The following is a 72,089-nucleotide window of genomic DNA, read 5'->3' as shown; positions in this document are numbered from 1 at the left end:
TTTTCACCACAGAGAAGGTCAATCTGTGGATGGATTTTTGCTACTGCCAACGGTGAGTGTAAAAATTCAGGACAAAGGGTCAAAACTCAGGACACAAATTCAGGACAGAAGGTCAAAATTCAGGACAAAACTTCAGGACAATAGGTACGTTTTACAGACACATCAGAGGAGGTCACGCCATAGTATATAAGTAAGCCCAGCCAAATCCAAACATATTCAACCATTTGCAAACCTATCCATCACGTATCCTTCCATCTATCATTTCACTCAACCATTCCTTCATCCATCCTTTCACTCATCCATCATCCATCCATCCACCCTTTCACCCTATCCATCTGTACACTCATCCATTCACTCTTCTACCCATCCAGCCATTTACCCTTTCACCCACCCAGCCATCCTTTCATTTACTCATCCATCCACCCAGTCACTCATCCTTCCACCCATCCACCCTTTCAGTCATCCATCCATCCTCCCTTTCCCTCTCCATCGACCCTTTCACTTAGACATCCTTCCTTCCATCCATCCATCCATCCACCCACTCATCTATCTACTCATCCACTCATTAATCCATCCATTGACCCTATCACTCATCCATCCTTTCATCCATCTATCCTTTCACTCCTTCACTCATCTATTCATCCTTTTGTCCATCTACCCTCCCTTTCACTTACTCATCCATCCTTTCACTCATCCTTCCATCCATTCACCCTTGCACTTATCAATTCATCAATCCATCCAACATTTCACTCATCCATCCACCCACTCACTCATCATCCACCTTTTCACTCATCATCCACCTTTTCACTCATGCACCTTTTCACTCATCCATCCTTTCACTCATCCATCCTTTCACTCATCCATCCACCCTTTTACCCATCCAGCTACCCTTCCACCCATACATTCAGCTATTTACCTTTTCTCTCATCCATCCTTCCACTCACTCATCAATCCATCCATCCTCTCTCATTCTCCATCTATTCAATCTTTCATTCATCCATTCACCCTTTCACTAATTCATCCAGCCATCCCTTCACTTACTCACTCGCCCACCTTTTCATATTAATTTTGAGCTGAGCCTTTTTGAGAAGAGGCCCATCAAGAACTTCACCCTCGCTGCAGGAGCCATTCCAGGACTTGGACAGGATCCACCAGGGTGGACACAGGGGTGGGCATGCAGTTTTCAAGTATTCCAGGGAGGGGTAGGGCTCCTCACACCCTCCTGGACAAGACAACGAGAAGACAGGCTCTCTTTCCAAAATGTTAGTTTTGCCATCCCCCACTATGATGTACAGTACTTAAAGGAGATACTCCAAGATAACTGATTTAACTGATTATCCTTCATACTTTGTTTAATCAGTGTGGGTGCGATTGTGCCATTTCTTTATTTGATTCCAATTATAGACTGCATGTTTGCAGAACCCAGGTTTGCTTACAATTTAGTGACAGTAATTAAGCTCTGTGAAGAGAACCACGTGCTGCCTCGGGGTAATCAGGGCCGGTTCTAGGATGTTTGGGGCCCTGGGCAGAAAGGGAATGTGTGAGGCCCCTCTAAATTGCAGAGACGCATTCAGGGCCGATTGCATCTGAATAGATGCGCCTGAAGCTGCAGCCCCTCCCTCTCAGTCACCTTCAAGCACCTCTTAACAGCTCATCAAGGGCTGAAGGTGTGAGGGTTGCCATCCCGCTGTTTTCAAAACCTCCGTTACGGCCGAATATCAGCCATCAGATTTTCGTGTGGAGTGCGCGCCCCTTCTGGAATGGTGGCGCGCACCCCCTGGGGGGCGCTCCCCACAGATTGAAGAACACTGGTGTAAAGGGTGGGGTGGACCAAAGTAGGCGATCTGAAACCTATGGCTTTGCACAGACCCCTGGTATATTGATAGTCTCACCAACAGTTTCTGACTATTTCAACCAACTTGTGAGCCCAAGATCTTTCCGCCCCCAGAGGCATCAACCAATGTAGTATCTCAGAGATCTGCAAAGTTTCAAATACACATTCTCTCCACAGGCCTGAGTTGATATGTAACCATCTGGCCACCCACTGTAACTGAGCCACTGCATATTATAGTTTGTATGTGGCACCCCTCAGTCCTACAATGTCAATTGGATTCTACAGTTTGTGCAGTGCTGCTCTTTCACTTCCAATTCCCCATATGCAGCCAGTGGATCTTGTATCGATCCATGAAAAACATCTTGGTCAGTTTGACCAGGAGCACTGCAAAGAAATAAACAATGTTTCGGAAGGACCAGTATATTGGAAATCACTATCCTACTCAAGGGGTATAAAAGGCAGGGTTTGCCGAAAGTTACACCTATTGGTGTATCATGACCAGCCTGCCCAGGTTCCCCTATTCCAGGTCCACATCTGTATTGCAAACTATCCTCAAATATTTAAACGAACGAAGCCTCAATCCCCCTAAGGGAAGCACTGTACGCTCCTCCTCAGACAGTGCGTGATGAAACAAACAGGTTTTGCTTCAATTGATCCTCAGCAGAGTTGTCAAAAAAACATTTATGATGCCCATCGCTCCTGGGAGGGCATCCAGATCCTCTAATGGATGGGTGAGGACATCATCTGTAGAAAGAGAGGTGACCTGCTAACAATCCCCGAAGTCGATTACCCAGTCTGCCTCTACACTGTGCAACAGAAGAGCCAGTGGTTCCAGGACAGTTGCAAAGAAAAGGGGAGTCACATGGCACCCCTGCCTGATGTTTTTATTGGTCAATTGCTCTATTACCTGACCTGTACACACCCAGCATTGTGTACAGTGGCTGAAGCCACTACCACCAAGAGTGGCTATGTACAACAGGTAGAATTTAGTTAACGGACTGTGTGTATCCAAAGCAGTATAATGTGCAGTCTGTTCCATCGACTCCCTCACTTCTTTCAGTCAATGGTTCCTCCCACGATGGCCTCTGAAGGGGGGCAAGACATAGTGTGTGTATACCCTCTTGATAGGCCCTAATTCTTGATCTGGTGGTGCCATACACAGTGTACGGTAATAATCTGCAAATAGATGGTTTATTTCAGCTGGAGTGTTGAACACTACGTTGCTAAGGGATTTAATAGCTTCAGTTTTCTTTCTGGTTCGGCTTATAGGAGCCTAGCCAAAAGCCTTCCAAACCTGTGTCCATTTTAATGCTGTTGTGCCATGTATTCCATGTACTAAACTTTCCCTTGTTGGTCGACTAGATCATTTGTTTCTTTTCGTGTCCCAGATTATCTGCATGACCTCATGTGAGTAGAGTTCCTTGTGTTGAAGTATATCTATATAGTCATTTTCTTTTGAGTATTACTGGCATTTTCCTAGCTGCTCTAGCAAATAATCTTTTTAGAGTTGGAATGCTATTTCAATTTTAGTGGTAGCCCGGCCATAGCACGCATTTCCTGTGTGTGTTGTCACCAGTGTTGCTCTCCTTACTGTAAGTATATCATCTAAAGTTTAACGCAGTGTCTTTTTTGGGATTCGATGTATTTTGTACTTTCAAAATTTTATATTGGGGTGTAGAGTAAAATATACATTATTTTATTTTAAAAAATATGAGGTTATATTTATTTTAACACTACAGGTGCACATTTTGTTATACTTTCCGAATATAGTCTGGTCTTTACTTTTATAATGTTGCTCTGTGGGTCTTTTGGCGTTTTTGTTGCAGTCAGTAGAGTGGAAGAGTTTGTTTTATTTAATAAAGTGTGAAATTTCATCTAATTTTAGCTTTATGCTTTGGTTACTAAACCTACTTTTAAGGTGATCTTTTTTTAATTCGAATAATTCAGTGTGTGACTATTTTCTTTCACTATTAGTGTTTGTTTCCTTCTAGTAGAGGGTGCACCTGTAATGTGTACAAACAAACAGGAAGCATGGCTTTAGTGATTTATTATCTTAACAGTTTTAGTTACTTATTTTTTAGCTTTTTGCAAAACTCAGTTTGTAGTATTTAAAGATATGTTGAAGTCTTCCTGTGTAGGTGGTCAATCTGGAAGAATGGCGCTGTACTGTTGTAATTCATATTTGGCACTTCTCCGGCCTCTTTACTCCACCTTTAAGAAAACTCTTTCTATGTACCTACTGTTTCATTGGTTGTTTGGAGACTAGTTTGATTTTTTTTATGTACCGTTTATGACAAACACTTAATAATGGTTTTATTTAATTATATATTGAAACATTTTTGTGCGTGTATAAATTTAATGCAATATTGTGTTTTATTTAGCATTACTTACATTTTTCAGTTATTCTATAGTTTATTTTTCGGGATTGTTGGTATGTAGCCTTAATTTTAATTTGCAGGTGACATTTGTTAGTTCTGTACTTTTATTTGTTGATATGGTTATATTTTAGATTTTTTTCTTGCAACAGTTTGGTCATCAATTTGTTTAAAATTAGGGTCACAATATATAGGTTATCAATATATTTTGGCAATATTTGTGTATGACAATATTGTTTTTCTTAGTAAACTGTCAAACCGGTCTGTGCAATCTCAGGTGATAGAGACCACAAACACTTCAACAACAGAAATAACTAAAATGTTGTCAGATATAATGTTGTGCCACTAAGTTGCAAATCCTTTAAATAGGCTTGCCAAAAGAAAATGCGGTCTGAACAGTCCAGCTTGAGGGCAGGGAATAGACTATCAAACCAAAACCCATGTCCTATGCCCTGCATCAAATAATAAATAAAAAAAACACACTGTTTAGACTTCTAGAAGTTCAGCCTCAGTTTTAGAGCATCTTGGAATCCTCCAGCTCTCTACAGTAGATCTGTTCTTCTTAATATGCTATAGTTACGTTTTTTGATAGGATTCAGTGGGCCTCTTGCACCACTAGGGCTACATGCAACATATGCTGAAGAAGCCCTGAACTTCCAGTTTTAGGTTCAAAATATGGGAACTTTCCTCTTGCCATCTGTCACATTTCCAATTATCTTGCCTTGAAGAAAGTGCGTAGAACTAATTTCATTAGTTTTGCTTGCCAGTCTGCGTCTCCTAACAGTTGTCCGCTCTATCCAAGCAACAATAGGTGTCCAGGAACACAAGCAGTCTATTAAGATCTAACCAAGTTCTTGTCAGAGACAAAAGTTTCTCCTCAATGCTGAAGATTTGCCACATTTGCTAAACGTTTTGCAGGTTTCCTTCTTCACACCTGAAATGGCAAGATGTATAAACAAGCATTGACAAAGTTAAATGGTCTCACTGATGTGAGATCTATTGGATTTCCCAATGTTTTAGTTACCTTGTACAACAGCGCAACTACTGTGCAGCATGGCTGAAAGAAACAAAAAAAAGTAACTAGAAGTGCTTGTATGGTATGACCGGTCATTGTAAACTATGGTATGGTCCATCATTGTATAGTATTGCCTGTCATTGTGAAGTATGATATGGTATGGCCTGTCGCGGTAAAGTGGTGTGGTATGGTATGGTATGCTCATTCAATGTGTGGTATAGTTTGTCATTGTATACTATGGTGTGGCTTGTCACTGTATAGTAGGTTGTTGTACAATATGGCTTGGTGCGACCTGTAATGGTATAGTACGGTAAGCGTTGAGGTATCAATGATTCATGATGTATCTTCTGCTTTAGAAAAATACGACACAGATAAAACTTACCTTAGCTCTGAAGCGCAGATTCTTCTTTAAGATTCAAAAACATTTAAATACTTAATTCTTTTAATGTAAAAGTTGGAAATGACACATTGTGTTTCTTAATCTGGGCACTCCCCATGGTAGTTGTAAAACAAAACCTTTCCAATAAGCGCTTAATTCATCCTGACCAGACCATCAATGATGAAGCTTTCACCAGTAAATGACCCATTTTGCATTTCTCAGGAGTAGGCATTTGTTTCCTCGGTCACTCACAGACAGGGGGAATAAATTGTTTACATAATCTCTGCAGAATTACAAATTCACGAAAACTAGCCGTTTAGGAACCAGGCACTCAAGCTGAGTAAAAATAAGGAGATCAGAAGCACTCTTCTCCCTCTAGCATACAGAAAGTCCCTCCTGTAAGAGATATCTCTGAAGCAGATGTAGAACCGTATCTGGACACAATCGTCAGAGCCACCTGGATGACAAAGTAATCAGACTGGCCCTCCTCTTTTGCAGGACTCCTGGCATCAAAATGAAGAATTAGGACGTTTGTTTCTCCTGAAACGTTTCTACTGGCTCCTAACTGCAAGATCTTCTTTCAAGCTATTATTTTGCCTTATTCATAGAGCAGTAAAAAGCAAAGGAACAAAATTGCATTAAAAAAAAGTTAAATACTTAAAAAAATAGGAACTTATGTTCCAGGCCAGCAGGGCCTCTAATAATTCCAATTTACAGGAAGACAAAGGTGACACTACTTCTTCCATTCAATCTGTCATGGGATGGAATTCCCTACCAGGAGAGGGTAAAGCCCCGGAGAATCACTTGGAAATCAGTACAACGGTTAATAGTTCATAATTCTCAAACTGATCCTTTAGAGAAATCTGTATGATCTTCTTCACAAAGACTATTGACAGTACTAATTCTAGCCTTGCTGTCTGTCTACAAACAGATGTAATACATTCCTCATTAGTGATTAAGAGAGACCCAATCAGCCCAACCCCCTAATAAATATTCCAGCTCTAGGATCAAGAGAGAACAAGCTGAGTAAATTCTTTTTAAGTTCCCATTTAAGCTTTTTGCATATGTCTACATATTTCAGGCATCTCTGTGTAACATGCTATCTGTGTGGGTAGGTGTTTGGCCGCCCCACATAGGACGGCAAGTACTATAAAAATGCTACAGTGCAATATGCTATAGCAAGAAAAATATCATTTCTTTCTACAGTTTGACATCCTTATATTACATGCAATCTCACAAAGACTTCTTTATATGCTGAAAACCATGCATGAAAGTGACTGACTTAAAACTAGTGACCCTTCTATTGAATGACTCCCCCCTTCCCCTATCATCCTCTACAAGCCTCATTCAGAGTGTAGCCACCCTGCGTTGCATGCCTGTCTGCCTACTCCCAATTGCATTTCTGCAGGTTGCCTACACCTTACCTCATATTATAGCCATTTCAATTACCTTCTTTGAAAGTATATCTGCCACATAATACCTAATCTCCTCTCGACTAACAGTTGATCTTACCAACTACTGAATGAACTCTTTGAATAGTTTCCTTGATAGGGAATAGCTTGCTTGACAGCGCAAAAACAATCTCAACAACCAACGATAACCAATACTTCCCAATAAGCATCTACAGCTGCCCAAATTATCCACTAGCCTTGGGTCCGTTAGTTGTCTGGTACCTGCCACAAAGCGTCTCCACACCTCACCTGGGGTAGTAAGCATTAAATGAATGCAATTATAATAAGCATTGGCATAGCCAATAGGTCTCGCCCATGGGAACTTATATTTAGCCATGTAGCACATTATCCTGTTAATAATCCAGTCATTCCCATAATTTAAAGAAAGACATTTTAAACCCAATTAATTACTGGGCAAGTGGTGCATTATCTACGTATTAAAGTAGATTGCAGTCACCAGTTCGTCGATGACCAGGGGCCGCCTAGTGTTACGGAGTATCCCAGCTAGTAGGGAGCCCGGGCGTTCGCTCTGCCCGTAGGTGCGAGCTGTGGCGTACTTGCCCATGTGCTGCACTTCCCTGTCCGCCTCGCTGTTGTATTCTGATACCAGTGTCTGAATCTGGGCCGCCACTTCGGGGTCCATGGACCTTCCATGGCGCTACTCTAACTGCGCTAGTTGCGTCTCCAGGGCCCCCAGGCGCTGCCGTATGGATTTAAGAACACCGGAGTGCTTAGCCATGGCCACGCCGCGAATATAGGCCTTAAACGAGTCCCATACCGTTTGGAAACTCTGAACAGACCCCAGATTAGTCGCGAAGAAAGCGTCTATCTCGTCCGCCAATTCCCCCCCAATATGCCTCGTCCAACAGGGAGTAGGGCGGCATCCGCCACGTGAACGGCGGTATTCGTTTGACCGGGGCAGCCAGTACCATGAGAAGGGGGGAGTGGTCCGATAGAGTACGAGGTAAGACCTCGCACCCCCTGACAACCGCCAAAAGCGTCCGGGATGCCAGCCAATAGTCAATTCTGGTATGCACATCGTGATATGCAGAGTAATGCGTATATCCCGCCCTTCCAGGGCTTCTGTGTCGCCAGATATCAACCATGTCAAGTTTGGTCAATTCCGCCTGCATGTACAGGGCGGCCGCCGCCGGGCGGCGGGCCCGCCCCGAGGAGCGATCCAAGGTCGGGTTGAATGTGAAATTAAAGTCGCCGCCCCACACCATGCGGGCGTGCGCGTAGTGCCTGCACTGTGCGGCAAGCGCGGCGTAGAACTCTGGGGTATCATAGTTGGGACCATAAACATTGACCACAATGAGGTCATGACCTTTGCCGGCACACCGAACGATCAAGTAGCGCCCGTCCGGGTCGGCAGCCAGCTTCTTTAACGTCAATTTGGATCGTGGGTTTACCCATGTGACCACCCCTCTAGAGTGCGAGGTAAAGCCTGCCGCCAAACTGTTAACCGTCAGCCCCTTATAGGATAACAGTTTACTGGTAAGTGGGAGGTGAGACTCTTGTATGAGCGCCAAGTCGATGTGGTGCCTATTGAGGTAATTCAGTACTTTCCGCAATTTGCGAAAGTCATTCAATCCTCTCACATTCCATGTAAGCGCTCTAAGGGTCACCTCGCCGCTGTCATCGTTCATCACTCTATGCTCAGGCATCACTGCATTCACACATCATAGTTTCCGCAGGGGGAGACCCAGCGGGGGGCCCCACCCACCAGACATCGCCAGACAGCACACTTCGGGCGCGCAAGAACAAAGCAGAAGACTCTTTTCTCAGCATATCGTGCGTTTCCCAGTCCCCAACCCCAAAACAACCCCCTAACTGCCCAACCCCCCTCCCACAGCCGACCGCCCCCCAACCTGGCCAGACAGGACCCCGTCCCAACCCCCCCTCCCCTGATCACAACAAACATATAATATCTTCCCCAAACCTGCCCCCAAGGGGGCTACCTGAGCTAAACAGCGCTGGGGCAGCGGCCACCGGGGATCGAACGTCCCAACCTTTCGGCACACCACTGTATAGGCGTGCCCCCCGCACCGTTACCCTCACTTTCCAATACAGCTCGAGCTGGTGTTGTCCCTCGTCCAATAGTTCTAGGGGACTCCTCCACAATCCTCTCAGGGGCATAGTGCTCCATCTAGCGAGACAAACCAGGCCATCCAAGGGAGCCCATGAATAAACATCTAGTGCAGCATCCGGCAGGTTCGAAAACAGACTATCACAGCATAGGAATGAGATCACCCCTATGGGAACCCCGCAACTATTAAGCCCCTGAGGGTAGCGCTGACAGCAGTCGGCAATTGCAAGTTAACCCCCCTCCTCGAGCTCCCCCAGGTCCAGTGTCATAATGTTTAGGCACCCTCCACAAATCAGAAAGATCTCACCCAGCAGTGGCCGCGGTGTCCTCAAGGGCAGTCGCCTCTTCCTCCACCACCACACAGGTCCAGGAGACGAGCCACTCTCAGGGCACCGAATGCCCCCGGGTAGAGACCGCAGGCCTGCGCCGAGCAGCAGCCCACAGAAGAAGGCCGCCGCGTGTCGTCTAGTCCTGCTCCTCCAGACCGGAGGCCTCAGTGCAATTGTCCGCACGGTCCCGCGGGCCACTCAGTTGACCCATAGACCATTCCTTCAAGGAGCGTTGCAGTTCTCTCGGGTCCGTGAAGAAGTGCGAATGACCCTGCCTGTTGATCCGAAGCCTCGCCGGGTACAGCATAGCGTAGTCCAACCCCAGTTCGCGTAGTTTCTTATAGGGGGCGAACTGCCTCCGTTCCTCCTGGACCCTCGCCGTGAAGTCTGGGTAGATGGAGATATCCATGCCTTCGAATTGCAACTTCCCTTTTTCTCTTGCTACCCGCAGGGCGGTGTCTGTCCCTGTAGTTCAGCAGCTTTGCTATGATGGGTCTCGCAGTGGCGCCCGGCCTGGGGCGAGGTCCCAGCGAACGATGGGCCCTCTCCACGACGAACATGGGCGAGAACACGTCCTCTCCCAGCAGGGTGTGGAGCAGTTTTTCCACGAAGGGTTCCATCCGCCCCGTGTGCGTCGACTCAGCCACTCCCGTGATGCGCATATTAGACCTCCTCGAGCGGGCCTCCAAGTCCTCCGACTTGTCCTGGATGACCTGGAGCAGCTTGCTGAATTGCTTGCGGTCTGAGTCCCATTCCGTCTGCACCTCCTCCACCTGCGTTATTCTTTTCTCGGACTCGTCCAGTCGCTTCGCGTTCTTGTCCACCCGCTCCGACATGCGGTCCATGCGGTAGGAGAGCGCATCAATCTTGGTGCCTATCGCTGCCAGGCTGCCCTGCAACCCCTTTTCCATTGTCGCCAACATTTCTTTAATGTCTGCGCACATAGTGTTCTCCTGGGCAGCTCCAATGGGCGGCGTCGCCTGAGCCGCGATATCGGGCCCTTTCGTCCTGCGAGGGTCGAAGGACAGCTTAGGCTGGGTCTTGTCGCCTTTGCCCATGTTGCTTCCGGGGGTCCGCGCCCCCGAGCGTCCCACCGCTCCGCAGCCGATCCTGGTGTCCGTCCGGGAGCCCTTACGACGGGCAACCCCCACGAGGCCGGGAGGGGACACCGCTGGTGCAGACCGCAGGGCCTTCCAATGCGGCCGGACTGCAAGAGGACCAGGGCACCCGATTCCAAGTCACGCGTCCGGTCCCAGCTCCCTGCTCCAGCCCAATGTCGAGGGGGTACCTCCCGGCCGCCTCCCCCGAGGGGCAGCAATTTTCGCCACAGCAAGGCTCCCCCCGCTCCTCCACGCCGTGTGCCGCCGTCCGGCTCCGAGCAGGCGCCCCAAAGGCGACAACTGGTCACGGCCAGCAATAGGCCCCCCACAGGCAGGACGGGCATCAGGAGCGCACACCGGGTCACACCAACGCCCCACCGGGTCCTCCGGGGCTCACAGCAGGGCCGCAGCCAGGGCCGCACAGCTCCGCCAGCCGGTAGCCGGATTCACCCCGATGCGGGTGCAGCGTGAGGGGGTGCGCCAGCCAGGTCTTCCTACCAAAGGGTCGGGGGGGGGGGGGCCCGCGGCGGGGTCGAAGGGCAGGGATCCGGGCCCGTGCCGAGCCACCGATGCAGCAGGGGGGGGGGGGGGGGGGGCTCCTCCGTCCACCAACGGCCGCTCCGCCGCCCGATCCCAGCGAAGCGATGGTGACCCCCCCCCCCCCTCCCGGGTGTGGCTGCCGGGCAGGGTCACTGGTAGGTCCAGAAACGCAGGGGCTCCGTTCGCGCTGGCTAGCCACCGCTAGGTAGGCCGAGGCGCGACCCGGGGGGGGGGGGGGGGGGCAAACCCCGTGCCGCTCAGCCCCCACCCTCCGTGGGTGCACGTACCTCCTGTGTCTCCTCCGGTGCCGTCCGCACCCCAGCTCCTCTGCTTCCCCGCGCTGCGGACGATGTTCCCAGCCGAACGGGTCCGTCCCCCCGCTGGCAACCGCACGTCGAGCGACGCTCACCGGGGAGGACCTCCAGACAGGCCGGGGATGACGGCCCAGCTCGCCAGACGAAGCGCCGCTCTCCGTACCGACGCCGTCGAACTCAGCCGGAGCTCCCTGGCGAGGCAGTCGGGTGCGAGAAGAGATCCCCTCGTAAATTCGCCCAATTGCTCTGCTGTGAAGGATCGTTTGAGGGATGGTGCTGGGAGCTACGCGCTCACGCGTCCGCCATGATCCTCGGCAAGCTCCGCCCCCCAATTTTTGTCTATATGTTAATGCTGTTCGAACTTGTATTTATGGTTCATTAATATAAATTCTCTCTTATTAGGGTGAGCGCTCTGAGGAAACGTAAGCTTGGAATGCACTACTAACAGTGGTTCCAGTGTAAAAATGCGCACAGGAATTTGCAAAGTTTAACAATATGAGGCTACATGCAATGCTCCCAGAGTGCTCTCTAGTGAGCGGCAAATATCTGCAGATGCTCGAAAGCAAGATGGACGATCCTTTGCCTTCAAAATGAAATCCCCCCTCCTCCACCCCAAAAAAATGCAACTTGGACAGAGTAGATTTGCTACTATGAAATTGTAGGTAACATTTCTTTGAAGCATTATTTTAGTAAAAACGTGTTGATGCATGCCAGAATTTCCAGAAAAATATTCATAATGGGAAAAAAAAAATCCGTGCAACCAGTTTCAACAGGAGAATGGGAAACATGAAAATAACCAATAGGTACGATATTGGCGGTTGGCATTTTGATTTTGTCAATGCGCGTCTTGTTTTGATATGTTTTTGAAAAACTTTGTGCACCAAACATCAGCAAAAAGCAATAATATGTTTTGGTCTCAAAGAGCACACGTTGCCACAGTAGTCCCTGGCACTAAACAAAACTAAATATGTGTGTCGATATGCTCCTCGTGAAGAAGCATAAGCCAGGTGATGAACAGATACAATTTTAATTAAAAAAAAATAAAATAAAAGGTCTTGGTTAACTCAAGACATAATTAGGGGCCCAATTCTCAAAGTCACAAAATTGCACCCATGGTATAGGTCTTTGCATTAGTGCAGATTTTTCGCTTTAATGAATTCACAGAAGTAAGCCAAGAAATCGTACCCCTAAAAAAAAATTTGCAAACTGCTTTTTAGCTCGAGCAGGTGTAGCTCAAGTGAAAATCTGCTGAGCGTTTACAAGTTCACTTTCCCTCCAACCACATTTTGCCCTACTCTGGAAGACGTTTTACTTCTGCCAATGTCAGGACTAAATATCCAACCCTTCTTTGTGGGAAAAGATCAGAGAAGAGCTGGCGAAAACCCCTATAACATGCAATTTAGTAGGTTTGCACAGACTGAAAATGGCATTCCAACCCTGAAACTATTGCTTAATGCTAGCCTCAGTATGTAGATCTGCAGAAAGGTAGCAAAATAGGGGGAATTGCTAGAATTGGAACCCCACTATAGTATGAGCCCTGGCATAATCAGAACGGTTAATAAGAGCTTTTATATCATGAGATTATGCCATGAATTGCTTCTTCACTGCGTAGCACCAGACTGACATTTTTTTTTTTTTTAACAGGACAAGATTTATGAAGCAACCTGTCCCATGGACAAGTAGCTATTTTATTAAATTCCACAACCCTGAAGAATCATGTCCCAGAACCTCCGAGGAGGGAAAGCTTGGAGTAAGGGAATATCCAGTACCACCTCTGTGAAAAAGTAGTGCTGGGAGGGCTCCAAGTGAGACCTTGGTACACTGACTGAAAACCCTAAATCAAACAACAGTGAAGCTGTTAACTTGTAGATGGTCTGAGACCATCTGTGGCAAATCGGCTTTGAGCAGCCAGTCGCCTGGGTACGGGAAACTTCAACCCCGCGCTCGAGAAGGCCTGCAACTGTGCTATCAACTTAATGATGCCTCGAGGCTCCGACGTCAAGGAACTGCACATTTTTAACGAGCAGAACTCACCACAGGTACTTCCTGAATGAGACCGGATCGTTCATGAAAGTATGCACTCAAGAGGTTGAGAAACACAATTCAGTTGCCTGTATCCATCAATGGCAGGGACAGCATCCTGAACTTCCCCTTTAGCAAGCACCAGTTCAGGAGCCTGAGGATTAGGATCGAACAAAAGACCACTGCCCTTTTTGAGAACCCATAAATACAAAATGTAGTAGCCTTGCTCAATTTCCTGCTCTGGCACCAACTTTACTGCTCCTTTTCGCAGCAGTGCTGTCACCTCCTACAGCAAGATGCGTAGATGGTCTCCTGAAGTAAAAGAGGGTGATTTTTTTTCTCCAGGCAGCGGGTTGGTTGCTGCTTGAGTGGAGGGGGTACCTCTTTCCTATGATATGAAGGACCCACTGTTCTGATGTAAAGGACGGTCAGGCTCATAGAAAAAGAGGAAACTGGTCCTTCCACCAGCATCATGTGCTCCTTCACAGGGGGACTATTGTGGCTTATATGGCTTCACAGAGAAGTACTGTAGCCTTCATGGTGGCGCAATGGAGAAGCAGGAGGAAGGTGGCTGGATCAGACAGCAGTGTTTGACCCTGTACGGAGACCAGGGAATTCTGCTGCTGTTGACCAGCGAGTGCAGGCTGGCTTTGTCTGCACTCAAAGTCTCTGCCAAAGGCTTTGGGTCTACCAAAGTTGCAAAAATCATATGTTGCCTATTGAAGCCTCAGGTCTCACCATGGCCTTGCCTTCTTTTAAGCACTGCATATGCCTTTTTATCAAAAAGCAGGTCTCCGTTAAACAGCATATCCATTAAAGGATTCTGTACCACTGCAGAGAAACCAACAGTGCTAAGTCAGACATGCCTCCTGAGGACAACATAGGAGCTCATGGTCTGAGAGTCTGTTTGTCGTGTACAGGCCTGCCCTATTATTGGAATGACCAGCATCCTGTCCATCAAAGACCTCTTTTGCAAAATGGCCTACGGGGTGTTCTGGCAGGTTAGGGAGCACCAATTATTCCATATCCCAAAGTAGAGTCCTAAAAAAGCAAGCTGCATCTAGTGTGCGCAGTTCTAGGCAGCATGCCTAAAAGATCTTTCCCACAACTGAGTTTTTTAAACACCCTGCATTCAGAGATGCTGGGTGTGGGAAAAGTACTGGGTTCAATTTAGTATTGGAGGAAGCTTGGACCACCAAACTCTCTGGAGAGGTCAGGAGGAATAAGAAAGCTGGGTTTCGGCAGGTGGTCTTTAGCATTGTGCTACTGTCTGCTTTACCACAGCTCATAATGGTGGCTTAGACCATGGGGATTTTACTGCCTCAATAAGGGCCCCATTAATAGGAAGCATGGCTCCACAGTGCCAGCATTTACTGCAGGCACTGACCCAGTCCTGAGGCGGAAGCCGGGAGCTGGAGGTACTCATGTGATTGCTTTGCTTTTAAAAAACTGCTAATTTCGTTATTCTGTGTGGTGTCACTGTTGTTTTGTGCTTTTAAATAACACGCACCCAAGCGCTTCCTCTGCCCTCTGCGCACAGCTGATTTGAGAGCTGCCACGCCCTACCTCGCGCTTCTCAGCTGCTGCCATCATCCCAGGCGTGCGCGCTGACTCCGCCCCTTTCAGGCCACGCCCCCTGCTGCCTGTATTTAAACCGCCGACTCCTGGCGATCTCAGATAACCTATGACCCAGTCCTGAGGCGGAAGCCGGGAGCTGGAGGTACTCATGTGATTGCTTTGCTTTTAAAAAACTGCTAATTTCGTTATTCTGTGTGGTGTCACTGTTGTTTTGTGCTTTTAAAATAACACGCACCCAAGCGCTTCCTCTGCCCTCTGCGCACAGCTGATTTGAGAGCTGCCACGCCCTACCTCGTGCTTCTCAGCTGCCGCCATCATCCCAGGCGTGCGTGCTGACTCCGCCCCTTTCAGGCCACGCCCCCTGCTGCCTGTATTTAAACCGCCGACTCCTGGCGATCTCAGATAACCTATGACCCAGTCCTGAGGCGGAAGCCGGGAGCTGGAGGTACTCATGTGATTGCTTTGCTTTTAAAAAACTGCTAATTTCGTTATTCTGTGTGGTGTCACTGTTGTTTTGTGCTTTTAAAATAACACGCACCCAAGCGCTTCCTCTGCCCTCTGCGCACAGCTGATTTGAGAGCTGCCACGCCCTACCTCGCACTTCTCAGCTGCCGCCATCATCCCAGGCGTGCGCGCTGACTCCGCCCCTTTCAGGCCACGCCCCCTGCTGCCTGTATTTAAACCGCCGACTCCTGGCGATCTCAGATAACCTATGACCCAGTCCTGAGGCGGAAGCCGGGAGCTGGAGGTACTCATGTGATTGCTTTGCTTTTAAAAAACTGCTAATTTCGTTATTCTGTGTGGTGTCACTGTTTTGTGCTTTTAAAGTAACACGCACCCAAGCGCTTCCTCTGCCCTCTGCGCACAGCTGATTTGAGAGCTGCCACGCCCTACCTCGCGCTTCTCAGCTGCCGCCATCATCCCAGGCGTGCGCGCTGACTCCGCCCCTTTCAGGCCACGCCCCCTGCTGCCTGTATTTAAACCGCCGACTCCTGGCGATCTCAGATAACCTATGACCCAGTCCTGAGGCGGAAGCCGGGAGCTGGAGGTACTCATGTGATTGCTTTGCTTTTAAAAAACTGCTAATTTCGTTATTCTGTGTGGTGTCACTGTTGTTTTGTGCTTTTAAAATAACACGCACCCAAGCGCTTCCTCTGCCCTCTGCGCACAGCTGATTTGAGAGCTGCCACGCCCTACCTCGCGCTTCTCAGCTGCCGCCATCATCCCAGGCGTGCGCGCTGACTCCGCCCCTTTCAGGCCACGCCCCCTGCTGCCTGTATTTAAACCGCCGACTCCTGGCGATCTCAGATAACCTATGACCCAGTCCTGAGGCGGAAGCCAGGAGCTGGAGGTACTCATGTGATTGCTTTGCTTTTAAAAAACTGCTAATTTCGTTATTCTGTGTGGTGTCACTGTTGTTTTGTGCTTTTAAAATAACACGCACCCAAGCGCTTCCTCTGCCCTCTGCGCACAGCTGATTTGAGAGCTGCCACGCCCTACCTCGCGCTTCTCAGCTGCCGCCATCATCCCAGGCGTGCGCGCTGACTCCGCCCCTTTCAGGCCACGCCCCCTGCTGCCTGTATTTAAACCGCCGACTCCTGGCGATCTCAGATAACCTATGACCCAGTCCTGAGGCGGAAGCCGTGAGCTGGAGGTACTCATGTGATTGCTTTGCTTTTAAAACACTGCTAATTTCGTTATTCTGTGTGGTGTCACTGTTTTGTGCTTTTAAAATAACACGCACCCAAGCGCTTCCTCTGCCCTCAGCTGATTTGAGAGCTGCCACGCCCTACCTCGCGCTTCTCAGCTGCCGCCATCATCCCAGGCGTGCGCGCTGACTCCGCCCCCTTTCAGGCCACACCCCCTTCCTCACCTTGATATGTGTCAGTACAGGAAGCGCAGCGGACGAGCGCAGCGGGAGCGCCGTTTGCGCGCCGAAGGCGCGCCTAAGGCAAGCCCGTCTGCGCCCGTCATCGCCAAGTCATCGCCTCTCACCAGTCCCCCTGGTCTAATCCCGTCACCACCCCTTTCCTATGACAGAGAGCTACTACTTGGACTGAACCCTGGACGGTCCTGTGCCAACATTGTAGGTAGACCCGGCCGCACCTGCCTACAATGCCAAACCTGCACTTTTACTACGACTGAACCCCACCCCATTCAACAGCTCCTAGTTCCGGAAAAAAACACCGTCGTCTCGATATTCCACCTCAACGTGAGATCACTAGCCAAACATCATCCTGAGGTTAATACACTCATCCTGGAGGAAAATCCAGACATCCTCTTCCTATGTGAAACTTGGTTATGGGACGATACTTCCACCGTCCCCAACCTCACGCTATCAGACGACTATCTGATGTCAACCATTAACAGAGATGGAAGAGGAGGCGGTATCGCCATAATCTATAAAAAAAATATATTCTTGTGCATTTGTTAAGGAAGAACTGCCAAACTCCGAATCCGCCCATTTTAAAATCACCATAAATCCTAACTTCACGGTGTCGGGTCTCTACATTTATCGCCCACCTGGCCCTACCCCAAAATTCATTGAGGCCCTCCTCGAGACAACAATTTCCTTAATAACTAAATACTCTAACTTCACAATTCTGGGAGATCTTAATCTTCATTTCGACCAGCTAAATGACCCCACGATCAAAACGCTCCTTGCAGATCTCTCTGCACTTCAACTCAACTCCTTCATTTCCACTCCAACCCACTTAGCCGGCCACATCCTAGACCCAGTTTTCTCAAACCTAGAGAAACTTACTTCAGAGCCACCCTTACCAATGGGATGGACAGACCATTTCCTCATCAAATTGGCCACTCCGGTCAATAAAAACAGACACAACACGGCCTCGACTCGCCGATTAAAAAGGCCATGGCATAAACTATCTCCTAACGACCTGCATACGACCTTAGGGGACTTCCACCTGGACACCCATTCCGATATCAACGTTAACTATAGCGCATTTCAAGAATGGATCACGGGCGGACTAGACAGCCTCATTCCAGCTAAATGGGCTAAAGGCCGCAATTCCCCATCTAATCCCTGGTACAACGATATCCTTAAAAATCTACGCAAAGAATGCAAAAAGGCAGAACGCCTTTGGCGCAGAGACTACAACTTAGAGGACAAAGCAAAATATCTAGGTCTACAGAAAACGTATCACAAAGCCATCCGTGCGGCACGTACCGCCTTTTACGCCGACAAGATCGACTCTAGTCCCATCCCTGCTAAAGAAATCTTCAAACTAGTACAAGAACTGCAGAGCAGCAAAGCCCCCCTCCCTACTATCTCCTCCGAGCAGCAGTGCGAAGACCTCGCCAGTTTTTTCGTCGATAAAGTACGGAAGATTTACACCTCCTTCCCTCAGCCCGCCCCTAGCACTACCAGCACTTCCTCCTCCCCCAATTACTCGAACATGACGCACATCCCAGAAATAACCGATGATATCCTCCTCAGAATATGCAAAAAGGTCAAATCTGGTTCCCCCGCAGACCCTATGCGCCCGGCCCAATTCCTGGAGTCACTCAACTTCTTTCTACCAACACTTACCGCCATTTTGAATCTCTCCTTCACTTCAGCGTGCGTACCTTCAGCCTGGAAGCAAGCTTGGGTTTCGCCCATCATCAAGAAACCCACTCTAGACCCATCTAAACCGGAGAACTTTCGTCCTATCTCCCTGCTCCCATGGCTGTCTAAACTCGCTGAAGCTCATGTCAATAGCTCCCTGTCCCAGCACACGGTCAAAAACAACATCCTTGACCCATCGCAAAACGGGTTTAGACCAGGTCATAGAACTGAATCTGCTCTCTTAACCACCACAGAGCACCTCCGAACGATCTTAGATGCCGGTCAAAGCGCTGCGCTGATCCTTCTGGATCTTAGCGCGGCCTTCGACACGGTATCCCATATCATCCTTCTTAACCGTTTGGAGGCCTCTGGAATAACTGATCATGCCTTGAACTGGTTCAGATCTTTCCTCGAAAACAGATCCTTTCGAGTTTCCGCCCCTCCCTTCCTATCCAAACCCCACCCCATTACCCAGGGAGTTCCGCAGGGCTCTGCACTGAGCCCATCCCTTTTTAATCTCTACGTCCAGCCTTTGGCGGCAGTGGCCAAAGAATGGGGATTGACAATAGTATCATACGCCGATGATACACAGCTGGCCATCGCTCTCTCAGAAGGTCCTTCCAACCTTTCCTCTAATTTCGAAAACGGACTTTCTGCAGTTGCCCAGTGGATGACAATGAACTGTCTCCAGCTTAACGGCGGAAAGACAGAAGTTCTTCTCCTGGGAAATAACACCAACCTTTGGAATGAACACTGGTGGCCGTCTTCCCTGGGCACCATCCCCCCCCCCCAAAAAAACTAGTGAAAAACCTGGGCGTCTGGATGGACGACTCACTCAACTTCCGGTCCCACACCAAGAAAGTGGCCGGCACCTGCATTGGCCTACTGAGAAGCCTCAGCCACATACTAGGCTTTTTCAACGCCAAAACCCGACAACTAATTATTCAAGCTACCATCCTCTCGCGACTAGACTACACCAATGTGCTCCTTCTTGGTGCCAACAAATGTGAGATAGCACGTCTCCAACGTGTGCAGAACTCCGCGGCTAGAACTCTGGTCGGCCTCCCCCGCAGATGCTCAGCCAGAGCGACCATCAAAAGATTACACTGGCTACCCGTTGATTCTAGAATCAAGTTCAAGACCCTCGTTATGTCCTTCAAAATTCTCAGACTCAACACCCCTCCCTTGCTTCAACCCCTCCTCACTCCCTACGCCCCGGCACGGACCCTTAGATCCTCCAACCAAAATCTTCTCTGCGTTCCTCGAATAAAACTCAGCCGCATGGGCGGCCGCTCCTTTAGGTTTCTCGGAGCCAAGATGTGGAATGACCTGCCACAACATATCCGTTCTATAGACAGCCTACCAGCATTCAGGAAAGCTGTGAAAACGTTTCTATTCCCTTGCCTGTAACCCCCCTTGTCCTGTCCTCCTTTCAGACTAGGATCTGGGTTTCTAGCGCCGGGACGCCCCATTGCTGGGGCAGCTGTTGCGCTCTACCAACACTATAGAATAGAATAGGATGTCAGACAAGATGTTTGGCTGATATTTCACTGAGGAAGAGGGAGATTCAGCACTTCAGCTGCTTTCATAAGCACTGCATTGAAAGAAGCCATTTCCACAGGTAATGTGTTAATCTCCAAGTCTGGCAACATATCCAGCCAACTCATTTTGAAGAGCAAGCAGATACAAAGCGTCAAATGAGGGTAGCAGGTGAATGTCCCCTTCACAGTGAGGGGACTGCTGGTCTGAATCTGTCCCACAGAGATCAAGGACAGTGTCCAAATATTTGCTGTGGGTACGCAGGCATCGTCCTTCGAACTGGAGGAGCTGGTGCCGCCATTAACTCCGGCTCGAGAGAATGGAGTGGCATGTCTGGAGAGGTGATTTACCCTTGGATTTTGACCACCAGGGAAAAGAGAAATGCTTCTCTTTTTTCCCCCTCCAAGACTCAATGAGGAGGAACGAGAACTTGGCAGCTCTCCACTAAAAGTAGTTATTAAAAGCTGGACAGTCCCTGATGCATTCTATCCAGTTGTTGCCTCTGACAACACAGTCACTGCAAGGTGGCTCAGGTTCCCTGGTGGGGGGAGGGGGTCTTTGGTACTCTTCAGGTAGCTGTGAGGCCCACCATTTGACCGTTTGTTAGGGAATGACTTGGAGAGCTCCCCTTGGGCGAAGGTGGAGCGAAGTGCTCATTTGGAAATGTTGGGTTTGCCTGACTGGGCATGTGCTCAAGAGGACCTGGAGCCTGAGAGGGAGGCCCAGGGGCCTGCCGTCAAGAGAGGAGGCAGGGGGCGCGGGAAACCGCCCCCGAAGTTCCCACGGTCCTGGAGGGAGCAGACCTTGAGGGGGATGCCCTGGAACCTACAGAGGAACAGGTAGCTGAACTGGGGGACCTGCCTGAGCTGACCCATTGGCAGCAAGAAGGAGGACCCTCCAGGGAAAAATTCTGCAAGGAGCAGAAAGAATGCCCTTCTCTTCTGGGTCTGCGGCAACAGGCTGCAGACCAAGCAGCAGGTGATCAGTCTGGGTCACATTAGGTCTACTGGGAGAATGGTCTCCTGTATTCCGAGCCTAAGGTTGCTGAGCCTGGGTCAGCCCGTTTGCTGGTGGTACCCCAGCGCTTCAGAGCCTTCTTACTGGGGCTGGCTCACAATGTTCCATTGGCAGGACATTTGGGGCAGGAAAATACCTTGGAAAAGCTGGTTACCCACTTATTGCCCCAAATGCGCAGGAGTTCAGACATTCACTGCAGGACATGTCAGACTTGCCAGGCAAGTGGAAAGACAGGGAGGGAGCGCAAGGCTCCTCTCCAGCCATTCCCTGTGGTCAGCACCCCCTTTGAACGGGTGGGTATTGACATTGTGGGGCCATTGGACCCCAAGACAGCCATGGGCGACAGGTTCATCCTGGTCTTGGTGGACCATGTTACCCGGTACCCATACCTCCAAGGACAGTGACGGGCCCCGTAGTGGGACGAGCACTGATGGGAATTTTCTCCAGAGTGGGATTCCCTCGCGAGGTAGTGTCTGACCGAGATACTAACGTCTTTTCCAAGTATATGAAGTACCTGTGGCAGGAGTGTGGGGTAACCTACAAGTTTACCACTCCTAACCACCCCCAAAGAAATGGGTTGGTTGAAAGGTTCAACTGAACCCTGAAAGGCATGATTATGGGTCTTGAGGAACCTATGAGGCGTAAATGAGATGACCTCTTACCATGCCTACTCTTTGCTTACCGGGAGGTGCCACAGAAATCTCTAGGGTTCAACCCTTTGAGCTTCTCTATGGACACCCAGTGAGAGGACCTCTGAGCTTGGTTAAAGAAGGCTGGGAGCAATCTCCCAAGACACCTCCCCAGGATGTATATAGCTCCATGCTGGCCTTCAGGAACCAAACTAGGCGTTTCACGCAACTCTGAGGCGAATCTGGAAGCCAGCCAGGAGATGAAGCGGTGATACGACCAGAATGTCACTCTGGTAGAGCTTCAGCCTGGTCAGAAAGTGTGGGTCATGGCCCCAGTGCAGCCCTGCACGCTCCAGGATACGTGGACCGGACCATTTGAGGTTGTGGAGCGCAAAAGTCCGGTTACCTAATTGGTGGACTTGCGGTCTCCCAGGAACCCCTTGAGGGTCCTGCATGTCAACCACCTGAAGCCCCACTTGGAGAGGTCCCAAGTGGGCATGCTCTTAGCGACAGATGGTGGAATGGAGGAAGAGACCGAGCCTCTTCCAGACCTCCTGTCGGCGACAGAGCAAGATGGGTCAGTGGAAGGTGTCAACCTCTTTCACCCTGACCCCTGAGCAACAGAATGACTGCTGCCAGTTGCTGGGACAGTTTTCTGATCTGTTCTCCCTGATTCCCGGTGTCACTTATTGGTGTGTCCATGATGTGGACACTGGGGATAGTACACCTGTAAGGCACAAAACCTACAGGGTGACTGACAGGGTGAGAGCTTGCTTCAAGGAGGAGGTCTCAAAGATGTTTGCGTTAGGGGTGATTGAGTCCTCCAACAGTCTTTGGGCAGCCCAGTGGTCTTGGTCTCAAAGGATGCTGCACCGGGTGCCACGCCAGAACTCCGGTTCTGTGTGGACTACCGAGCGCTCAATTCAGTCACCAGGACTGGCGCACACCCCATCCCCAGAGCTGATGAGCTCATAGATCGGCTAGGGGCTGCACGGTACCTCAGCACGTTTGACTTAATGTCTGGGTACTGGCAGATCGCCTTGACTAATGGGGCAAGAGAGGTCAGCATTCTCGACACCAGATGGGCACTACCAGTTCCGGGTGATGCCCTTTGGGATGAAGAATGCCCCTGCCACCTTTCAGCGGTTGGTCAACCAGGTGTTGGCTGGACTGGACTCGTTCAGTGCCGCCTACCTGGATGACAGCGCAGTGTTCAGCGCTAGTTGGGAAGAACATCTGCACCACCTCTGGGAAGTGTTGAGGGCGCTGCAGAGGGCTGGCCCATGATCAAGGCGAGTACGTGCCAGATCGGGCAGGGTTCCGTGATGTACTTGGGACACCAGGTAGGGAGCGGCCAGGTGGCGCCCCTGCAGCCCAAGATTGAAACCATCCTGGCTTGGGAGCCGCCCAAAACCCAGACAGAGGTGAGAGCCTTTTTAGGACTCATAGGTTACTACAGGAGGTTTGTCAAGGGGTCTGGCATAAAAAATGTTTGAGGAAACAGTCACCAAGGCGATAAATGCCACTATCCCTTTAAGAGTGTATAAACCACGTGCAGCTCACAAGCAAGAGGTTTGGTTCTCTGAAGAACTAAGATCTCTTAAGTCAAAGACTAGGAAACTAGAGAAAATATGGAGATCCTCACGGGGGACTGAAGATAGGGAACATCACAGGATAGCTCTTAAGATATATCATAAGGCGATTCGGACCGCACGTAAAAATCACATTGCAGCACAGCTGTCTGCAGCTGGTAAAAACTCAAAAGTATACCAAATTTTACAAACATTCACAAAGCCAGCAGCCTGTGAGATGGCAGAACTAACATCTCAAGAACTTTGCAATGAGATCTCACGATTCTTCACACAAAAAATAGATGGGATCTATGATAAAATAATACATTCCAACAAAACCGTATCAATTGATAACATCACTCCATTGGCTGCTGATGCCCAGTCTCACGCTAGACTGTACCTCACTGAATTCCCTTCCATATCGATAGATGAGGTAACCGGACTAATTACGGAAATAAAGAGTGGTAGTCCTTTGGATACCATTCCGGCACGTATCATGCCCATACTAGCTAATGAATTAGGCCCGAGAATCCTGCAATTAGTTAACTTGTCCCTGAGTACAGGGGAAGTTCCCCTAGAATGGAAACGGGCGCTGGTAAGACCTCTAAGGAAAAGCAATGCCATACCCTGGACAGAATTATCCAACTTGAGACCAATCTCTCTTCTTCCCTTTTTGGCAAAGCTAACTGAGAAGTTTGTAAACAGCCATCTTTCGACTTATATCGAAAGAACTGGGACTCTGGACCCCTCCCAGTCAGGGTTTAGGCCTAGACACAGCACAGAGATCACCTTGCTGTCCGTCGCAGACGATCTACACATGCTCCAGGATAAGGGTTATTCCGTTATACTGGTGCTGTTAGATCTGTCTGCGGCGTTTGACACTGTGTCACATAACATCTTGACCTCCAGGCTAGCTGACAGTGGCCTGGGAGGCAAGGCGCTGGCCTGGCTGAGGAGCTTTCTAACAGATCGTACCCAAAGTGTCACCTTGGGTACATTCCGATCAGAGGAGCTAAAGATCTCGAAAGGGGTGCCACAGGGCTCTTGCTTGAGCCCTACGCTCTTTAACATCTATGTGGCCCCCTTGGCTAACATCATGAGATCCCATGGGTTCATTCCGGTGTCTTACGCCGATGATACACAACTCCTCTTTCCATTTAAAACTCTCACTACAGAGATTAGGAACTCTTTTGCCCAGGGAATGAAAGCAGTGGCACATTGGATGACCTCCAATTACTTACAATGTAATGTGGCTAAAACGGAGGTGATGCTATTTGGGGAGGATAAACGTCTGTGGACTCCAGACTGGTGGCCTCAAGATCTTGGGCCAGTTCCTGAGCCCAAATTGGTGGTGAAAGACTTGGGGGTGAGGTTGGACCAAGAGCTTTCATTGAAACAACATTGTAACCAAGTGGTGGGCACATGCTTCCACATTATTGGGCTGCTCAGGAAGGTGTTTCCTCTACTCCCAGACGCAACACGAAAGACCTTGGTGCAAGCGTTAGTGTTGAGCAGAGTGGATTATTGTAATGGCTTGCTACTATCTGCCAACGAAGGAGTCATCTCTAGATTGCAGGTTGTTCAGAACACTGCTGCTCGTCTTGTACTAAACGCACCCACTCGAACAGCCTCCAAACCTTTGTTGATCAAACTTCACTGGTTACCAGTGAAACAGAGGGTTAAGTTTAAAATATGCTGCATCATACATAAATGCCTGATGGGAATTGGCCCGGTCTATCTGGCCAATAAGTTCATCCCATATGTCCCTACACGCTCCCTTAGATCCAGGGTGGGAGCTCTGTTATGTGTCCCCAGAGCTAGGAAAACAAGACAAGGATTTAGAGCTTTATCCGTGGCGGGTCCCACGCTATGGAACAGCCTTCCCATAGAGATCAGACTGCTTAGAGAACATTTTCCTTTTAGGAAACGTCTGAAAACTTTCCTCTTTCAAGTCTAGGATATCTTCTGGTTACATTCTATATGGCTGTTATTTGTTCTTGAGGCTGTTGGTGCTAAAGGGCGTGGAGAGACTCTTTAGGGAGTCGATTCTAGCGCGGTACAAACACGCAAATAAATAAATGGCAACATTGTTGCACCCTTGACCACGCTGACTTCCAGGAAGCAGCCCAAGATAGTGATTTGGACTGACACCTGTCAGAAAGCCTTTGAGGCCCTGAAAACTGCTATGTGCACAGCACCCGTGCTCTTGGCACCCAACTTCTCCAAAGAGTTCGTAGTACAAACCGATGCTTCAGAGCATGGCGTGGGGGCTGTTCTGGCTCAGATGAATGAGGAGGGCCTAGATCAACCCTTAGCCTTCATTAGTAGGAGGTTACTTCCATGGGAACAGAGGTGGAGTGCTATTGAGAGCGAGACATTTGCTGTGTTCTGGGCACTGAAGAAGCAGAGACCATACCTGTTTGGGTCTCACTTCCGGGTTCAGACAGACCACAGGCCCCTCAGATGGTTAATGCAGATGAGGGGTGAGAATCCAAAGCGGTTGAGGTGGTCCATTTCCCTACAGAGGATGGATTTCACGGTGGAATATCGCCCTGGTACAGAGCAAGCCAATGCTGATGGTCTGTCCAGATTTTTCCGCCTTAGTGATGAGAACTCTCAGGAGGTAGGGTAGTTCTCCCCACATTCTGGAGGGGACACGCGTTAGGCCTGGCACATTGGCATGGGTCTCCCTTCCATTTTTGCTGTTGCCTCATGTGTTTTTGCTGGTGTTAGAGGCTCAGGGCACTGTGCCACGGCTGTCCAGTGCCACAGTGCAAGTGCTCCCTATTGTAAATTGATGTATGAATTTGTGATTCCATGATTGGTTGGTTTGGTTTACCTGTCAGACCCTAGTTCAGTGCACCAGGAGTGCCCAGGGCTTGTAAATCCAAATGCTGCAGGTGGGCTTGCAGCACTGGTTGTGCCACCCGCAGAAGCAGCCTGTAAAAGTGTGTCTAAGGTCTGCCATTGCACAGCCTGCGTGCAGTCTGGTTCTGTCATGCTGACTGGGCAAGTGCACCCACTTGCCAGTGCCTAAACCTTCACTTTTCTTCATATCAGACACCCCTATGGTAGGCCCACGGGCAGGGTGCATTGTAAGGATAAGGTAGGACATGCCCTGGAGTGTGTGGCATGTTCTAATAGTGGATTACAGCCATTTTCGTGTTTCACTATTGCAAGGCTACCTGTTCTCCATAGGCCAGAATGGGCAGTTTAGATTATTACATCTTATAATCTTAACTAACTCAGGGAACACGGTAGAAATTCAAATTTAGTATGCCTGAACTCAGAATGATAAAACACATCTTTTAGTGAAATTGTTTTAACATTCTGTGTTTAAAAATACCACTTTTAGAAAGTAGGGTATTTTCTTGCTTAACTGTCCAAGCCTGCCTCTGCTAGGTTGTGTATTGCTTGTCTGGAGTTTGAGTGACAGGGCTGGGGAATTCCAGGAGACAGGGTGAGGTAGCCCAGTGGTGAATAGAGAGATCTGCATCTAGATGGGAGGGAGGAGTTGCACCTGGGACCTGAATAGGGCTGTGCCTTCCCTCCACAATGCTGGCTTCACCCCCTGTGGTGCGTCTGATGTCTCTGCCCTGCACTCTGAAAGGAAAGGAGTTGTCATGTAAACAAAGTGCTCCAGGACTGACCAGAACTGGTTTGGACTAGGCAAAGGCCCCTCTGCCCTCAGAAGACAAAGGATTTTGGGGTATAAGTAGTGGGACCCTGATCCCAAGAATTTAGATCACTTTTGGAACAAGAAGAAACCTTTACTGAGGAGCGGAAACTGAGGAGAGACTATCCCCAAGTTGAAGTGCTGCTTGGGGGGGGGGGGGGATTGGCCTGCAGTGGTTTGCCTGACTACCAAAGGAAGGAGAAGAGACTGTGTGCTTATTTCAACTTGTAAGGATCTCCAAGGGATTGAGAGAAGAGCTTGCCTCCTGCTGAAGTCTCAGGGACAACCGACTTCAACCACCAGCTCCCCAAGAGTTCATTGGAAGTGCCTGCTGCTGTTTTGGGTCTTCTGAGGGACTGCGTGTCGCAAGGAGCTGGAAGCGTGACTCAAGAGAAGAAGCGTGTCGCCGCTGTCGCATCGTGGATGTTGCCGCTGTAGCTGTCGTATTGCACCACATCAAGAAAAGCGCCTCGCATCCACGGAGAAGTGTCCCGCCGTCGGCGCTGCCGTCGCCGTATCACAGAACAAGGGTGTCGCCCCTGCAGTTGTCGCATCGATCAGAAGCATCTCGCAACGCCGGAGAAGAGGGTCGCTGCCAAAGCCGTTGTCGCATCACTGGACAAGGGTGTCGCCGCTGCAGCCGACGCATCGAGCAGAGAACTCTCGCAACATCGGAGAAGCGTGCCGCATCAGGAAGATCTTCACGTCTTTATTTCTTTGCACCAAACTTCCATCGCATCAACATCGTTGCAACACTTTCGTTGCCCTGCATGTCGCATCTAAAGGTACATTGACTTAAAGTGTCGCATTTAAGAACTAGAGAGAACTAAGCTAAATACTACCATTTTAAAGTAACAGTATTGTGGATTTTTGTCGTTTTATGGTCTTGTGGTAAATCTATATAAAGAATACTTATTTTTGACATTAAACTGGTGTGTTGTCCCTCTGTAGTGTTGTCACTTGATTACTGTATGTTTTCACAAATGCTTTACACACTGCCTCTGAGATAAGCTTGCCTGCGCCAAGCTACCGGAGGGGAAAGGGGGGGGGGGGTTAGCAGGGGTTATTTTAGGAGTGTACCCCTTTACCCTGACTAGAGGAGAGGGTCCATATTTGTCACAAGTACCTACCTGTGCCAACTAGAAACCCCCAATTCTAACAACCATTATATGAGCTGTTCATGGATATCAAATGTGCCACTGACACCACAGATGGATATAAAGATGAACGTACCTATGGAGATCCTACGTATGATCTTACTAGTATACAAAGACACCTGGGCTTCTGTGTCAATTTATCTAGCAAATAAGATAGCCATCCATGTCACTTTAGTCAAGTCTACTTAATTATGAACTTTTATCAATAGCTTCCACACTTGAAGTAAAGTGGTAATTTTAAATGCACAAAAAAACAGTACACCGATAGGGGAACAAAGCAAGGAAGCTCAGTGGCCATAAACGGTTAATAAGGAAAGAAATCTAGTGACAACGTAGTTAAACAGCATGTTGGGTTTCTAGGAGAAGCTCATAGTACTACAAGCTTTTATGAACTGGCCATCAAACTGCATTATTAGTCTATTAAATTTGTACACTTTTTTTTTTTTTTTTTTTAAGTAGCACATACAAAATAATTTCCTTTGTTTCCAACAGCATTTTCAGTTTGCGAGTTGACACGGAGCGGAAACTTCATCACTAGAAAAGAGTAAAAAAAGCACTTCTTGGCACTCTGAACATAGCCCTGATCCTTAGCAATGATTCACCAGAAATAAAGGAGCGAGAGAGAGAGAGAGAGAGAGAGAATACAGGGTACACTGGCTAGGACTCAGGATGACATTTAGTGTCCATGGTCGTGACCAAGAATGGGCCACAGAATATCAACTCAAACTAGGCAGTCAAAATAAGGTGTAAACTCAAAATCACATCCAGAATACGAAGGCAAAAAGTGTGAGGCCACTAAGCAGGTTTTGGTCTTGATTTAATTTAGTGTGTCCATATTCCAAATGTGAAGATGACGACCCTGAACAACTGACTGCGGAAGTCCAATTAGACAACCAGAATTACGTACTGGCACTAGTCCGTGTTGAATCAGGGTATGCTCAGGGCCACTGGAATCATGCCGCAGGAGAGGGAGGGCCAAGGTACGCAGCAGTGTTAGTCCAAGTTTAAATACAGAAAAGTAGCTATAAGCAATAGAGAAGTGGCAGTCAACCTTTGCAAAGGGCTTTTCATTGTGTGGCAAAACTTGTTGCTATGTTTTAGTAACTTCTGAACTGTTTGAGCTATAAACAATATTTATGTTAAAATCTGCAGATTATGTGGCAAATTCAACATCTATAAATATGCGAAAAAAGCTGTGAACGCAATAGTGCATAATTCCAGTGGCCCCAAGCTTTACATTCGCAGGAGTAAAATAGTTAGAAAATGTTCCAAGACGTGCAACGTATTCAGGGCTCCGGATTCTTCAACAACCCCGCATCTGCAGCCCCCCCCCCTTCCCACACTCGAAAAAGCAGAAACAAAAAGGCAGTTAATAAACCTTAACAGGTTTGAGACAGACCGGGGGGAGGCACGGGGGCAGCAACTGCCATAAAATTCCACACAAAAATTACTAACCACACAAATTCTCACACGAAAGAGGTTTGGATGAGTTTAATTACTTTCACCCTTATTTTGTTTTTTTTTAACATTGTAAACATTTGTACAAACGTTCCTCTTGTTAATTAGGTCTGCGGTCCAAACTCTTTTTCTGCAATGGCCGAGTGTCTGCTGATTAATTTGGTTTTTAACCTGCATCTGAATCTAAAAATCAAACTTACAATTATGAATACAGAAACTGTTGTGTCTTTTAAAAAGCTGGTTTAGTAAATGCACATTTCTCCAAACAATGCGCTTGTATCCCGAGCTGGTGTGCCAATCACTTGCTACAAAAAGTGTAACAAAAAAAATAGGTAGGACTTATGTCCCATCACATGATATTTACATTAACGGCTAAATGACATGAATTCTACAAAAACATTAAATTAAAAAATGATATCCACCAAAATGAACATCCTTACACATCAGAAAACAAGGAATTACAAACTCAAAGTGCACTACCATTAAAGTCTCTTAAAAACATTAAAAAAATACCAAAATGAATGAATTGAAACATAAAATTAGGCCTCTTAGCCTACTTTACAAACGGGATATACTTGTCGAACTGTCTGCAGTCAAAAATAATTTGCTGGTGATCAGAGAACAGTGTGTTCTCCAGAGCTTGTAGGCACTTCCAGAAACATGAGATTTCTGACCACAGTTCATTGCTCCTCGCAGGAAATGAACTACACGATTCAATAAAACAAAAAAATAAAATTAAGTCTGATAAAACTTTTGCACGACTTCTCAAATAAAAACATGAGCAACCAGGTTCCTCATTACTGTTCATTATGTAGTTCCAATGGCTACCCAGCAAATGTGTTTATTTGGCTTTTGGAAAAGTTAGCTGAAATACCTCCCTTTTTTGCCAGTGTATGTTGTTTGCTCATTGCTGAACTGCTGGTTTATGTCTTTAATAGAAACTGGTGCTAGATTAGCCCAAGGGTCCTCAAGCATTGATGGTCTGTAAAAGTTTTCCACATCATTAGACACTCTTTTCTCTCTGCCATGCGTCGCACCAAATGGTGTAGATGTCCGAGGGGATCCCTTTGGAGAAAAGATCATGAGGCAAAATTCAATTGACAGTTAATTTTAATTAACATTTTTAGCCAAAGAGTAGCCCAGAACCATTAAAAAGAGAACCCAGACTCTGAAAGCAGTAAGGGGCCATAAGACTGATAGTAAAGGTTTTACAAACGCACACAAGTTTACCCAAAGGGGCACAACATAAATATAAAATTGGAAAAGCAAAATAACTTCAGATAAGTAAGCAACTGGGCACTAAATCTTACATGCATTTTGCGTTTTTTTAGGGGGAGGGGCTATAAAAAACAAACCCGTGTTTTGTAAGCAAGCAAGTGGATATTAAGACCAGTGAGGTGCACTACAAATAGAAAACATGGCATTATGTATCAAGGCGACATCCTACATTTAGAGACTGGTGAGATAGTTGAGGCACCACCACAATCATGGTAATCACAGCACCACATCCAGGAATCATTACCACACATGTAGAAAATGATTCCACACACTTTTCCTCATTTAAGGTTCGGAGTTTGCATCAGCATTTTACTAATGCCAACAGGCACGGTTTTCCAATAGACAGTGATGGATCGGTTTAAAAAAAGAAAACTGTGTTAAATTCACAGAAAGCTACTTTCACGCATTATCTACCTCCTGAGTCTGAAAGAGGAGCTACACATTTTAATGTTAATTTTGAGAATGTATTTATCCGAGATAAATAGAACCAGACATTATGCGACCTAGCATTAAAACACGGGGGTGAACAAGTAAGAGCTTCGTGAATGCCCTATGAAGATACTGAATTTTTCACAATAAAAATGTAGAGGGGAGAGGGGTTAAGGGGCTTGCCTGAGCAAGATGGCAGGCGCACTTCAAGTGTGCTCCCGGCCTACCCCAATATCCACCATCATCCCTGCCTCTGTATGCAGCCCGGCTATGGAGAAGCTCTTGTGGGCTTCTGAAGAGAGGTTTTCTAAACTGTAGCGGATGGGAGCTCCGTGCGACGCCATGCAGAGACTAGATGGACCACGCGGGAGCAATGCTGTTTGCATTGTGCCAGCGAGGAGGAGTGTAGGGTCGACCCCTTCTGCTCCTAGTTGCCTGACTGAGATAGGCAGATCGGGCCAGCTAACGCAGTGATTTGATAGAGGGCTGTTGGGGGGGGGGGGGGGGGGAGTTGGAGGTGAGACAAGGAGGATCAGTTCAAAGGTCTAATATCGTCCGGGCCCTACCTTGGGAGGTGAGAGTGGTGGCTTGGGCGACTGGTCACGGGTGTGGGCACACTTCAGAGGCCTGAAGGTGTACTGACTGCCTACTTCCCTCTGTCTAACAGAGGGTAGTGACAGTGGCAGGTGACACCGCATTGGACTAACTGGCCCATGGACAGAGTGACAGCCCAGAGGGGCTTTCTAGTACATCGAGGGCCGCCGGGTGACTGAGAACGCTGGCGGTGCAAGAGGAGCTGGATTGCCTTTGCGGGGCTCTGGCCCTGGTGAACACGCTTTAACATCCAGGCCTGAATGTAGGAATATACCAGATGAGAATGTGCATAGTATGAACCTAGCAGTGCTTGATGACCCAGTGCTACTGGAGGCAGGGTAGGTAGCCCAAGCGTCATTGCTGTCGACCTAAGACTGGCCGTGTGTGCCCACTGCCACCTTTCCTGGCCACATACCTCTGAAGTATACTGCTATGATGACGGGCAGTTAACACCTGGGGGAAAGGCCAGGAGAACAGCACCTGCCACCCTTGATGCTACCTATATCTGTGTGGGGGCGGCACAATGAAGGGCTGTACATGGACCACCTACTGACTAATCGCCTTATCCGTCCACTGGTCTCGGGACCACATGGACATTCTAAAAGTGCTCCTGGCTGCATGCGATGTCCCTCTCAGTCAGGGACGAGGGGGCCAGGCAGAACATTCCTCTGCAATACAACTGGAGGTTTAAACCTCCAGAGCCCCAAACGGGGACTGCCACGCCATGGGGGATTGATAAAGGATCAAAGGCCCACGGAAAAACAAAAATGGATGGATTCACCACCCCTCATGGGTGTGCCACGGGTCCATCGGGTGCAACCCCCACCCAACTGAACCCACAGACACCCACTAACCTCACAGATGTACTGCAGGCCATCCAGGCATCCCCGTGGGGCACCTGAAACCAGGATTGGGAAAGACAAGATGTATGTCACACTAGTACATCAGGACAGCGAAACATTGCCGGCAGGATCACCAGAGGGGAGACTACTATGGAGGACGATGTAACCATCCTCAACCGCTTGCATGCTCATGAGACACAGTGGAGCTGTGCTCATGACGAACTGGGTTCGTCACAACGGTCGTGGCCCGCCCCTGCGCGATTGATTGCCCGCCTGTGCGGGGAAATCAATCAGTGGGTGGGGTCATGACGAGCTCAGCTCGTCATGAGCACAGCTCCACTGTGCCTCATGACGAGCTGGGCTTGTCACGAGCACTGCGCACCCCCCCGCGCCGCGGTGAAGGGGTTAAGGAGAGTGTGGCCAAGCTCAAAAAAACGTAGTCAGATATTCTATAGTTACACCATTTTTGTTAGGAGCCCCAGGTGATACTGAGTGAGAGGCGCAACACCACTCTCCAATGACTGGGACTACAATAAATAGTGGATAGCTATGAGGAGGATAAAGGGGTGGGTTTGAGATTTTAGGTCAGCATTCCATGGCCATGCCTCAAGCTTGTACCGGAGCAGGCTCGGATGATAATGCCTGCCACATCCTATGGATCAGGACCCGATGTCTAATAACTTTATCCAGCTATACCACATCAGTACCCGTATTTCACCCAGACCGGGCAACCAATTGAAGAATGGTATAATTTGGAACTTAATTGGCCTGGGGAAACAAGGCACTGCTACTCTGGAAAATAATTGGGTATAACGAAAGAAGATAAGCTGTAAATATCATGGGAACGAGAAGTTGCAAAAGCATCCTTCATCCTTCACTCCCAGGAAAGAAGCTGAATTGGAAACCCCCAATACATAATAACTAGTAAGAGAAAGAAGACATGCAGAATTGGAAGCTGAATGCTGATGTATAATGGAGGGTAACAATACATGCACAATAGTTTCAGTCTTCAAAGGGGTTGGTCCACAAAAGAGCCACCTGAAATGTTGGTAAATAGTATGTAGGGTTCATAAACATTGGGGCAAATACACAAACTTAGAAATGCTGGAGTAGGTCAGTGAAATAACCCTGGGCAAGGGTGGAGCTCACAGGATGGGGGTGAGGTTTCTCGCAGATACGATGAGTAATTATAGATGATCGTTTTTGCAATACTAAGCTTCTTAATGCTTTGCATGGCACAACCAGGAAACCAAGGCTGCCATAATGGAGTGAATAATGCAATCTATCACATGTAACACAATGCTGATGTGCTGCCCCTTAGATGTGGGCAGTCTCCACTGCACACAGAATGTTCTGATAAAAACAGCGATATTTTCCAATGGAAAGTATTACATTGTGTACCATGCCTCAAAATTTTCAATTAGATCGAATATGCACCCACATTTTAGATCTGTGGTGCCTGGTGAGCTTTATTCCACGACTGAAGTGCCTTTCTTATTAAAATGCACAATGTAACCCTAACTCTACAAAGACGTCTATACATTTGCTGGACACATATTAAAAGAGTTATCAGTTTTCTTTGCGCACATTATTTTCGCTCCATTACCAATTGCCAGGCATTTACTGAGGTAAAAATGCTCTCGGTGAATTTGACACTGCAGGGCGTGATATACCACGTCATTCTGAGTACTGCATCTTAGAACAGGTGTCAATGCATAAGTGCACGTTCTGACGGCTCAATCTCCAAATTAACGTTTTCTGCTAGCAAAAGCATGCATGGCAATAATTACTGCAAATCTTGAAATCCAGGATCGAGGGCAAACCGGTGATTGTGAAAAAAATTCGGAATAACTAAAAATCGGCAGAATGAAGGCCTACGTACAGTATACACAGCTGACTGTCCTGGACATAAACAGCGCCTGCTGCATCAAGCTAACATTCATTATTTTTAAGCAGCGTACATATTCCGTACACTATTTTAATGCACCGATCCAAATTCGAGTAATAATCGTTCTGCAAATTCCAGCACTAAACAAACTGGTTTCGGCCAAAACTATGTTGATAACAGTTGCACACCGAATTATTAGATGCTGATATTGAGAAAGTGCACAGATTTTTTTTCTCCCTGCTTTTGAAAAAGCCTGACGGAGAGTGGGCGGAGCATAAACTCCATACCCGAATACAGCATGCCTTGCAGCTGCCCAGGCTCGATCTAAAAAGAGCCGAAGATGCAGAGAATAAAACGCGTTCCAACTTGCACTTTGTGGGATTACGAGAGGGGTCAGAATCCTCAAACCCCAAAGACCTCCTGATATCCCAAAGGACAACTCATCGCCACGGTTTGTACCCCAGTACCTGCTGACGGGTGCGCCCATGCACACAGATAGCTCGCTTTCTTAATTGATACAGTGATGCCAGCTTACGTGAGGACTGCAAAGCAGGTTCACTAACCAACCTTTCAGGCATCAAGTATTCTGGTTTTTCCAGATTATACCCACTCTGGTCGGCTCTGCATAACGTCGTTAGCGTCAGTTATGAGGTTGCAAACACCTATATAGGCGCCAGGCAGGCGTGCACATGCCTGTTTTTTTCTTTCCACCCCAGTTGATCCGGAGAAGAGCTACCCATCTGTCTCTGACAGGCTTTTTTGCTAACAAAAATGATGTGTGTTGAGGTTATCTAGACGTACAGGGTTCAAGTCGTGTGGCGCCTGTCTCTGTGCAATGTCCGTAACCGACCCCCACCTCGTATGCTTGTGGTGCCTCAAACGCAACACAACACCAAGTCGTGCTTAGACTGTCGGGCGATGGCGCCATTGCCTTGCGGGAGCGATCTTTTCTTACCCCCCTCGAGGTACTCGGGACACTGAGAAGAGGCACAAAAGGAAGAAGAAGTCCAAACTGACTGCCTCGTCGGTCGTTCAACAAGTTGGGTAGGAGCATCAACGCTCTAGGCATGATTCTGCAGAGCCGGAGCCAGGTTAGACTCTGCGCCTTCCCCCATTTCCAGGAGCCAGAATTTCACGACGTTGGTCGTGCCAACGAGACCTTCCGTGATGTCAGACCCAAAGTCGATGACTATGGCGCCGTCTCTGGCGCTTGCCCCATTATGATATCAGCCAACTGAGTCAGGTGGGTGTCGGTCGATACTGCCTGTACATTTTGAGAAGTTTCAGGCATATGTGAGGATTGGGAGGGCTCTATGGACCCTTTAGAACTAGACACTCTTGTGGAGCAACTGGACTGGTATGAGGATCTTGGAAAAGCCAGTGGACTGGACATATCTCCAGATGTTAGTATACTCTCTCCACCTAATGTGGCTACGGAGAAGGGGGCATCTTATGCCATGGAGGGGAGAAGAGCAGATAAGGTCCTTGGACTGGAGGTGTCCTTGGTGCAGGTCAGGACTGATCTCTTGACCAAGGCGCTTTAGCCTGGGGCTTCCACATCCAAACCCCTTTTGCCCTTTAATGAAGCACTAAGATGTCCTTCTAGGCGCTTGGTCCAAGCCTAACAGAGGCGCTCCTATGAATAGGACAATCTCATGCCCATCACCCTTCCCCAGGGAATTCAAGGTTCCTCAACCAACACCCCAACCCGGAGAGCTTGGTGGTTCATGTTTCTACATCCCATGGCACATTCCCTTCAACTCCTCCAGATAGAGAATCCGAAAGGTTGAACGCACTTGGGAAGAAAAGGTTTTCTTCTACCAGCCTGGCATTCGGGTCGGTGAATACAGCATGCTTCCTTGGACGTTTCACATACACCCTTTGAGAAATACTTCCACAAGAGGCGCCACAGGTCCCAGAGGAGGACTGTGCCGTGCTTTCCCAGGCAGTGAAGGATGGGAGAGATGGAGCACAATTAGCTATCGGGTTTGGCTTAGACACAACTGACTTGCTGGGCAGATCGGTTTCATGGACCGTCGCATTGCGGCGCCACGCCTCGCTGAGAACATCTGGCTTCTCTGGTGATTTCCAGGCTAACCTCATGGATGTCCTATGACGGGACTTTTGCCCTGGAGCGCTTCCAGGCATCCAGTGCTATGGTCTCGTCCTTGGGCCTCGGTTACACCTCATTGCCCGATTAGCTTTCGCTCCTTTTGTGGCAATGAAAGGGGGTTTCACCTGCGTCAGCCATATCCCCGCCACCATCCTGCACAGACTCCCCAAGTAGTGCACGGACATCGACGCGGTTCATTCCAACCTTGGAATGGTAGCCAGAAGTTTTCTGTCACTCAGCCTCCAAACATTCCTCGTTTGGTTCTGCAACGCCATGTTACTCCAGCCGGACAAGAATTCAACAACATCTCGTCTGCTGGAGGTCCACAACATTGGACAAATGGGTGTTGCAGATCATTCAGGAATGCTATTCTCTTTCCTTTCTTTATTTTCCTCCTCCTTTACCTCCAACTCAAGAACAACTGGCAGAGGATCATCTAGTATTACTCAAGAGTACGTTACTGTTCTCCTTGCCAAGGGAGCTATAGAAAGTGTCCCGATTTTAGTAGTAGGCAGTGGTTGCTACTCCCGCTACTTTCTGATTCCAAAAAAGAACAAAAGGCTACTGTTTATTTTGGATGTTCGGACCATCGATCTCTTCCTCAAAAAGGAGAAATTCAAGATGCTCATGTTGGTTCGGATCTTGTCTGCCCTAGACCAAGGAGAGTGATTGGTACCTCTGGACTTGCAGGATGCGTATTTTCACATCACCATACCACCTGCCCCCTAGGTGTTACCTGTGGCTCAAGGTAAGCCGCATGCACTTTCAAATCACAGTGCTTCTATTTGGGCTTACCAGCGGCCCACGGGTGTTCACCGAGGTGATGGCGGTGGTTGCAGCTCATCTGCGCAGGATAGTGGTGTCTTGTCTCCCTCAATCTTGACGACTGGCAGTTTATGTCGCCTTTGCCACTGGCAGTGGTCTCACACCTCCAGACTACAGTTAACCTTCTGCATTCACTGGGTTTCTCTATAAAAGTGGTGAAGTCACACCTGACTCCTTCTCAGATGCTCCCTTTCATCAGAGCTGTTCTGGATAAAGTGCTTATCCTCCCGAGCAGAGTCCAGGATATTCAGGCTATGATACCGCTGTTTCAGCCGCTATCCTGGATTTCGGTGAGAATGACTCAGATTGCTGGGACTCATGGAACCTGCTGGTAAATACCAGATCGCATATGCAGGCTCTGTAGTGGGACTTGAAGTTCCAGAGGGCACAGCATCAGATGAATCTCTTGGATGTGGTCCAGATCTCGGACGGAACTGCAAAAGACCAGCAGTGGCGGTTGAACTGCAATTGGGTCAGAGGCAGACCCTTCTCTCTTCCCCAACCGGATCTCACAGTAGTGACCAATGAGTCACTCGTGGGATAGGGCGACCATCTGGGAGAGGTAGAGATCAGGGGACACTGGTCTCCGGCGGAGTCAAGGCTCTACATCAATTTGTAAAGGGGAAGTTAGTGCAAGTGTTCACTGACACCACCGCCATGTGGTATTGCAACGAGCTGGGCAAGGTCATGGACCCTTTGTCAAGTGGCCCTGCGTCTCTGGACATGGATGGAACCGCAGGGCATAACCTTGGTGGTTCAAAACCTCGCAGGTTCTGTGAGCAGCAGGACGGACGAAGTCAGCAGTCAATGCATAGCGGATCACGAATGGAGTCTCTAGTCTGAGGTGGAGCAATGTCTTTCAGCAGTGGGGAGAACCTTGGTTAGATCCGTTCGCCTCCGAAGAGTAATGTAGGTAATTTTGCGCACTGGAGTTTTCAAGCAGTATATCGCCCTGCTACGCTTTTTGTTGCAAGTGGAGCTCGGGCCTTCTGTACACGTTTCTGCCCATACCACTTCGGCCCAGAGTTCCCAAGAAGATCAAGAACTGGGCCCAATTCACTTGTGTGTCTCCAGACTGGGCATGGAGAGTCTGGTATCCAGAACTTCAAATGAGCATCGATCCTCCAATCAGACTGCCTCTTTAGGAGGATCTTCCTTTGTGGCAGCTGGTGAGGGTCCTCCACCCAAACCGGTCAACTCTCAGCCTCCTTGGGTGGAGATTGGGCAGCGATAGTCGATAGCTTTCTATCTTTCTCCTGAAGTATGTAATGTTATTTTGTTGGCCTGGGGCCCCTCCACTTAGACGGTATACACCTGCAGTTGACAATGTGTAAAATATTGTACAGAAAGGACTATGGACCATCTTTCTGCTTCTCTGTCTAACATTCTTCTCTTTATTCTTACCCTTGCCCAGCAGGGCTCTGCATTAGGTACTCTCAAGGGTTATCTTTATGCAGTCTACTTTCTTGTGGTTGCCTGACCAACCCTCTTTATTAAAGTCCCTTACTATAAATAGTTTCTTAAAAAGGCCTGTACATGTTTCCACCTATGCCCTTTGTAATGCCGCAGTGGGACCTTGATTTGGTTCTCACATACCTTAGGATTGCTCCCTTCGAGCTGTTGCACAATTGTCCCCTGGCTGCTTACTAGCAAGACAGCCTTTACAGTGGCAGTAACATCTGTCCACAGGGTGAGTGAATTGCTGGCTTTTTTTTTTTTATTTCAAAAAACCTTTATTAACCCCTTCAGCGCGGCGGGAATTCCCCCGCGGTGCTGAAGGGTTCGAGCGCGGGCGGGGCCATGACGGAACGGTTCCGTCATGAGCACAGCGCAACCGATGCTCATGACGGAACCGTTCCGTCATGGGCATGGAAGGGGTTAACACAAGAGCAATACAGGAACAATCGCCCTTCGGGCGTACTGCAACGCAGAGGGTGGGGGAAGTCCTCGTGCTGGTAGTAGAGGTCACACTTACACAGCCATTTAGCCGACATCCCGGAGGACCGGCGGCGTTCCCATCATCAATAAATTGATAGCACCCAAGCAATGTCTCGGCTACAGCCGGATCTGTGGCAGACTCCCCGCTCTACCCACATCTCTAGCGTCGCCCCTGAAAGCTCCAACCGTTACACTAACCCCCCCCACCCACCCCACTCACCGCCGAAAGCCCGTGTCTCTGAAATGCTCGCACGCTTCTGTCGTCCCGCCATCCCAGCGCGCATAGACAAAGTGCCCACCCTTAGTCGGTCTACAATCATCCTGACAGCGCATTCACCCCTAATATGGTCCAGTCGGGAACCCGACCCAGTCGATCTAGGAACTCGGCTATCCGCACTCTCCGCATGCAGCGCTCTCTACCATTCTGTACTACTACGTGCCTCCCAGGCGCCCCTCCCCGGCTTCACGACCGAGGTCAGCGTCTCCCCCCGCTATCACGCCCCCACTGGGTTCTACATTCTGTGTCCCCCCCTGACTATCCACCTCAGGGTCCCCTGGCTTCAACGACGCGCTATACAGCCCCCAAAAATTCTTGGGGCAGCTTTTAGGCGGAAGCAATTCGCTGTATATCTCTGCTTGCGTACTACAATACAGCATGTCGCTGGCCCATCGCTTTTTGGTGGGCAGAGGTCCTCTCATCCAGCAAATCGCCACCACTCTCCTGGCTATTAACAGTGCAATGTCCGCTAGTCGACGCAGTGCCGGCTTGAGGGGTCGAGTACCCCAGCAACGCCAAAGCGGGGCTAGGGGGAATCTCCACTTCCAGTATCTTACTGAGCTCCCGGAAAACCTCTGCCCAGAACCTGGCGACCCACGGGCAGCGCCAGGCCATATGCATGAAATCTGCCTCCGGGTAGTGGCAGCGCTCACACTCCGCAGACTGACGCAGCCCATACCTATGCAATCTCTGCTGAGTGCAATATACGCGCTGCAAGAACTTAAAATGCACCAATCGGTGCCGGCCATTTAATGAGACCGTCTTGGTGCTGGCGCAGCAGTACCTCCACATATCATCTGTGATCTCCATGCTGAGGTCCGTTTGCCATGCAAGTCTCGCCGCGCCGCACCGGTGCGGTATATGCTGATCCCCCAGTCGTTTGAGAGTAGTGACCAGCCTGGCAGACGCCGCGGTCTTTATTACATAGGTGAGTTCCAGAACCTCCGGGGGTTCCGCCATCCCCGGCCCCAGAATGACCGAGAGCGCAGCTCGCACTCTGTGGAACTGAAATCGCTGTAGTGGCGTGGGAATCGGCGGCGCCGATCCAAGCTGGTCCCACGTCTTGGCCACCCCGTTAACGAACAGATCCTCCATCCGCGAAATGCCCAACTTGCTCAGCGCCCGTATCACACCCTTTTCTCGCAGCGGGGGGAGCCACACCGCCCACTCCACCGGCAACAACGGAGAGTACAAGATCTCGCTGCCCCGGGCTGTCGCCAACTCCCGCCAAGCGTGAGTCGTGGCCTTAAGGGAGTCCAGGCTGCCCACCCTATGATCCACCTGCTGAAAGGCAATCGCCGGCAAGGGCAGCGGGTCCGCGAACAATTTCTCAAGGATCACGTGAGGGATCCCCGGGTCAGCATGAATTCACGTATGTAGATGCGCCGCCTGCGCGACTCGGTAGTACCGTTCCAAGTCCGGCGCCCCCAGTTCCCCCAGCTCGTACGGTAGTGTCAACACCTCCCATCGCACTCTAGGCTGCTTGCCACCCCAGGCAAGGGCAATAAGCGTTTGTTTTAGCTGCTTGAAGAACGCCTTGGATAGCACAATCGGGATATTATTGAACAGGAACAGGAATCTCAGCAGGACTACCATTTTCATGATTGCTATTCTGCCCAGCAATGTCAGGGGGAGCCTATTCCAGGACTCCACGTCCTCAACTAACTTGCTGTATGCCACTCCATAGTTTTCCCGAAGGAGCACCTCCGGGTCTCTGTGCAGCTGAATCCCCAGGTACCGTATCGAGTCTGTTGTCCACTGCAGGGGGTACTCCATGGGGAACAGCAGCGTCGCCGGCGACAGAGGGAACGCCAACGACTTACTCCAGTTAACCTTAAGGCCAGACAGCGCCCCGAACCTGACCACCTCCCTGAGAATGGAGGGAAGATTCACCTCCGGGTCCCTGACATACAGGAGGGTGTCATCAGCATATGTTGAGATGCCAATCTTATAGGTGGGGAAGCAGATGCCCTCATATCTATGATATTCTCGGATAGCGCAGGCCAAAGGCTCCGCCACCAAGGCATATAGGAGCGGGGAAAGGGGGCAGCCCTACCGAGTGCCCCTGCCGATGTCAAAAGCGTCCGTGACTCGGTCCCCGATACGCAGCCTAGCAGTGGGGCGCTGGTACAAAGCTCCCAAAATCTGCAGGAAGGGCTCACCCAGCCCAACCTTACGGAGGACACGCACCATGAATGGCCACTCGACAGTCGAATGCTTTCTCCATGTCCAGGAAAAGCGCTAGAGCCTTGCAATCCGGGCGCACATGTTGCATGGCTCCCAGTACAGTACAAATGTTATATGTGAGGTTCCTCGATGGGATAAAGCCCGCTTGCTCCGGGGCCACGAGCTCCGGCACCAGCAGAGCCAGGCGCGAGGCCAGGACCTTAGCATACAGCTTGGCGTCCACATTGAGCAACGAAAGGGGTCGGTAGGACCCGCAGACGTTTGGGGGCCTCCCGGGTTTCAGAACCGTGACAAGTAGTGCCTCTCTCATAGTGTCCGGCATGCAGTGAATTGCTGGCTTTATCATGCAAGCCTCCCTACATGCTGATGTTTATGGATAAGGTATCACTTTGCCCCAGTGCTTTACTCTTACCAACAGTGGTGACCCCATTCCATCTGGGTCAATCTGCCCATCTTTTTGCTCCCCTGCATCCCTCTAAGGAAGAGGAGCGTCTCAACCATATGGAACCAAAAAAAGCACAGTCGTTCTACCTTGACCACACAGAAGAGTTCTGGGTGGACAACCAACTCTTTGTGGGGTACACAGGAGCTATAAAAAAAAAAAAAAAAAAAAAAAAAAAAAAAGGTTGAGCAGTGCAGAAACAGACCATTTCGCGCTGGATTGTTATATGCATGAAAATCTGCTATGCACTGGCTGGGAAACAGCCTCCCCCCTCCCCCCCAATCCAAATTGTTAGGCAGCCATAGTCACAGTGCCCTGTGTGGCAGCTCAGCACCTGGTTTCCCCAGGATGAGAAATGCAAAACCTTCCTAATCGCAGAACCACAGGCCTACTTTGCAAATACTTCACAACTAATGCGGGGCCAGTCCCCTCTGCGATTACGCTTTGGGCTGTCCGGAAGGCTACAATCCAGGGAATAGCTAACGGGTACTTTAGACGACTCGACAAACGAAAGGCAAGCGACAAAGCATGGTTGACCTGGAGCACCGAACACCCAGGCTGGAACGACAGCTTGTGCTCGACCCCACTGAGACCATTTGAAACTAGCCAATTCCACCCTTAGACACACCGCTCTGGAGGAGGCCAGACAGCACTGGAGGGCCTCCACCTAGCGGGTCTATGAGATGGGCGATAAATCTGGTAAATTGATTTACTGGTTAGCCATGAAATGAGAATCCACCATGGTGATTCCAAAAATCCTCAATACGGCTGGGGTCCTGCACACGGAAGAGATAGCGGCGGTGTTATCTGAGTACTGCTGGAGGTTGTATGGAGCAATTGGTAATTAGCTCCCCACAAGATTGCAATATCCTCCCAACACAGGCTGATCCAGATGCGCTACTTCATTGCACATACATAACCCCCTGGAAGTTAAGGTAGCCGGGAAGCAATCATCCACAACCAGCTTCCAATGCCCCTGGCCAGATGCAGACTTTTTCCATGACATGGTACTGCCCTCCGAATGCACTATACTTGGGAAAGCATAGCCTCCCCCTTTCATTGATTTTAGGACATACACTTACACCAAAGGAAGCCTTAACAGGTATGCTGGACGACCGTGGCAATACAGGAGAGGGGGGGGGGGAGATTTTACTGTGATGGCCACAGTAGTGGCGAAAAGAGGTGTAGTCTGAAACTGTAAAAGGCCAACTCCACCAGCATTGACTGCGTGGAGAAAGGGAATGGACCAATGTGCCTCATCGGAAGAACCCATTTATGTGGCCCAGGGTTGCACTCGCAAACATGAGTGCATCTGGGGGGGAAGGGGATGGAACACTACAGCCTTTTACGTTCGTCGAATTCGGTATCCTCTTAGTAATGGGCTGGGAGTGCCGATGGTTGCGATGGAAATGGCAGTGATGTGTTTGGCTAGTCTTTTCATCTCCTTAATGTTTTACGTGTCCTTGTTGGAAATCAATAAAATTTGGTTATTAAAAAAAAATGCATACAAATTCATGATTGACTTGTCCTTTTTTAGGGTAATTTAAAGATAGCCATTAACACTTCAGTGAAAAATATGAAAGGTTTTTGATTTGATAGTCCCACCTGGGGAAGGACTAGTTTGGTCACCAACTTCAAAGAGACATTCAATGCAGGATAATGGGCAATGCTGAAAATATGTTCCAAGTTTGTGATTTGGTCGTACAGCCATCTGCAATTTTCAGAAGGTTATGTAAAAGTTATAAACCTACTCAAGATTCCCGCGTACGTTTGAGTACATGACCTACTCCAAGATGTCACAAAACTAATATGGCCTACTGCAAATCTACAAAATTCATGGATCTCAAGGAGGCCTTCTTTAATTTGACTTTTTGTGCTTTTACTTAGCAGACTAACACAAATAAATATACCGTAAAGGTGTATTTTTACACAACTAATGTCTCTTGAAATCCCTTTTCAGGGGGAGAAACCCCATCTCATCCAACCCCATTAATTAGGAGAATGTTCGCTTTGCAGCATGCTAGAACTCTTCCTCTTTGCCTTTTCTAAGTCTTTGACATGCTTCCAGGTTGGGTCACAACATTGAAAACTTTTGTAAACACCCAAACATTCCCCACATTACCAACACCAGTTTCGTTCATCGAATGCAGATTAATGTCTGCCAAGGAAGCATACATGTCTGCAAGAGGAAGCAGATATGTCCAAAATCAAATTCACCTGGCACCGACGAAAAATAAATCTGTGATGACTAATAACAGAGGGTCAAAATGTTTGACTTTATACTTGATCCAAGTGGCACGTAAATTACTTTGCCAGTGTTGATGTCACTTTGAAGTTCTAGAAATTCTGCATGCCTGGAACGTTTTAGAACAAGCAGCCAATCACATGGTTCACACATCTTAAGTGTGGGATTTTGAATGTACTTATAAGAATTCTATAAGTTCAATCTTCGAAATGCAATGCTTCAAGCTGTAAACCATGTGTGTGTTAGTAAAGCAATGCATGTCCTCGTGCAATGGGTGTGTAACCTGGATTGTTAAGAACACAGGGCCCAATTCAAGTACATCTGTGTATTTACTCATGTGCATTTACACTCCTACACCTAGATGTCACTCTCCAACAGTTTTGATATTCACCATTTCCAAGTAGAGATTTACATCTACATGTCAGCACCCCTTCCAACGAGGGAGTGGGGCCTCATAAAACTGAATTTTGAGTGTAATGTTTTTCTAGCCATCGGGTGGAGAAACGCCTACAGGCAAGTGTATAGGTAAAATTAACCAAGTTTATATTAACATTTGGGGAAATATTTTTATGTACATTATAAATGTCAATTTTAAATATTCCATGAACCCATAACTAATCAATTGTTGTAGCAAATTAGCTTATAAAATAAATGTGAATAAAACAAGGTAAGTGAATTACTTCAATGTATACATATTAATTTTTAAACAAAAAACACGCCATACCTGCCATTTTTATTGTAGTGTATTCCGTAGTAAACTAGGTTAAAAGTTATACATTTAATTTAACTAGTGTAACCCACATTACCCTTAACCAAGGCTGAAATGTACAAATCCTATCGCCTGTAGTTCCTCCTTTACCTGGCCCCCTTCACCCCTACTAATGAATCCTTTAACTACTTCCAACACTGACTATGTGTGTGTGACTGCTGTTTTATAGGCCAAGGTAGAGAACACAGACCTTACTGCTTCTGAGCTAGTTGAAACACTGGAAACATGGTAAGTCTTCATTCACTGCAGTCTGTTTTTACCCTGAAATACTGTTTCCCTACTAATAATGAAAGTTGGCCTTTTCTGGGAGGAAATTCTAGAAGGGCACGAGTATGCTATGGTCTCTAGAATCTGAGGAAAAAGTATTGGATTATTTGGAGGAGTGAAGGATGCCAGTCTAAGATGCGAGCCACAGTCCACGTAGGACTCCAACAACTGGTGATCCTCTTACTTCGGAAGCATGTGAGGAGTTGGGAGTGAGAACCCTAGCTCAAAATGTGGCCCACCTTTAAACAGACACTAAGCGAAATGTGGACCCTTTAAAGATTGTATGGATTTTGCTCAGCTGGCCAACCTTGACTAGTCTTTATGATGGCAATAGAGCACTACTCTGTTATAGGGTGCAACATGTGCTTCAGAGCGTGGCTTCATGGTATGGAGCTCAATATATGTGCTATACAAATGTGTCTTTAAGGACCCCATATCAAGAAGAATAGCGCCCAAAATTATTCTAGCTTATGAGCCAGTAGCACTTCACATGCTAAAGGCTGGAGCCCGAGCTTATAATAGAACAAAATTAAGATAAAACCCAAAGGGCTATTGGCTAAAAGGCAGACTGGCTGATGGCATCACCCATAAAATGTGGCAACGTGGCAGCACAGCAGCCACCAATCAGTATCATTTCTGAAAGACAGGAACATTTTAAAGTGAATCTATCACATGTCATCATCACCGGCAAAGCTAAGAATATTTAGTCAACTAGAATTTGAGTGCATAAATGATTTTTTCTTCAATAGAATACTTTTGAAGATAGCTGCCACGGCCAAAGTAAGCATGCTCGAAAACTATCGCACAACAACAACTGGTGTGGGGAACTCACTGTATGGTAAACCTTAATGTGTACTGGCGATTTTTTTTTTGTTGCTACTGAATGAATGACAGCAACTTCCCACGTGCAAAAGCGTATTTTTACTCTTCAATGTATGCGGATAAGGAACCAAATAACACAGCAGTGCATGAAAGAACATGGAAAATGTGTCTTCGCCACTGAATCTAAACTTGTATTAAGTTTGTAATATGTATAAATATTTCTGCAGAAACTAACCACCATAAAAAAAAACAAAAACAAAAACAAAAAGAAGAAGAAGAAGGACTTAACCAGTCCGAAATGGAATTTTTAGAAGGCATGTTCCAAAGTTCAATGCGTTTTTCCACTTAAATGTCACTGTAGTGTTTACAGCAGAAAAAAAACATCTTAACAGAATCGGAGGGGGATTGAGATTGCAAATTCTCAAAATTGGGGATCCAAGCACTGCATGAGGTTAGTTATCAGCAAAGAATAAACCAAATGAAAGAACCGGTTGTGTTCTATGGGGACGTTCTGTACTTGGTGAAGGGTTAATATTCAGCAAGACTCAATAGACATGCAAAATCTGTAAACGTACATTAACGCTGAATGCGAGCCCTACTTTTTCTAATGTCTATGTTAAGAGTTGCAAGGTGTAAATTATTTTGCCAGAGAGCTCATCAGTTTTCCTTTGATTGGCAGAAGCGCCATAGATACTTCTGCTTGGAGAAGGTTCAGCAAGTCAAAACAGACGACCATGCTAAAAAGTCACAGCCAAGTTCCTGACACTATTTATGTTGGTACTGGTATATCGTTTGCGAGGGATTAGGCGAGTTTCTACTGGTTTACTGCCTTCGAACAATGATTCAACATGTGATTTACACACGTTTTTGTCCTACTGAAGGCATTTAAGTAAGGGGATTTGTGGCAGTTGTTCTGGCACACAAATGATGTCAAAGGTCTGCATTCCGAACCGAATAACTGAATCCACATCACGGTGGGGAACATTAAGTTAAACCCCATTTTAAGTTCCAACTTATGATTAATGAGCAGTTATTTTTAGCCAAAAGGTAAAATTCGAGATAAATTGTACTACAGCCAAGTAATGACAACGAATTATAAAAAATAAAACACTTATTGAGATCAAACATAAATATACACAAGCTATATGTTGATTGTATCGTTTGTTAAGTGCAAAATGGTGACAAAACAGACATCAATCACTTCATAACAAGTGAATGAGTTTACACGAACGGCGATACACATCAGCTCATACAAATCTATCATTCCATGTATACATCAACTAAATAGAAACTCTACCTCAAAGGGTCCCCAATGGTCCTTAGTCACCGGGTATACATTTACATTGCCCTCGTTTCACTACGCAATTAAAAATGCCCCCAGAAAATACCACCCACATAGAACATGGTCAGCACCTTATCCTGAGTACCATGTTGCCTACTTCTGTGAAAAGTAACCAGGGCCCACTTGTACTCCCGAAACACGATCAAAATGTTGATAAATTGGTGGTCTACTACCCCCTTAATCCCATTACCTTTCCTACTCTTCTTTGGATATCCACAAAGTCCCAGCCTCACTCCAGATATTTTCATTCAATTCATGGAACCTCTAGGTGGGCTACTGACTACTCAAATCAAATCAATCTTTATTCGGGAGCCAAAAAGGCAATCATAAAAGTACATAGAAAAACAATTGACAAAAGCTTTAAGGAATAAAGAAGGATACATATTAAAACCAAAAAAAGAAATATTTAAAAAGAAGTTATTTAACAAGTCACAAATTCTGCCTATGTCTCACTACCAATTTCAAAAAAATAACTGTTTGTTTAGCAAACAACTCGGTGTCCAATAGTTGCAAGACAAGGAAAGCGGGACGACATCTACGTAAACCCCAAATTTTAAAAATCGGGGTTAACCACCGCTTTCTCAAGTCGTTGTAAAATTTACAAAACATTACTGTATGCATTGTGGATTGAGAAGAACTCATATCACAAGGACAAGGTTGAAGATGTCTTTCCCAAGATTTAGAGATAGGAAAGGTAACCGAATGGTGAAAAACATTCAGTCTAAGCCTTGTTAAAAGAGATTTCTCATATTCAGTAACGTTAAAAGTCAGATAGGGCTGCATTGAGAGGGTCGTTTGGGTCAATAAGGAGTATTGAACTGTGGGTTTGTGGGCTTCGCTAGTTAACCTCAGGGATTCAAGCTGAGCGAGGCACAACTTTTTAAATTGCTTCCTAGGAATTTCAGCAATTTTCGAGGGGGAAAGATAATACTGGATCATGCCCAGATCACTTAAGAATCTCTTTACGTAGGCAATCCATCTAACCTTATGTACTCTATCCAAGGCGATACAGTCTTTTATGAACCCTTGGGTAAAGGTAGTGTCTATAGAGGTCCAAATGCGGTGCCATAGTAACAAAGGTTGGATCCTTATTAGATCTGCTACAAAGGGCAATCCTACTTCTAAATGGCATACATAGGTTGAGGTAGACCGCGGGCTGCAAGGAGGAATCTTAGGAATCTGTTTTCCACCCTTTGGACCTCGTCAATCATAGCGTAGCCCCACACACCCGCCCCATAAATTACACTACCGATGCATTTTGCCTTGTAAATTTCCAGGAGTTCAACAGTGGGTCGTCTACCTAATTTGCTGGCGAAATTAACCAAAGCGGCAGTTGTTCTTGCAAAAGTGAGTTTTCTAGACTCGATGGCACTCTTCCAGGAGCAAGTTTGATTGAAAACAATACCCAAGTAAGGGTACGTGTTAGTGCTCTCTATTTTTTGGTGATCTACAGAAATAGACATTTTGTTCTTTTTCGATGACCCGAGGAACATTATAAATGTTTTTTTAATGTTAATCCTCAGGTCCAAGTTCTCCATAAATGAATGGTATTTCGTGAGGGAACGCTGCAGTTCAAGCGGAGTTCGCGCCAGAACTACAGCGTCATCCGCGTAGAGTAGGGCCGGTATGGGACAGTTGTTAATGGTGGGGAGGTCCTTTGCCCCAGATAGCATGGCTTTCTCCAAGCCGTTTGTGTATAAGTTGAATAAAAATGGGGCCAGGACGCATCCCTGTCTAACACCGTGCTCTACTCTAAACGGTTTTGTCACCTCACCCCCCAAGCCATATCTCACACGGGCTGTAGCACCTGAGTACAGTCCGCGCAGGAAAAGTATTAGGGGCTCCTCTATTCCCATATTCTCCAGGATGATCCACAGTTTGGCGTGATTGACACAGTCAAATGCTGCGGAGAGGTCCACATATGCCAAGTAGAGGGCCCCTCCTTTAGCACTAACATATTTGTCTATCATCAAGGAGAGGTTAAGGGCTTGCTCTGTAGTTCCCAAGCTCTCGCGAAAGCCATACTGAAGATCAGAAAGAACTTTGTTTTCCAGTGCCCATTGCTGCAAGCGCTCTAGGATAATACGCCCGGCCACTTTCCCGAGTGAGTCTAATAAGGAAATAGGTCGGTAACAGGATGGCAAGTGACGGTCCCCCTTTTTAAAAATGGGGACAAGAATTGATTTAGTCCAGGAATCAATGGGGCCTACTGCACAAGAAGCTTGTAGAACCCTGGTTAAAATTGGAAGCCATAAGTCCGTCATGAATTTAAAAAAGTCAATTGGGACCCCATCGGGGCCCGGGGCTTTACCATTTTTGCTAGCTTTTAAGGCTTGTTCCACCTCCTCGTATTGAATATTGATTGACAGAGGGAATTTCGGGGTATATAATCTGGAAGGAGTTAAAGGGCCAGCGGTTGAGGGGAGACTGAATATCCGCTCAAAATATCCACTGACTACTCTGGAAATGCCAATCAACCAATTTAACACCCAGTTTCTGCCGCAGGGAATCAGCACTTGACCACATCATCTCAGATCCTGCTGAGGCCTAGCAGTGAACCATGTAACAGAGTTTAAAAATTCAATTAAAACATATGTTGTTTACCTTCATTAAAGATCCAACCGAAGCGAAATTCGTTAATAGTAATTAGACAGGAACCTTGAAGGCTCCCAATCCCACTTAGCTGCTGAACTCTAAGCAGTCAGCAACATCATGGCCGGGTACATTGATTGCAGCATCACTTGTGGCAAGTTCTAAACACAGGAATGACAACTCTAGCTTTATCCTTGGACAGTCAGTAAGACGAGTACTCTTAAACGGAGTACTGGGCGCAACGATTGACAATGCTTAGAAACGACAGAACTATGCTATTGAAGCACGGTTTAATATATAAATATATTGAATGCTAACGTAACGAAGGCAGCTCACGCAACCTGCTATCAGCCAACTAACTTCTGAACTACTGTACAAGCTATTGTACTATCAGTTTTTCAGAGTAAACATTAGACCTTTAATATACCACTTAATGCTGCTACTTACGCTGCGGCGTCTAATCACACGCTACAGGAAAATACAACCACATTACTCCTATTTTAACGCGGAAAAAAGGGACCAAGTCGCTTACATTTTTATTGATCAGCGCAGAACCTCAGCACCAGCCCACGTCAAATTCAAAACTTGTTGCGTCATCTAGAAAACCCTCAGACTCTTAACTCCAGCAAATTGACCTTCAAAACCGCCCCTTTAACGAAAATAGCGTCTCGCATTGGCTCCCTCCTTTGAGCTACACCTAAAGCCTGGTTGCCATAAGTGAGTTCTAGAATTCAAAACCCGCACGTGCTAACATGATTAACAATACTCATTACGTTAAGAAAAAAAATATATGTATTTGTAAAACACGCGAACGGGGCCAAAAACAAAGGTTATCGACGAGACAGAAAAGTAGTGCTCCCCTTGACTTCATGTGAAACAAAATGATAACCAGATGAGAAAAATGTCCATCCTGGAAGCAACAAGTCCTCTCTACATAAGGAAATAATACGGCTGTGGTAATATGATCTATTAAGGCAAGGCAATCTTTCAAGCGATTGCTCATTTTAAGGAACTTCAACCGATGTTAAATAGGGCATGAACGTTTTCTGACGACATTGAGAAAGAAACTCCCGGAAAAGGAAGAATGATTTAATGTGGTGGTGCTTTAGAAGGAGGACCCACCACACATCCAGCCAGAGGTGAATATAGGTCGATGAGGGGTTGATGCTCCAGACATACTGTCATCCTTTTGTGACCCTGCGGAGCTTTATGGTCCGTACCTGAAAGCTCCTCTGCTGGCCCGGGGAATAACCCCCGCTGCTACGGTGCTGCTGCTGGTAGTAATTCTGCTGTGAACCACCTGGAGACTTGCCGTAAGGAGGTGTATGGTAGCGCGGGCTGGGCCTGTTGGGAGGAGACTGGCCCGGGGACGGGCTCCCAAACCTGCCACCGTGGTAGCCTCCAGAACCACCGCCCGCCCCTCCTCCTCCTCGAGGAGAGTGCCCGCTCCCGTACATGCGAGGCCGCTGCCCGTAAGGCGGCGTGTGGGGGCTTCCGAAGCCCCGCGACGGGGGCGGCATGGTAGAGTAGCTCTGCTGTTGCCCACCACTGGGAGGGGGGACAGTGGGGCTGCGAAAACCACCAGGCCCTCCTCCTCCTCCAACTGGGCAGGGAGGGGTGAGCGGACGAAAGCTCTGCCTCTGCATCACGGGGCGTGCGGGCAGCAAAGACGAACACCGAATCGAAGATGGAAAAGAGAAGCTCGCCGGAAATCCTCCTGGATACCACCGGAAACGGAAATAAGATTTCTTACGACGACGCCAGGGCGAGGAAGTGACTCGATGCCATTAGAAGAATGACCCATAGCAACAGGGTGCTATTGCGTCACATGCTCTTCCTAATTCTAGCACTTAACAAGCATTTACAATGCAATGGTCTCGGCATTGTTAAAGTTAGAGCTATTGGCATTGCTCATGACATTATTTTGTTTACCATCCACAAGAGGAGAAAGACATCTGGAACATGTCAGACACTCCCCTTAGATTTCAGACAGATCAGAGAGCATCTGGAAGCTGGAACACATCCCCCCTTAGTACCCCGGCCCATCTGAAAGCACCTAGAAACTGGAAGAACCTGCACTTTAAACTTGGGAAGATCAGAAAGCACCTAGAAACAAATATACTTCTCTGCAAAACTGAGGCAGATAAGAAACCACCTAGAAACTGGAACACAGTTCCATTAGAAATAGACAGACCAGAAAGCACTGTGAAATTAGAATGCACTCCACTTAGAAGGCGGGAAGGTACAAAAACTTGTAGAAACTGGACACTCTCCCCATAGTACTCAGAAGGATCAGAAAACACCTAGAAACTGTAACAAATTCCACTTCAAACTCGAGCACATCAGAAATCACCTAGGAACTGGAATACACATGTTGAAGATAAGATCGTAATACACCAAGTCGAGTTGCTATGATATTTATTCCAGTATATGTAACAGAAGGCATCAACAGACTCCGTTCATCACGAACCCCAGCTCAAGTCTCAACCTTCTCCCCCCAACATTCCACATGACATCCCCATGTTCTAGAATACATTACAACAAGATTACAACACATCCCCCCTACTTAGAGAAAAACATAACAAACAATATACAAAGAACATTTCCCTAAATGAATTATAAGGAAAAGAAAATAAAATTAAAAGAACAAAAACATGACATTCACAACTGCCATAATAGCGTGATAGAATGAATCTATCTTCCAAAGAGAAACACTTAGAACCACAATCATTGTAACTCATAGTCACAGAATTTCCTTGGCATGTGTTTCTCTCTAGAAGGGCGCACACCAAACGGCATTGCACTTCCACCCACTGGAACCCCACTACAAGATTCCGCATCTTTAACACAAACACCCCCTCCTACATCATCTCTGCATGTATTGCCATGATACTTCACCAATCTAGACATGCTCCACATAGCACCAGAATCAACTTTTACTACATTTTTCCTGACTGTCACAATGGTAAAGGGGCCAAGGAAAGAAGACTCTCCCTTCAAACAATGCCTGGGATTCTTCACTAACACCCTGTCCCCAACATTCCACTTTTTGCATTTAACTCTCATTCTCTGATCATAATCAGCTTTATACTTGTGCTGATAGTCTAGGATTTTACTACGACAGTCCTCCCTACTCACCACAGGCCCAGAAGACACAGGCAACCAAAAAGGATTAAGTTTCGATGTGGCTTTCCTGCCCCTCAATACTTCAAACGGCGAAACCTGTGTGACCGCATTAGGTGTAGTACGATGCGCCCACCACATGTCCCTCAATACCCCACTGAACGAAACCTTCAAAGACAATGCCCTTTGAGCACAGTCCTTCACCATCCTGTTCATCCTCTCAGACAATCCATTAGCCTGTGGAGCATATAAAGCTGTCTTCTGATGCACAATACCATGATTCCTGAGAAACTCCACCATCTCATGGGACACAAATTGCACCCCATTGTCTGTGACAAGAAATTCAGGAAACCCTTCCAATGAAAATACATCTTTCAAAAATTCAATAACCACCTTCGTGGTCACAGAACACACACACTTGGTAACCACCCACTTAGAGGTGTAATCTACCAGCAAAATAACAAAACGTTCATAAGATGGTAATAATTCAAAAGGGCCTACAATGTCCAAACCCAACTTTGACCAAGCCACATCCGGAACCAAAACAGGAGACAAAGGAGCTTTGTTAACAACATGCGACTTATCACTAACGGCACAGGAAACACAATCTCTCACCACCTCCTCAACCATGCGATCCATCCCCGGCCACCAGTATCGCTCCCTCACTCTAGCCTTCGTAAGACTCCGTCCCAGATGGCCTTCATGGCCCGTGTTAACAATTTTCACTCTAAATTCAACTGGAGGAATCACCCTCTCACCTCTCATGAGATTACCCCCAGTAAAAGACAAATCATCTCTAACCTGCCAATAAGCTCTCATCTCTGAATCCAAGACTTTATAATCAGGCCAACCCTGAGTCACCCAACCCTTTAAAGACTCCAAAGTTTTGTCCTTTTTGACCCCTTCAATCCAAGATTCCAAAGACAAAGATGGTTCAACCACCCAACACACTACATCACCTTCACAACTTCCACTCACTACATTGACAGGCAATCTAGAAAGGCAATCCGCCGTCTTGTTGCTGGAACCCGGTATATATTGTACAACAAAATTGTATTCTTGCAACCCTTCACTCCATCGTTTTATCCTAGGAGTAATATGTTCACTATGCCTACACGAAAAGATCTGCACCAATGGACGATGGTCCGTTCTCACCAAAAACGGTATCCCCCACAAATAAAACCTGAAGTGCTGAACAGCCCAGAACACACTTAAAGCTTCCCTCTCTATGCATGAATAATTAACCTCCGCATCTCTAAGAGCTCTCGAGGCAAAAGCCACCGTCCTCTGCTCACCATTAACCACTTGGGATAAAACAGCTCCCAACCCCTTAAGACTAGCATCCGTGGTCAAGATTGTTTTATTGTTAACGTCAAAATGACCGAGAGTGGGCATCTTCCCAATCTCCCCTTTGACAATCTCAAAAGCTTCCTGACACTTCTCCGACCACGCAAAGACTGACCCCTTTTTCAACAGAACTCTGATTGGTTCTGTCACACTTGCAAACCCTTTGACAAATTTGGAGTAAAATTCAGCAAGCCCCAAAAACGATCTCACTTGCTCTTTATCTTTTGGCACAGGAGCTTCAACCACACTCCGTGCAAGTTCAAGCTTGGGCTGAATACCCTCCCCCGAAATCAAATGACCAAGATACGTGACAGTGTGAACACCAATACGACACTTCTCTTTCTTCACAGTTAACCCCTTTTCCTTAAGCCTCTCCAAAACTTCCATCAGAGTCCTATTATGTCCTTCAACATCCTTACCATAAATCAATATATCGTCCTGAAAGAACAAAATATTTTTCACCTCATCAAGCACTTTCTTCATAATTCTTTGGAAACACGCTGCGGCAGACGCCAGCCCAAATGGCATTCTTAAAAACCGATAAGCTCCCAGTGGTGTCACAAACGAGGTGAGATGCCTCGAGTCCTTATGCAAGGGAATCTGGTGGTATGCGGAGGACAGATCCAGTACACTAAAAATGCATGCTCCCTTAAGCATACTCAACGACTCAGAAATATTAGGCAAAGGTTGCCTATCCACCCAGATCCATTCGTTCAGCCTTCTCAGGTCCACACACATCCTGACCCCAGCACCACCATCCTTCGAGGCCAAAACAATGGGCGCCAACCACACTGAAGCTTCAATTTCCTCTATAACACCTAGACTCAACAACCTATCTAGTTCAGTCTTGAGAGGTCCCATCATCATGTTGGGTACCCTCCTCACCTTATGAACACAAGGTATTGCTCTGTCTTTAAGAATGATTTGATGTTCAAACCCTCTAAGACAACCCAGCTTATCAGTGAATACCTCTGGAAACCTTTTAAAACATTCATTACTGAGCTCACTTCCGAATCCACCCCCATTCTTATCATCCACCAACATGACTTGGTCTTTGGGATCCTGAGCATTGGGATTAAGCATAATCCCCAAGTCCCTTTGATGTCTCCATCCCAACAAGTTATCGCCCCGTTCAGCTACATACACTTTCCCCACCGTAACACGTTCTTTGAATTTGATACAAGCTTCGATATAACCCAAAACAATGATTTTGGCACCCCCATAGCTGACAGGATTAATATCCGGGGGAAGAAGCGTGACGTTGTCCAGACCAACCACTTCATCCCATTGTTTATTCCCAATCATTGTGAAAGGTGATCCCGAATCAGCAAGTACCAAGAATTCATAACAGTCCACTAAGATTTTGCATTCCGGCATGGAAAGCTTCCCAGCATCCACACCACCACTCTTTTCATCAATATTCAAAACTATAGTACGCACAACCTCAGTTTTCTTCTCCCCTACCCTGGAAGACTTGCATACACGAGCATAGTGACCCTTGACCCCACATTTCATGCAAATGGAGTCCTTCGCATAACAATGAGGATAGTTGGAAAAGTGATTAGTGCTACCACATCTATAACACTTAATCTTGGGCATCTCTCTATTACCCTTTTCACCATCCCCCTTAGTGACCTGAGAACTTGAACGATCATCACTGTCTTGTTTCGAAGAAAAATTCTTTAGAGTTCCACCAGCAGTCTTCGTATCTTTGTGCAAAGTCTTATTCTTCTCAGAAGATTTAACCTTAGATACATTTTCAAAATCTAACGAACCTTCTTCCTCCATTAATGCATGAACATCACTCGTATTCATCTTCTTCCCTTCACCCCTAACATTCATCTCTTTTACCCAAGAAGAAGTATTCTCCATGCCCTCAACTATTGAAACAGCCTCCACCAAAGTTGGATTTTTTGACAATAATTTCTCTTGTACACGTGTGCTGTTCGTGCATCTCACAAGCTGGTCCCTAACTAAAGAATCAGAAAGGTCACCAAACTCGCAAGTTCTGGCTAAGGTTTTGAGAGAAGCTACATAACTCTTGACACGTTCATTACTGCCTTGAGTCCTAGTAAAGAATTTATGTCTTTCAAGGACTACATTTATACGTGGACCAAAATACCCTTCCAGCATCCCCATGGACATTTCATACACATCACTAGCTTCACCCTCCGCTGATCCTACTGGAATGAGATCAATACTATCATAGATATTACGCCCCTCAACTCCTAAATTATGTAACAATATAGCCTGTTTTCTGACTGCTGAAAACTTTTCCCCACCTATTGCAACAATATATGAGTCAAATAAATTCCTCCACCTCTTCCAGGGTAAAATAGGATCTCCTTTTTCAGATAGAAATGCTGGTGGTTGAGACATACTGGTTGGAGTAGCCATTATCAACTGAATGTAAATTAAACAATTACGGATTATTTTACAAGTCTTATGTAAAATAATAAACTAACACAAGAAAAGTAGTCACCGCTGTCCAGAAGTCTAAAGCTGAACCAACCTAGAAAAAAAATAATAAACTAACACAAGAAAAGTAGTCACCGCTGTCCAGAATGTTGCACTCCAAATATGAGTTGTAACCAAACTCACAGTCAAATCCACTGTTTTCCGCTAGTCACAGTACTCTATTTCCGTTGTTAAGCATTCCGATTTCCATATTTCATGCTTCGCCCTCAATGTCAGCTTCAACTTCAGCTTCCGTATCAATAAAGACAGAGAAAAAAAAAATGGCTGACACGCTGACACGTAAAGCGTACAGCGTAATGCGTGATGCGTGTCTTTGCGCGATGACTGTGGACACGTAGAAGCAAAGAAGAATGGCGTGACGAACGATCAGCTTCAGCGCTCGCGAATGAGCTTGAGCACACAGTCGCGAGCCACAGAATGTTCCAGTGCTTTCAAAAATGGCAATACTTACAACGGAAAGTGTAAGTTCACCGTCATCTATTCGTAAGTCCACATTTACTTGAAAAAAACGCAATATGTTGAAAGTAGCACTCTCCAAAGTCTTAGGTTCAAATCAAGTCAAAGTCTCTTCAAGGCCGAAATCGCCTGTCGTGGGTTTATGTAAGTCCTCAGGGGAATTGATGCCTCCACTCACTTGTCCCCAATCAAGTTTGAAAGTCGCTCGTCGCCAGTGTTGAAGATAAGATCGTAATACACCAAGTCGAGTTGCTATGATATTTATTCCAGTATATGTAACAGAAGGCATCAACAGACTCCGTTCATCACGAACCCCAGCTCAAGTCTCAACCTTCTCCCCCCAACATTCCACATGACATCCCCATGTTCTAGAATACATTACAACAAGATTACAACACACTCCCTATAATTCACACAGACGATAAAGCATGCCCCCTTCAGATGTATTGTTCTCTCTTCTATGCTACAGTCGACTTCATCCAGCATCTGTTGAGTGTCTTTGTATTTAGTGTATTTAGCAGGACTGAAAGGAGAGTTCTATTTTTCATAAAGGCCCATATATCGAATTCCTGAGCTGCTGCAGAGCTCCAAATGTTCGGAACATATTTTTTTCCAGTTTTGGATTCTGGGGAATTAAATTAATGCTTTGCAAGCATTTTATTTGATATTCTGAAACTTTTTATAGAAGGCCTAAGACAGCTATTATGTTCTTTTAAGTGCGGAAAAAAAAAAAAACCCTTAACTCTGCAATTGTACTACCCGGCACTGCCTTTGATGTAATTTCCAAGAAACTCGTTTTTCAGTTTTATATAGTGCAAACTTAAAGCGCTTTTCATGAGCACTGGTTACATTATACAAAGGCATATTCACTTTTTAAATCACAGGATGTTGATTGAGCCAACATGAGGCTTGAACCTGCTTTCTCAGCTCGCAGGTCAGCTTCTCTAGCCTTATGCCACAACCTTGCCCGCAAGTAGCATTTTCAATATTATATACAACGAAGTGACAGTTGTTGCTGATTTATCTTATGCAACTTACAACCATCGACAAAGCCAATAGCCCTGGCTTGCCAATAGCCCTGGCTTGTTGTAGGTGTAATGATACTTGTTGTGTTATACATATGGATGAATGGACAGAAGCACCAAAATACCAATTGGACCTCACACTATACTAAGCGCAGATGTTTAGCTTTTGTGTTTTAAGCCACGCCCTCCAACTACAGCACTCTATCAGAGACCCCCTCAGTTTTTTAATCCCACTTAAAGCAGGCATGCCAACCCTCCCGATTCAGGCGGGAGACTACCGATTTCAAGGCTAGTCTCCCGCCTCCCGATTCCTGCAAGCAAAAACCCGATTCCTTGGGGGTTTCACTTTCAGCTGTCAGGGCTTAGTATTATGTAACGTGCTAATTCTTCCAGCAATACTTAGAGTGTCGATGCAGGGTCTCTAGAAGGGGTGAAAAACCGACAAAGCCTCATTAACAAGTGAATGGTCTTTAAAAGACTTATGAAGTACTAGGGGGCTGCCCCACATATGGGGGGGGGGTGAAGGGGGGGCGAGGGGTATGCACTGCCAGCAACCTGCCAGGCTAGTGCACAACACTTGCATCACCCTCTCTCTGCCTGCCATTGTGCTCCATGCTTCTGAAAGGTAAGAAAAAAACGTGCATTTGCTTTTCAAATGTCCAATCCTGCAGCAGCACACTTCCAAGGCCCATACATGACAGTAACCCGATTCAAGCCCCATTCTCCCGATGTTTTTTTTTTTTTAAATCTCCCACTTTGCTCTTCTGAAATGTTGGCATGTATGCTTAAAGCCCCGAGCACAGGTATAGATTTCTCTGTGCTGCTTTTGATGTGGGGCTTATCTAATCAGTTCACGAGCCAGCCGGGTACACAGCACCCTTTGGGACAGCCAGAGAAGCCAGTGATCCTGGACCATCGCCGCCTGCACCTAGTCTGCCGTTGCAGTACCTGGGCAGTGCTGCTCTTTAACGCTTTTAACAGAGATGTACTGAGTATCAGCACTAATGTATTTCCTAATTTAGCGTACCTACACCACTCCGCAATTGCGCAATACATTTAATCGAATAGCAGCAGGAATTGTAAGTGGCAAACAGGTACCCTACTACTAGGGTAGCTCTAGGTCACTGATTTCACTCCATTGGAAACCGTTATACATTTTGCAGGGCGCTCTGCTATGCCAGAAAAAATATTTAAGCACACTGTTCTCATCTCCTGTACAGACTGTACTGCAAACACGGCACATTAGCTGTAATATATTATCCAGAGGACCTCCGTAACGCTGTTTACTGTGCTCGAAGCAAGTGAAAGGATCACAAGGAACAAAACGTAAGTATACACAAAAATAATTAGAATACTGTCCTTTTCAAAGAAAGGGAAGGCGAGTGACATGACTAAACTAGTCACCTGTTTCTGCATCCACGGGAAGGGTGCAAAAAAATATGCGCCTTCCGTTTTAAGTACAGTTCCTGCGGTGATGGAGGGGGGTGGGGGGGGGGGGGACAGAAACCAACGGAATTTGGGGCTGAGGAAGCTACCATTCCTGCTCGTCAAAATTTTAATTGCTCAAAATAAAAACAAGAGCCTATGATTCCTGGAAACCAGATACATTCTTCCTACCTGGCTTAGAGTTAGCTGAGTCGGAGGAGGCCAAGAGCTCGAACGGCTGGACTGCAATTTTATCCGGTGCCCGTGACATGCGCGATCACGTACACTCAAGAAGCATTCTTGAGAAGCAGTTAGCAGGGTTTTCTCATCCAATCCAAAACTAGAGTACAGTCTCCGAGCCACTTCAACCAATGAATAACGCGACCAAAAACATTTAACCAATCCTGCCAGAAACAATCTCCAACCAATCCATGATTTCTACAGGTTCCAGCCACTAATAGAATATGTTTACTTGTACGTGATTGGTTGTACTCCTGGTGGGTGGCACAAGAAGATTCGGGTTCGCTGTATGATTATGGTAAAACCTTTGTATACATAGAATGTTGCTTTCAAATGAACAGCAGTGGCGCTTTTAATTTTGCCTCCAACATTGTAAGAGCCTAGTTAGGTATCCCACTATGCAAAGGTCTAGGGTGACCGGAGTAATATTAAACAAGGCAGAGCAAAAGGCAAGCGCGGTCCAGCACACCACTGCCTTTCTCCGAGGCGAAGCAGAAATGCCTCGGAGAAAGGCAGCGGTGGTTTCCGATTCGGGGGCGTGTTTTTCTTTTCTCTCCTCTTGCCATTGGCTGGAGGAGATAATCAGAAAAGTTGGAAAAAACACACCCCGAATCCGAAAAGGACGGGGCCTGTTCGGAGTGACGGACCTCTTCTCAAATGGCTGGCCAGTATTCAAGAGGCCAGCCAATGGAGAACAGGGGAGAAGAGGGGCGGGTTCAAGCCCCTCTTCTCCAAGTCATGAAATCTCCGACTTCCGGTTCTGCCTTCGGCAGACCGGACGGTCCTCGACCTAAAAACCTATCGCTATCGCCTCCGTGTTCCTAATTGTTTAACTGCAGGGCCTTTTCCCTTAACTGCTGGGCCTTGCGCGTCTCTCCCCATTCTGATCCCTGTTTTAATAGGGGTAGTTCACACTTAGGGCTCCAAAACTTGTATCCACCTAAGATACACAGCTGCCAAGGTTTCAGATTGCCATGTGTGACATTTTCATGATTTCAGTGTTATTATGAGTGACATTTCAATGAGTATGAGTGACACTATCTTGCGAGCAAAATGAAGCAGTAAAGACGAGGGAAACATATAAATATCAGAAATTACAACCATTTGCGCAATGAGGCCTTTATACTAGGTCTTCAGTGCACCCTTCAGTGCACTTAATGTGCCGCCGCGAGCTAGCGATGGACTGCCTGACCATTGTGCCTGACCCTGACATGGCGGCTACGCTCCGACTCTCAGCCAAACACTGCGTGCGGAGAACGAGTCCAAGGAAAGTGCCCTGGGTATGCCGCCTGACCTCCAGCATGCTGCTTCCCCCACCACGATCCGGCCATCTACCCCTATGGACATCTCCAACTCGGGGATCCCTCCAGACCTAAGACCACCACCCTTGAGTGCAACACCACCTGAACACCTGGCTGAACGATGGCAAGAATTTCCTGCTCTGTAATTATTTAATATATAATTATCCAAGCCTAATCACTGTTAAAATGTAATCCTGAGTGAATTTTCAATTTGTATATATATATAACTCTAACCACTAGTATATGTAGTAGACCTTTCTACTTACTACCATTCCTATGTGATTGTAGAGTTTATCTGTTTGTATGTCTTCCTTGAGTGACTTTACAACTTGTACATATGCAATTTTTTCTGTTTGTATCTCTAATGTAAATTATGTAATCCAAAGTCCTTAGGTAACGCAACTGGTTCTTTTGTAAAGCGCTCTGACACCTTCGGGTAATGTTCGTGCTATATAAAATTAAATAAATAAATAAATAAAATAAAACCCTTGCTCCCCTTTATGCAGGGGGTGAAATATCTGGTAGGCATCACTGCACTGTGTGCGGTGGACCTTGGTGAAGTTTGAGTGGGAGCTTATGAGGGCTGTGAAAGGCCCATAGACAGCGCTACTGTGCACACTGCAATTGAGAGACAAGGAGGCAGAAAGACATGGATTGACTGACACTGGGACACAGGTACAGTAACAGACGCATACTTACAGACACTGGGATTTAGAGAAATAGACACAGGCATAAAGACATGGGCAGACTGACGCTACATCTTAATGCAGACACAGGGTAGAAAGGCACAGGGAACTCACACCGAAACGTAGAGACACATAAATGGGGCATAAAGGTATGGGTAAATTGGTCACTGAAAATTACAAACACGGGGCAGAAACACTGAAACTTAGAGGGACTGAAAACGGAATAAAAGGCATAAAAAATGAACATGACCTTGTGGTGGTAGTGAAAAGTAACAACATGCCAAAAGCAGCTGCATGACTATTGATTGTACAAGCCCAGTAACATGAGCTGTTTTTTAATCATCACGCTGCACTCCCATGGCTAATGTTTACCCAAAGTCACCATTCAATGCTACAAAAAGTCACAAAAAGACATTGTTTACTAGCGACACAACCAAACCCTTCACAAAGAGAATAGAACATCTTAAAGCAGTCAGATTTCTGGCTTACCTGTCTGGCTAATGGCGCAATGGGGTTCAGTGAGCAGCTGCATCTGGGACAGCTTTATGTCTAGTGTTTACCAAGATAGGAACCCACATAATGTATGTAGCTACGCAAGCAGAAGCTGGCTGCCTGCGCTGTTTGAAGCTTTAAACTGTGCCCTGCTCGCGTGTCGCAGGTCAGGTGACCCACCTAATAGGTGTGCCTGTGTGACAAGAGTCTCTGTCCTTATTGTCTGAGCAGTAGCCATTGGGCAAAATCAGACTGATTCTCGTGTTGTCATTGCTGAATGCTGTGGTGTATAGGTAACATTGTAGACAGAGCCAGCTTAGCTGAGCCAGCCCCCGAACCCCAAGCAGCGCAGATCGCGTGCTGCCACTAGCTTGCAAAGTCAGTCACATATAGGTGCTAAATGCAAATTAGAGGCACATTAAATGTGTGACTATACATTCCAGTGCAGTGATGCGGACCACCACACTGAAATGCGTTAGTCTAACTCCTGATGTGTGGTACCTGGCACGGCTGAAGGTATCCACAACAAATTTGCTTCCTTTTTTTCCAACATCCAGAGGATCTAAAGGCACCCAGAGTTTGATGATTCTCCTTGAGGGGACCGAGAAAATAGGCAAAATATAGCAACTTTTTGTCATTTTTTTGAAAAATCGGAAAAAAGTGCACTGGATAAAAGTGTCTGGTGTTCTTTCTAAAAATGGAATTAATGAATGGTTTGCTGTGCTAAAGTCACCATCTTTGCAGCTTTCAGGATCATGCAGAGCTAAATCAGAATTTTAATAATAACAGGACATTAATACAGTTTATGACAAATGTGCAGAATTAACGTGTAAGATTTAATGAAAAATAATGCGTTTAAAAATGCAAAATTGTAGTAGGCAACCATATTTACTCGTACTAGGCCTCAAATGGCTGACGCAACATTGCCTGACAAGCTGACCTGACTAGAAATGCTAAATGTGCATAAAATGTTAATTTTGAAAACTTTCCATGAATATATATTTTTTCATAATGAGTACTAGTTGCATAAATGGTTAATTCTGCAAATGTTTCTTCTTACAATGATCGTTGCTAATAAATAGACAAGTTTATTATTTAGAATGATATAGAGATGAAAATCCCTTGTGGAAAGTAGTTTTAACTAAGAAAATGTATTACAAATGAACGAGATGGAACCACTAGATGATAAGAAGTAAGCAACATTAAAAGCTGCTATGTAGAAGCTATTGTGTTTTCTTTGAGAAGACGAGGAGTGATACTGGTCCCATGAGAACTTATGGGTTTTGACTGACACCATTTTCTCCCTATTTCTAGAATAGGGATACTTTCCTTTATGGAACACTTTTTTTAATACATTTATTATATACTCTGATTAACCAATATTGAACTTCTATTACTGTCATATATTGATGAGTGAGATTAATACAAATTTAACTTGTGATTTTCAATAACGATGAACTACTAAAAGATTTGATTAATAAAACCCTTTAACTCATAACAAACTCTCATTATTAATTGAAAATAGATTATTGATTGTGATTATAATTTCTGTGAACTGTACTGCGCTTGATCTTCTCTAGAACAACAGCAAAGATCCATTGGACCTGTAAAGACCCAAGGCGGGGATTAGCCCGAATGATTGTAAACCAATATTTTAACTAAATCCTTACTCCAGCACTCTTGCGTCTGTGTCCTTAACCCTTTAACTGCTGGGCCTTTTCCCATAACTGCTGACCCCCCTCCTCCCCTCAGTGTGAGTCCTTATTTGGCTGATTGGGGTAGTTCGCGCTTAGGGCTCCCAAACTCTTTTTTTTCACATAAGATATCCACACTAAATTTGTGTCCTTTTTTTTCAACAACCTGGGGATTTGAAATATACCCAGGGTTTGACGATTCCCCTGGAAGAGACTGAGAAAATAGGGAAAATATAGCAACATCTTGAGTTTCTTTTCGGAAAAATAGGAAAAAAGTGCTCTGGATAAAAGTGTTAAGTCTTCTTTCTGAAAACGGTAACAACAAACAGTTTGCTGTGCTAAAGTCACCATCTTCCCAGTTTTCAGGAACATGCAGAGCCAATTAAAAATACCTAATTTTGTATCACAGTCGTGGCATTTTTTAAAGAGGTAACTAATTGTTCTTATTTTTTTTACTCTCAGCCTACTTCCAGTTTGTGGTGGAAGCCTGTGTGAAACCCCTGGGTGATCTAGAAAAGCTATAGATTTTTAAAAAGTAAACAACATTCTAAATTCAGAAAGCGATGATATGTGTAGATCCCTCAAGGTTTTCCCAATGAAAATAACTGTTGAAATAATATTGAAAATGAGTAGGAAAAAAACATCCTTTTGTGACAACGCTTTCATTTGTCGCTTTTTAACACTTTGGCCGATTTACAAAAGCAATATAACATTACGTCCGCTTGACCCTTCTGGTTCAGGGAACATATACTGTTTGTAGGTTCTCCAAAAACACAAATTACCCAGAGCCAACAACTGAGCTGCACCGTACAATGGTTTTTCATTGAGTACCGAGTATAGAAAAATTAATGTGGTGAAACATATAGAGTGAAGATATGGAGTTTAGGAGCAGTGGTTAGTTGTACATTTTTTGAATTTGTGAATACCCATGATTGCGTCTGGTGTAGAGGGTATTTTAAAAAATGTATTCTTTATTATACATTGGCTTACATTTGAAAGGCACAAATGCTGCAAAATTCAATTCATAACCACAAATGTTCTACTGTTATATGCTCCGACATGTCTTCTGATAAAAACGATACCTCACTTGTGTGGGTAGGCTTAGTGCCTGCGACAGTAAATGAGCCAAAACACAACATGAACGCATCATATTTTTACACTGAAAATTGACCATTTTTTCCTCTGTGGGTAGTTGTAGATTTTGGACCCTAGCTCAGCCGGCACTTCGGGAAACCTAGCAAACCTGTACATTTTTGAAAACTAGACACCTGACTTGCATGGCTCCCACTGAGTGTTTCTAACCACCATCCCTTACAAACCTCACATTTTAAATATAATAAATATTGTCCTAATTTTTCTGTGATGAAAATTCTGGAATCTGCAGGGAACCACAAACTTCCTTCCACCTGGTATTCCCCCAAATGTCTCGATAAAAATGGTACCTCAGTTGTGTGGGTAGGTCTAGTGTCTGCAACAGTAAAAGGCCTAAAATGCAACATGGATACATCACTTTTTCCCACTGAAAACAGACCCTTTTTTTCTAATCTAGGTAGCTGTAGATTTTGGACCCTAGCTCAGCTGACACCTAGGGAACCCTAGTAAACCTGTACATTTTTTTAAACTAGACAACTAGGGGTATCCAGGGTGGGGTGACTTGTGTGACTCACACCAGGTTTTTTTCCACTCAGAACCCTTTGTAAACCTCAAATGTTGACTAAAAAATACATTTCCCTCACATTTCTATGATGGAAAGTTCTGGAATCTGTGGGGCGCCACAAACTTTCTTCCACCCAGCATACACCCAAGTAACCTGATAAAAATGGTACTTCACTTGTGCAGTTAGGCCTAGTGCCCACAACAGGAAACCCACCAAAACAGAACATACATGTATCAGTTTCCCACTGAAAACTGACCCTTTTTTCCAATATGGGGAGCTGTAGATTTTGGACCGTAGCTCAGCTGGCACCTAAACTCCTGCAAATGCCAAACTTTGCTAAGAAACACACATTTCCCTGACAATTCTGTCACAGGAACAACTGGAATCTCCGGGGAGCAACACATTTTCTACCATCCTGCGTTCCCACAGGTCTCCCAATAAGAACGGTTTCCCACTTATTTGGGTGGGCCAAGAGAAAATGGGCCCGATGTAGGACCCTTTTTTGCGGCCGCTAAAAAGGGTAATAGCATGTACAAATGTTATTTTGCGGAGTCCCTTCCTAATAGCGAGTCCACAAGCTATGTACTAATGCTTTGCGGCCGCAAAACACCCGCAGTGTACCACCTACATCAAGTAGGTGGTAAACGACTCGCAAAGCGGAAGGGGTCCAGAGGGGACCCCTTCACCTTTGTGAGTATGTGGGAAAATATTTTTTAAGAGCAGGCAGTGGTCCCAGGGTTCACTGCCTGCCCTTAAAAAAATGAAACTGAAAAGTTTTATTTTTCTCTTTAAATGCATCCCGTTTTCCTTTAAGGAAAATGGGCAGCATAAAAAAAAAACCTGCTTTATTAAAAAAGCAGTCACAGACATGGTGGTCTACTGACCCAGCAGGCCACCATCCCTGTGAATGTTAGCCATTCCTAAAGGGGTTGCAAATTGCACCTGCCTCATTAATATTAATGAGGCATGCACTTTGCAACCCTATTAGGAATTGCAAACAGTGTCTGAGACACTGTTGTGCATTCCAATTAGCGAGTTGCAAATTGCGAGTCGCAATTGCGATGTAATTTGCGACTCACTAATTGGCGGGTTGTACATTTGCGACTCGCTAATTGGCGGGTCGTACATCTGGCCCAATGACACAAAAGGTCCTAAAGCCCTATGTTGAGAGATAAGGAATAGGGACAGCTGCAGTATTTGGGGCTGTGCTGTGTCAATATTGTACTTTAGCATTTTCGATCGTGGGTGATAGGGCCACCCACAAAAATTGTGTTAGGTTTTTATGTGGAGACGTGGGAACACTGGTTGGTTGTCAATTTGTGGATTTCAACAGATTACATACATTTTCAACACAAAATTTTAATAAATGAGTAATGTTAGCTATGTACGCACTTTCAAGTTTTGTTTGGCATTATGGGAAAGTGAACAAATTAAATGCAAGTTACAGCACGCTGGACACCTCCCGGTGTTTAGATTACAAAAAAAAGGGTTTTTAGTAAGGGCCATATTTACATATTGGCTGACAAAGAAGATTCCATCTCCTGGCATAGGACTTAGTGTTTGCCAAGCTGAAACTTCTCCACCGCCAAATTTAGTAATGACGACAAGCTAGCAGTTAATTAAAAAAACATTGACAGGAGCCGCTATCACAGCAGTTCCTGTCAATGCCTTTTTACGTTTGACGCACTACCCCATCAACAGGATGGAGTCGTCCATCAATTTTTTTTATTTTCAAAAACAAAATCCCAAAGACAGATTTTTGTTGTGAAAAAATGCCCCTCTCACCATGGAAGTTATCTCCCAGGGCAAGAGGGACATTAGACAGTTTTCATTACCCTTTACCCCCACGGCTTTCCATGTTGGGCAGTGAAAACTGACCTGTATTTCTATATATCTAATTAGGTGGGCAGACATAGAGGTCAGCTGCAGATGGCCCATACTCCAATGGGACATGGACATAGTGCACCGACGCCAGAGATGGCGTAGGTTTCACCATGGTTACACCAATGGCCCGCCTGCAAAAATATATATCTGACGCCCAAACCATTATCTTCATGGTAAGAATACTCGATCGCCATTGCTACGGAGTATCCTTACCACCAAAGAAATAAATCTGGTACCCATTTTTTTAAGTCAATCCACCACTTACATTGGTTGGTTTTAACACCACCAGAAATGCTAGCTTCAAAGCACAAATACTTATCAAAGTATCTGAATATTGAAACAAGACTACTGAAGGTGAGCCATCAAGCCACTGAACCGTGATTATTGCTGTATTGTTCTACGTTAAAAGCAGCTGGGAAAGGGGGAGGGGAGGGCCCATGCAACCTTTCCTATTGCACTGCACCACATGCCTTCCACTAAACCTGAACGTATACATGGAAATGTTATGGTGGCTCAATACGTGGGTTGTGTTTTTTGAGCTTCCATGAAACCAGTGCAAGTGTTATCATTGGGTCATAGTGTCGATATTGGTAACCATTCCCAGCTTAGCAGTAATTGGTCACGTTGCATAAGATAAACAGTCCACACAAAGTTTGTTGGAAAACAGTTTGCTGCAGGTTTATTTCATACATGAAGTATGCCAACTGGTGGGTTAACTTACGGGTGATCCAAGGGCAGGCAGCGGTGACTGACCTAAGCTGCCCTGCCCGACTGATTAGCCAAACTGCACCGTGACCAACCCAATCGGTACTACCATTTATGTGGGGATTATCCTCCTTAAATACTGTGGACCACCAGTCCATAACTTTACTCACGCCTTTTTAGGGGCGGAGTGTTGCAAGGCTAGCCCCGGTTTCTAAGGCTTACAACCACCCGAAGAACTAGCGGGGCACCAATATTTTCATCCAGGGTCCTGCAGTAAAGACTCTTGGGGTTTGGCATAGGACACCTCTATTGTGCTCCTGAAGAGAGTACCCCTATGTACCAGTCAGCCTCTGATCGCCCTGTAACTCCGCCAATGCCCAGGATGTGGCCACCTTCATATCTGGCCCCCCCCCCCCACCATGGCAGGCTCCATAACCTCCTGCAACCTGCAGTTACCAGTCCTTCTAGCTGGACCAATTCCCCATCTACCTCTAGCAGGTGTGCCCCGTCCCTATCGGGGTGCCAAATGGTGTTTGCACTAACGAGGCCACGCCTAATTTACCAAGCCCTCCTTATTTTATTATGATTTTGAATGTGAGTTGAACCAAGCCCTCCTGCTTGGTGGGCTTGTACATGGCTTTATTTACCCATGTGTAGGAATGTTCGATGGCCGCCCGGGAACTTGGGAACTACTGTACTCTTCTTTAACCACAGTTCTGAATGATGTCCCTATGGTGCCCTCTGTGCCAAATTGGGCATTCTGATTAGGGGTTGTCTGAGCCCTGAATTTACCCCTCACGGCCAAGTCCCCGAATTCAGGATTTGCTGGTAAGCATAGTGGAGTTTGCTTCCAAGACCATGAGTATATTTGTTAACCAGTTATTGTTTATGTCCAACACAATACCCCTATCTTTACCTGCTGACCTCCATTTGTATGGGAGTACAGCACCAGCAAGAAATAGGACCCCTTGGGGATTTAAAACTACTGCTCTCTTTGTAAGCACAGTTCTGTGTGATATAATCCATTGGGCACAGTGTGCAAATTTGTGCTTTTACATTTGAGGGTTGACTAAGCCCTTGTTTACCCCCCTACTTGGCGAGTCCCAAATTTGAGGGTTCAAACACATAACCACCTGCCAGAAAGTGAAATATGGACCCCCTGGAGAGGGTCATTGGGCGAGGACAGGGTGGAGTCTTGTGCCCGATGGTACCCCCCCCCCCCCCCGCTTGAGCTAGCACCTTAGACCTGGCCCTCTCGCTCATAGGAATCATATGACATGTAACTAATTTAAGCTGTGTCATGTCCTTTCGAGGAGACCAGGTGAGCCTCTCCCACCTAGACCAAGACAAGGGTGCATCTAAAAGCAGGGGGTGAGGCCTGAGGTCCCCTAAGTGTACCCCAAATATTCTTCTACATATCATGTCCTTATTGCCTGTAAAACCCCTAAGTCTGACAGCAATCTTCAGCTGTTGTGTCACCATGCTGGTGTCCCCACCCTAGCGTATGTAGCCCATAGCCAGACTTTTGCTAAAGGATGCTGCAAAAGATGCCAATGTATTTGGATTATGAAAACATGGGGTAAAACATATGAACAAATGTACCTGCCCCTTCTGAATTTGAATGCCAAATGTGTTCTGGTGATTGTCAGCATTTGTGCTCCAAACCCCATCATTTTCAACCCTATTGAAGCCACAGCACACTTGGAATGTCAAACTAACACAACCCACCTGGCTGAATAGTGACAGGGTCTTTTGTGCTTAAATGCAGGATCCCGTTGCCCATACTCTCATGTTTACAGAGTGCACACCTTCTATAGAAATGGCCAAAAGTAAAACCTATTTAAAACCTACTGTATTTATAGTTTTCTGTGAATGTACCCTTCTGCCCCTGTGTGGGTGAATGTAAATCCTATAGCATTGCGAATCCCACTGCCATACCATCTTAATGCGATAAGGGGGGCCTGCACCCCTAGTATTCTGCTTCATTTCATGTCCTTATTGCCTGCAAGCCCATCACCGTCTGACTGAGATATTTAGATGCTGTGTCGCCATGATGAATTCTCCACCCTAGCGTTAGCCCAGTGCCAAACTTCCGCAAAGTATATCAGAATGCAGACAAGTTGATAGAAAAGATTTTGGGACGGTGAGAACAGGAGGAGAACCATATGTACAGATTACCTGCCCTTTAATAAATTGTGGGAATGCTGAATGTTTTCTAATAATTGTAGCCTTTGTGCTCTAACCCAGTGCTTCCCAAAACTTTGGAACCACAGCACACTCTTAGGATGACAAGCTTACGCAACCCGCCTAGCTACAAAGGTGCTAAGGTGGGCGAATTTTAGCTTAACTGAAGCATCCTGTAACACACACTCGTTTACGGAGAGCACATTTTCTGTTGAATGGCCACTACATTTGCACAGACATTTTTATTGATAAAACATTGGCAAGCAAATTAATAATGTGTCAAATCTGGTTTCAGTGAATGTTTATCTTTTGTGTATCTGCCAATAAGTACCCTGATTTGTTTAGGCTGTGTTAAAATGGTTGCCTCTGTCACGCCTTAAGATTACACGAAAAGTGCTTAATGTTTTGCTTTCTTGACTGCTGAGTGTGCCCAGTCCATTCACAGATATTTCTGTACATTTTCCGTTTCTGACTGCAAAATGGAAGGAGATTGCAAGCACCAATCCCAGTGCAAATAAATACCATTTTAGCATATTCTGTCAGGGGACATAGCCTCATCTTCGCCCTCTATGGTGTGACCTGAACTGCTATGACTAAGCATCAAAGAAGGCCTCGGCAAATCATGTGTACCATGTTCCATTTTGTGATACACGTCCGCTAACTGTGATAACTACTATGCTCCCTGTCCATGGTACTTTGTCATAAATAAATAATAATGTCACCAGCAGGGTCATTGCTGGACTGTGTAAGGATATTCACATGCATAGCACTTTGACCCCACTTGGGGGGTGTCCCACAATGCATGCTAATGGCTGTGACCCTTGTTGCTTAATCCAGAAGCTAGACCTAGTTCAATTGGTTTACCCCGGAATGAATTGCCTTCCACCAGAATCAAAGA

The 72,089-nt window shown here is 46.5% G+C and overlaps 1 protein-coding gene across 1 annotated transcript; it reads right to left on the bottom strand.

Moving 5' to 3' along the window:
* Positions 1-29,662: 29,662 nt before the first annotated feature.
* MPLKIP (M-phase specific PLK1 interacting protein) lies at positions 29,663-52,236 on the bottom strand. Its single transcript, XM_085607432.1, has 2 exons — positions 51,715-52,236; positions 29,663-30,709 (listed from the first exon to the last, which is right to left on the bottom strand). Exons 1-2 carry the CDS (start codon positions 52,138-52,140, stop codon positions 30,506-30,508), a joined length of 630 nt encoding a protein of 209 aa, XP_085463558.1. The 5' UTR covers positions 52,141-52,236; the 3' UTR covers positions 29,663-30,505.
* Between the last annotated feature and the right edge of the window lie 19,853 nt (positions 52,237-72,089).

The sequence above is a fragment of the Triturus cristatus genome, chromosome 5_2 (assembly GCF_964204655.1).
Source record: "Triturus cristatus chromosome 5_2, aTriCri1.1, whole genome shotgun sequence".
Lineage (NCBI taxonomy): Eukaryota > Metazoa > Chordata > Amphibia > Caudata > Salamandridae > Triturus > Triturus cristatus.
This window is presented reverse-complemented; position numbering and strand designations above follow the sequence as displayed.

Coding starts and splice junctions, on each gene's coding strand:
- MPLKIP (XM_085607432.1), bottom strand. CDS start 52,140: ATGCAGAGGCAGAGCTTTCGTCCGCTCACCCCTCCCTGCCCAGTTGGA. Junction 30,710..51,714: donor GCCAGCAGAGGAGCTTTCAG/GTACGGACCATA, acceptor TTTTCTCCAAAG/GGATCCCCTCGGACATCTAC.